Consider the following 58403-nt stretch of genomic DNA (forward strand, 5'->3'; position numbering starts at 1 on the left):
GTCGTTCACGACCAGTCTACTATGCAGAAGAATTAGACTTATTTGCTTCTTATACATTTAAATGTTTGAGAAACATCTTATAAATGCATAAGCAAACACCAATGCGATAAAATTAATTCTTCTCGCCTTGGGTTAAAAGTGGATTGTAGAGTTTATTGTATACAAGCAATTCTATCCGTGCAACATGCTCGAAATATGCTTTTCAGTATACCAATCCTAACACACAGCTCCCGCGCTTGCCTTCTCAGCCTTCAAAGCCTCCAATCTCGAGTTCAATCGAGTGATTTGCAACTCAATTTCTTCAATCTCCTCGTCGATTTTCAAGATTGAATTTTTCTCGAAACCCTTGTCCGCGATTGCTCTCATTTTCAATCTCTGAACTGATTCGACCGTTGTGAGCGGCTTAAACGGCGTCGTCGAGGCCGATCTGGGGAAAGGGGAAACATGGTGGAATTGATTTTGATTCTCCGATGCGAAACCTTGATTTTCTTTATCCGGAACAGAATCGAAAGATGAATTAGGGTTTCCGAAATTAGTTATTTAGGTTAATTAAATATTAGACATTAATAAAACATAATTATAACTCTTAATCCAGTCAAAATCGATTTAAAATTCGTTGACCGTTGCATTTTAACGGTTCCGTCCATTTCGGACTAAATGTGATCCGATTTCAAATGTGAGGGACCGAATAATTCAAAAGATAATGTTTTGGACCAAAATCAAAAAATCGCAATATGTTAAGGACTATTTTGGGACTTTAGTCATAAAACAATTGTTAGAAAAATATTATCTTGGCATAAAATAAAACAGTATAAAATGTAGTGACATAAATATTGAACATAAAAAATAAATAGAAGAATATTAATTCTCCAACACATTATAATACACTACGACTAAAATAAAAACATTTTATATACTCCTACTAGAAAGCCGACCTAACACGCGCCTGTTGCTTGATTGTGAGCACATTGGCCAAAAACAACTGAAAATATGTTGGACCTATAATTTAATACTAGTAAAAAATTGTTTAAATAAATAGAGATCGTAACCAATAGTACGAAAAAGAAAAGAATCTTTGCAAGTTGGCAACTTTATAGTATTTGTATAAACAAAAGCAGGATTATCTATCTGTTTCTGTCTGTTGATGAAATACCAACTCCTCCATATCTCCTCTTGTCTGTTGGATTCAATACAATTATAGTTCTATTTGCGTCATTAATGACGTCATTATTTCTCCGACAATGCCCTCCAATCACATCCCTCCACGCGGCCACATCTTATCCCTCCATATTATGTTAATGAAATAAAAGCACTAAATAATTTCTTATATCCACCACTTCTTCCATAATTTCATCAAACAAAGAAAGATAGAGTTGTAAAAGTATAGTAAAGTTTGTATTATACATCAGCATCTGCTAAAGAAATTTGCAGTAATGGGGATGGAGCATGACGAGAATCGGCTCGAGTACGAGGAGACTGAGCTGAGGCTGGGGCTGCCCGGTGGGTCTTTGAAGAGAGAGTTTTCTCAAACAATTGATTTGAAGCTCAATTTGAATGCATCCATGGCTTCTTCATCATCTCCCCATCACCAACAGGAAAATATCACTGCAAAGTCACCTGCTAAGTAAGTTGCTCTCATTTCTGTTTTTTCAGTTAGATTTTCCTCTTTTTCTCAGTTTAATCATTGCTACATATTGAGCATAGTGATTGACATATTAATTTCACGTATAAAAAATATTGTTATATCTATAATATTCTTATTTTTTGTGGATGATTTAGTAATTTATATACAACACATTTAGCTGTTATCTGTGTAATTATGACATAAATTGTTAGTATTTGAGTGTAGTGCACACATGCAAATGTTGTAAAAGAGGTATAGTTTAAATGGAAGAAAGGAATTGAAAATAGAGAATCGAATCAGTCAAAAATTTCCATCGTAAAATATTACTACTACTTTTACTAAAGCTATTATGTTATTCAAATAATAGAGAAATAAAGTAATGAGGGAAATTGAAAAGATGTGGGTTTGATTAAAGTGGGACACGTGAATGTGGGAAGATAATAGGCGAGGACATGTTTGGTTGTCTGTCAAACTCCAATAACCAAACAAAACATTTGGAATCTTTCTTTATTTCCTTTGGCCCAATATTTGAATGAAAGCGACAACCATTTTCGACACAACATGCACCCAATTTTATGTGCGCTTTTATTTGAACACTATTCTATTTTATAGTAAACTTTATTTACGAAATAATATATTCGTTGTTAGGCAAATATGATAGCGATTTTTTTCGCAGTAGAAAACAGTTTCTTGAATTTGGAGATGTTGGAATTTAAAGAGATGGACTAATTAAGTTGGTTGGAATATTTTAGGGCCCAAGTAGTTGGTTGGCCACCAGTTAGATCCTTCAGAAAGAACACCCTTGCCGTCCAAAAGGACGGTAGTGGCGGCGACGGCGACAGCGCTGCGGCGGCGTTTATCAAAGTCAGCCTAGATGGGGCGCCGTACCTCCGGAAAGTGGACTTGAAAATGTACAATAGCTACCAACAGCTCTCTGAAGCTCTCGGAAAAATGTTCACCTCCTCTACAATCGGTAATTACTGACTATACGAATTTTAATTCAAAATCGGTAAAGTAAAAGAACGAGAACCTAGTGATAGAGACTATTTTGGTAGACGGTCCTTATTGAAAATAAAAAAAAATGTGACTATTTAGTAAATGGTGGTATTAAATTTTTTAAAATGAACTTTATAATCATAGTAACATCATTATAATAAGATGCATCGATCTTATTATATTGAAATAATTTGACAAATTTATTGTGAATGATTCAGGCGATTGTGGGGTGAAGGAGTTGATGAGTGAGAGCAAATTGATTGACCTTTTGAATGGGTCTGACTATGTACCTACTTATCAAGATAAAGATGGAGACTGGATGCTTGTTGGAGATGTTCCATGGGGGTAACTACATCCTATTTTTCAACTATCTTGCATTTATTTTTTATATTATAATAATATTTATGTGTTACCTATTTTTTTAAAACCAGGATGTTCGTTGATTCATGCAAACGTCTCAGGATAATGAAGAGTTCGGAGGCCATTGGACTTGGTATTGTTCGATTCTATTGTCTGTTTACAAAAAAAAAAGTAAAGAAGTTTAAGGAGTGTTATCTTATTTTGACAAGTGTTAATCAAACACAAACTAAGACCTATGCAAGTTTAACAACATTTCTCCTTTTTTCTTCTTAATATAATGATAGTATTTTTTATCCTAATTGCAGCACCCAGAGCAGTGGAGAAGTGCAAGAACAGAGCATGAAGAGGCTTCTGCTTATATTTTCATTTGTGTAATTTTGTTGTGAGTGAGTATATAAGTAGTGGATAAAATGTACTACTCAGTTATAAGGTTGTCCTTATTAGTAATATTACTATCATCTTAGTTTGATTCGTGAAACTTCCAATCCGTGAATGTTGACGATATGATTTGCATATAACTGAATCAGCAACTCACTATCAAATATAGTTCCTCCACTACCTCAACTCAACAAGATCATATCAATAAAAAAAAAAGGCAATAATTCTAATTTCATATTTATTGGCGGTAGGCGGGCGACTTATAGTGGGGGAGTTGTCCGCCCCCGGGGGCGGACGTGGGCGGGGTGGGCGGGCGAGCGATCGCCGTGTGCGGGGCGAGGACGCGGCGGGGGGACATAGCCGCGCCTATAGGCGCGGCGACTATAGTGGGAATATCCGCCGCGGCGCATGCGGCGTGATATTAAAAATTTTTTTTTTGGTTTTTTTCCTCTATAAATACTACTTCCCACCACCTATTTTTCACCATTTTCACAAAATCCATCCACTCACTATCTACACAACCACTCTCTAAAAAATGCACCGAGGAGACGACGAATCACCCGACTCTCAAGAATCGGGATATGGCGAAAATCCATCAAACCCCTCGGGCTATCCTTTGCAGCCATCGGGTTTTGGCAGATATGCTTCTCAGCCGTCGGGCTTTGGCGGATATGCGCCTCCGTCCCAGCCTTGGACTTGGAATCAATCTCCCCCACCGTGGGCATCGAGTCCACCCCTTCCTCCATCGCAGTCGTGGAGGTCTTCTCCAACTCCGCCACCTTTACAGCGGAATCTGAGTCGTTCCGCATTTGGAGATTACAGACCCAACCTAGACACGCTTCACCAGCCGCGTCCGGGTTCCCCTGTCCAAGCCAGCCAATCTCCGTTCACCGAGGCATATCAAGTCGCGTTTGATACTCTGATGGGTCTGCTCAGTTCTGGCATCCCAGATACGCCGGCATCATTGGTGGAAACGCCCGTTCCGACCCGAGGAGGTAGCGGCAGTCGGGGCGGAGGAGGCAGTCGTGGCACCAGCCACGTCGGTTGGCGCACGGGCAGCGGGGCCGGCATTCCGAGTGGCGAGGGCAGTGGCACTGGCGGTAGCGGTGGCTCTGGTTCTGGGTCCAACCGGGGTAAGCCATACACCAAAGACGAGAGCATTGCCGTGGCGAAGGCTTGGGATGCTATCACTTCAGATCCCGTGGTGGGCACAGATCAGGCCGAGGGGAGCTTTTGGAGGCGCGTCATGTTTGCATACGAGGAGTTCAAACCCGCCGGCGCCGAGAGGCGCGACCCAGAACAGCTCCGGAAAAAATGGAGTAGGATTCTACGCGCGACCAAGCGGTTCGCGTCCATATACGAGAACAACCTTCGCCACGCTGAGAGTGGCCGCAGCGCAGCAGATGTTAAGAACCTGTCTGAGGGCCAATACCACACGGAGGGCTAGCCGAAGTTCACCTTGTGGGAAGAGTATCTTGTCCTCGCGGATTGTCCGAAATTCAAGTCGATTGTGGCGAACGAGGTGGAAACAGCTCCTGGGCCAAAGCGCACAAGGCACAACCATGCAGGCGACTACAGCAGTGGAAGCGGCTCGCACGAGTTCGAGCAGTCCGACGAGCAAGTCGAAGAGCCAGCCGATACTCACATTAGGCGACGACGGCCCATGGGACAACATGCCTCAATCCGCAGCGCCAGATGGGGTAGAAGTGGCTCCCGCCTATCGGCGGGCGCGTCCGGATCGCGCATCCACCAATCCGCCCCAATCCCACAGCCCACGGTGCAACCCCACGAGGTTTTGTTCAATACCATAGACGTGCAGTTGATGCAACAACTGCAAGACGTATGCAGCAAATACGCAGGGGAAACTGACCCGTACGTTAGGAACGTCTACAAGAGGCTCATCACTCGGATTGAAAGTCGACTGGGGTTGGTTGATAATGCGCCTGGGGATACCACGGCCGACAGCAACGAGAGAGGAGGAGGAGAAGAAGAGGAGGAAGACGAGGAAGCCGACTCCGACACCGAGTAGACGGTGGCGGAGTTTTCTAGTTGTATTTTATTTTAATTATTCGTTGTTTAATTTTACCGGTTTGCAATACAACGAATATTCGGCCCTAATTACCTCGTATTCTAGTTATTTACACTGCGATTATTTAAATTACACTTGATTGAAACTAAAAAATATTTAAAAATGAAAATTGATTATAAAATTTAGGGGCTATTGGAGGTGTCCACTATAGTGGCGGAAATAGAATTTTGGGGCTATGGACAACAAAATTGGGGCTATGGACAAAAACTGGGGCGGGGCTATTGGGCGTGTCCGCCTTATAGTGGACACCCTAACAATTTGAAACGCCACAAGTCGTTTCTGAACTAGGTTTAAGACTTTCCTCTCTAGATTCACTGATCCGACACGGCCAAAACAGGAGTAATCAATACCATACACATCAGACAGAAAATGCACAAATCCTAAAACTTGAGCCCTGAATGAATGGCAACGACGCCTCCCACAAGGTTTTCATACTCAACCTTCTGAAAACCAGCTTCTGCAATCATCGTTGCAAATTTCTCCTGCAGTTGCAAACAATATCATTATTCATAGTACATCACATCAGGTAATGTTCCGGCAATTATCAAACAGGAAGGGATTGATGATCATAAAAAAATTATCATGAGCTTGATGTGTTCTACTTATCATCAATGAGACAAATTTATGGATCTAGAATAAGAAAGTGGATCTGAAGAAACTCGGCAAGTTTTATGAATCCGTGAAAGTGTACCTGCTTGGGGAAGCGGCGGATACTCTCTACCAGATACTGATAAGATTCACGATCACCTGCAACCAGCTCTCCTACTTTCGGGATGACTGAAAATGAGTAATAATCATACCTGAAAGATAAATGTTAAGAATATTAGTACTCTGTCCCACATCGGTGATATGACATAGCCTTGCTTAGTTTCTTCTACTATATATATGTGGCCTATGTTGAGTAATAAAATACACCAAATACACTACTACTTTCTCTACTATGTCTATACATTTTTCCGCTTATATCTATATTTTACTATTCTACATGGTACGGATTCGAATCCGTCTCTAGAAAATTAGGGTTTCCCCAAAAAAAAGAACTAAATTAGGGTTTCTGCCACTGCCCGCTCTACTATCCCCATTCTGCTCTTTCGTCACTACTCTACTCTACTCGAAATTATGTTTTGTTCTGCTCTACTGCGCTATTATGCCCAAACTAAAGTTTACAGTGTTGCTGCTACTCTGCCTAAATTTGGTTTCTACCACTACTATATTGCACAACTGCTCTTCTCTGCCCAAACTAGGGTTTCAGACATTGCTGCATTCTGCACTATTATGGTTCTGCTATACCACTCTTTCTGAAATTACAGTTCTACTATGCTCTACTCAGCTACTCTGTCCAAACTAGGGTTTTTACGTTGCTGCATTCTGCGCTATTATTTGCATGTTGTTCTACTTCTACTCCGTTGCTCTGCGCTATTATCTGCCTGCACTCTTGCTTGCTTTTTATCTACCTGCGCTCTTATCAACAGTTATTATTCTATTCCTACAGTTGTCCTCCTGCTACAGTTGCTACTCTGCTACAACTGTCACTACTACCCTGCATCTACTACTTCTGCTCTACAAATGCTACTTTGCTACAACTGTCATTGCCATGCATCTGCTACTTCTGCTACAGTTGCAACAACAACTGCCATAAAGCCGCTACTCTGCTACAGCTGATACTACGCTACAGTTGCAACTACTGCAACTACTGTCCAGAGTGTCCAGCTGCTACTATGCTACAGCTGACACTAACTACCATGCATCTGCTACAGTTGCTACTACATCTACTACTGCCCTATAGCTGCTACTCTGTTACAGCTACTACTACTCTGCCTTGCAGCTCTACTTATGCAACAGCTGCAACTACTACTGCCCTATAGTTTCGGCTACTACTATTGCTGCCGATGTTTGAGGGAAAACATTTTTGAGAACTTTGTACCAAGCTGGACAATATAGGTGTTCCAGCTTGAGGGGGAGTGTTAAGAATATTAGTACTCTGTCCCACATCGGTGATTTGACATAGCCTAGCTTAGTTTCTTCTACTATATATATGTGGCCTATGTTGAGTAATAAAATACACCAAATACACTACTACTTTCTCTACTATGTATATTCACTTTTCCGCTTATATCTATATTTTACTATTCTACAATAAACATTAATCAGTAACTATCAGAGGATATATATCGGGGAGCCAGAAACTTGCATAAGCTGTAGAACAGTGAATCTATAACTAAAATGCATTGATTTTAGATATGTAAGAAAGAACCATCTAATTTAGTTTCTTTGACCAATAAATTCACCATAAGACTAGTGATTAGCAAAAAGAAATGCCATACATAGGACAATAATACATTGCATGCTGTAACAAAAACAATGTCAAGATTAAATCCCATTGAGCCATCTATTACTTACAGAAGCATGTACCGTCAAAAGGAATGCACTAATCAAAAGACAGCAACAAGAGTTTGATATAACTGGGTATGAGAGATGAGAGTTTGGCTCCACATACAAAAGTAATTATGTGGTAATGATAATGACACTGACAATGCTACATAACATATGCACAATATGAGCAGAATAGAGGCTGTATTAAAAATTAAAATATATTGGTACGCTTACAAATCTTTGAAAATTGGAAGTTCCACATGGCTGAGTTCTAGACAAAGAAATCTCCCTCCTGGTTTAAGCACCCTTCGAAATACAATGAGCACAAGTTAGAATATCCAAACTAGCATCTAAATGAACAAAAATAAAAAAGGAACTCAAAGTAGGAAAAAAAACAAAAAAAAAACAAAAAAAACAAAAAAAAAACAAAAAATATAAGGAACTGAAATCACAGGGTAACCTGTAAGCTTCTGCAAGAGCTTTTTCTATATGTGTTACATTCCTTATTCCAAATGCAATTGTATAACCATCCATTGAAGCATCACTAAATGTTAATTTTTCCGCATCTCCTTCAACCCAAATGAGAGATTTACTGTCTCCCAACCCTGACAGTGATACAGGGAACACTCCATTAAGAAAATGAATCAGACTTGATATATAGAGAAACATTATGTGAGCAATATGAGATTTCATTTTGCATAAGTGGCATACAGAAAATAAAAGTATTGCCTTACCTCTCTCCTGGGCCCTCTTTCTGCCAACACGTAACATATTGGGGTTAATATCACAGACAAAAATTTGCGTTTCTTCAAGTAGATTATCATCATGAATATCTCCTACAGCTCTATGTGCAACAGCATGGATACTGTCTAAGATTCTGAAAGCAACATCCCCTGTAAAATTAGAGTCTCCTTACCCAAGCAGCTAATATGACACCAAAGAGGTCTAGCTATCAAAAGAATAAAATGTAACGAAACTATCTTCCACTTTATAAAAATGGCATATCAAAAGCATATTAATTCAAAAGGTCTAACTATCAAAAGCATATCAATTCAAAAGGTGAAGAGTTTTATAGCAGATAAGTGTCATTGACTATAGATATGACTAGCTCCAAATTTTACATAACATGAACAAAATGGCCCCAAAGTCTGCATTGGTATTCTCTTGCTCTGAGAGCACTGCAAACATGATCTACATAAACATATATGTATATATTGATAGGTAATCGTTCTGCTTCTTTATACAGCTTATCCATACGAATGAAAACTTTATTATCAAAAAATCTACCATCTAGGAAGGAATCAGAGATTCTTGCTTGTTATAGTCCCTTTATAGTGCCTCGAAGAAACCAGAACAGGCAATAAAAACTTTTTTAACGTATGAATGTGCAAGATTTGGCAGCAAAATCCGTCAATCAGAATGGTAGTATTATGTGATTTTCAAGATTAGATTCTGAAATGATAGGAAAGTGAAAATGCAAATGAACGATCTTATCAACAATTAAAGTGTTGTAATTTTTGAGAATGCATATGCATCAAATATTTTCAGCTTCATAGTTTTGGCACACACATGTTGTGAATGGAATTTCATAAAGTGGACTCTTTATACTCATCAAACTTATATCCATACTTATAAATCACCTGTTCCACCAGCCACATCAAGATGCTTCATTCCCGGGAATGGATTCAACTTGGAAACCAGCCTACAAAGTAACCACATTAAAGTAAGAAATACTACATATGAAGATCAGCTCATGATCCAAAAATCAAATCAAGAAATACAACAGCCACAGCCAACCTCTCTTTCCACAATCTATGCAGCCCACCACTCATTAAATCATTCATGACATCATAACTCGATGCTACACTAGTGAAAACATTGCCGACCATTTGACTCTTTTCCTCCTCCCTCACTTCCTTGAATCCTAAAGCAAAAGGGGAATAGCAGACTCAAAAATATTATACAGTATTACACATAGCTGCATATTTTATCAGATTATACTCACATCACAATAGAACAGCACAACAATCTCTAAATCATACTAATATTTGGCAAAAGGGGGTAAAAAAATTAAGGGGAAATGAAGGCTGACCGAAACTAGTAGCATGAGAGTGCAAATGCGAGCAAAAACGCGAATGATTCCTCCTCAAACCCCGGTAAATCGATCTCATTGACATAGATAAGAGGCGATTGCTCAATTGAATCCCAAAATGTTGGCTAAATAGAAAGTTGCAGTAGTAGTATTTCACATTTCTTCAGCAAATTTTATTTCTCATTTTTACAAACCGGGCGGCTGTAGAGAATTGGGCTCAGCTCAACCCAGCCCATTTGCATAGCGGACTGCGCATACAAAACTTTATTTAATTTACATTTTTATTTTGAAGGATGGGTACGCACATGAAGTAAATAATACTCACTCCGTCCAACAATAGTAGTCATATTTGTTGTAGACAAGGATTTTAAGATATGTAAAGAATAATATTTGGAAAAGTTAGTTGAATATGAGGTCCATTTTTTATATTGGTCTTATAATAGAATTTGAGTGAAGTGGGTTAGTGGAATGTGTGACTTACCTTACCATTTATGATAAAAGTGAAATATGACTCTTATTACAGGATAGACTGGAATAGCAAAATATGACTCTTATTGTGGGACGGAGAGAGTAATACTTATATCTCCAAATATACCAACTTTTAATTTCGGCAATTAACTAAATATCTTGTGTCACACAGTATATCTCCAAGTATACGAACTTTTTGTTTTATAAGTTGAGTGGAGAGTGATATTAATGTTTTCATTATAGGAAATGTATCAATTAGGGAATGATGTCTAACAAAAGGAAAATGTCACTTAGAGTGAGACATATAGATTATAAATTATGATATCACACAATGCCTAGCTTATTCACATAATATATACTCCCTCCGCCCGGGAATAAATGCCTATTTTGAACGGACTTAATTTAAAAAATTGTTCTAACTTTGTGAAAGAAAATTGAGTGAAAAAAGAGGTAATGGAGGTTATTCATACTTTTATACTACTAGATCAGTCCCAACACGAGTGCCCTATTGATGACATTTTATTAATTGAATGAGTAAACTGGATTAATTTTGAAGTAGTATTAATAATGTTGAATGTTAGTATTATTAATAGCACTATTGATCCATAACAAAGTGATAGTATAACCAATTGCAATTGTTATGATATTATTAATGAGATGAATTTTAGTATTAATATTATATAAAATCTTGAATTGATTTATATGTTGTTTGAAACAAAATCGCTTTTCATATTGCTATATGAAGTACTATACTTGTACTATTTGACTTGATTTATATTGTTTCAGTTTTGTCGACATCCAAGAAAATGTCTCCTAACAATGTCTAACATTCCCCGACTCACCGAGTCAAGCAGGAGACGAAAGTCAGGCCACAAATAATCATCATTTCTGAATATGAAGTGTGTGGCAATCCAGTTCCACTGCAAACAAAAGATCTAGTACACAATCTAATTCATAAGCACCAGATCAGAAGAATAATCTCCCAATTTCCATTAGGGGATTTCAACGCTGCACATCCCTCAACTCCAAACCACTAATAATTACTTTTATAATCATAACCTTGGGTGATGATTGATTTTGAATTGTCTAGATTCCCAATTCATTAATCTTGATAAGAGTAAGAACAGAGTGCACTTGTAATTAGAAACTATAATCTCAATAAATAATAAGCGTTTCTAGCAGCTAAACAAGAAGAAATCTTCACCTCTCAAAATCTCCATTCGTCAATACAAAACCGAATCTTGAACCGCAACCGAGAATTCCTTCATCATCATCATCATCTTCTTCTTCTTCTGGTTGCTGTTAGAAACTCTCTTGGAACTTCTTCTGGGAGGCAATTGGTGGAACAAAAAGGGGGCGGAATCCAAAGCACGCCTCCTTCTCCTCCGGATGGTGACGCGGCGCTGGATGTAAGGGACGCCGATGACCGATCCGGCCGTGACTTGGTGGATCGCCTTCACCAGCAGATCGAGGCCGTGCCAGCGATGCGACGACGGATGCGGGAAAGAATTTGCGGCGGTGATTGATGAGGAATCTGATGAGATGGAGGATGAAGGCGATGGCGTTGAGAGAGAAGCAGAGCAGCCGAGAGTTGGTTTATTCCCGCGGATCCTCATCGGAAATAATGAAATGTAGTGATGGATGTAGCGCTACACCTTCATTCAACAAATCCAGTGCCTATGTATTAAGGTCTGTATATATAAGTCTGATGCCTCCGGAATTCAATACGACCAAAAATATTAATAGACGTTTGCTTTTAGCACCGGATTTAAAAAGCAAGTTAAATGCAGTGAAAATAAAATAAAAATATAAATATAAAAAGATGAAACGAGAATAAAGTAATAAAGACATTAAAGTTAATGGAAGAACTACATTCACTTTTTGGCAAAAAAAAAAAGAAAGAAATAACTCGGCTACAGTGAAATAACCCAAAAAGATATACGACTCAATTACAAAAAGACAGAAAGAATACTATTCTCTCTTCTCTATCCGTCACATAAAAGTATAAATTATTTTATTTTTCATCTGTTCTTAAAAAAGTACTTATAAACTATTTTCTTTTTTGGAAATTCAACTACTGCATACTAATAATGTGGCCTCAATCTTCACTGACACTGCTTTTTATTATCATTTCTCTACTTTCTTTTACTCTATTAATTATGCATTATAACTCGTGCTTACCAAATGTTCATACTAATACGCTCGAATTTTGCACTGTTTTAAGGCCTTTATTTGGTTCGTTTTGAGTGTCAAAGTTGCATTACATTCATTATTTGCATATTTTATTTATTTTGGTATTTTAACGTGTTTCATGACAAATGGATAAAATAGAGCCTAAAAAGATATCAAAAAGTCGAAGATGGAAATCTGGAGTATTCGATCCATCCAGCGGTCCGTTGCACCTTTGCCAGCGACTGCTGCCCGGCAACGACCGTTGCCCCAGTATCGGCCAGCTTCGGAAAATAGAGCTGAAAAGATGAACACGCCCCAGCAACCGCTGGAAAGTGCGCATCGATCGCTGAGTTAGATCCAGTAGCTACAGAGTGATGGTCAGGGGCCGCTGATCAAGATACAAAAGCTACAGGATGATTTGCAGCGATCGTTTAACAAAGTGCAGCGGCTCGCTGAAAAAACACGGCGCACATAAATTGTTCTATTTTCTCTCCAAGACTTGCCATATACTATGCTGAAGATTTATCATACTATGATGCACGATTTTAAGGCTATAAATATCCCCTCAAGCTTCATCAAATGAACCTTTTGCTGCATAGTTTTCATAGCATAATATTTGAGAGTTTCTTCTACTGTTTATCATTATTGCTTAAGGAGTTTAAAGAGTGGATTCAAGAGAAGATCAAGACTACGAGATTCAACCTTTGGGTTCTATTACTTTAGTTCTTATTTTTTTATGTTTTCCCTACAAACTATGTGTTTAGATTATTCCATCATGTATAACTAAACTCGTAAAATTTTGGGGATGAGTTAGTAACGACTTTGGTTTATACAGTTCCTATTTATTTAATATTTGTTTTGGTCGTTACTTTGCTTCTATTCTGAGTGTTAGATAATGCTTCATGTTTGAGTGACATATTCTATGATGATTTACTGACGTGCAACATAATCGTGAGAGGAGGTTTGCATGTTATAAGAGCTTAGTTGACGTTACAATTAACTCCCCTTAAAACGGTTATGTTAATTGAGAGCGAGAACATTAGGAGTCTTAGAAGCTTTTAGGAGTTACAGATCTAGGATTGACGCCCCTAGTGTTAGTGATCTACTCTGTGCCGCATGGTCAATATTTATGTGACTCGTTCTAGTAAAATATGAATTGTGCTAGGGTATTGTAATTGGAACTTGTATAAACCATAACTATGAAAGCACATCCTTAAAAATCTCTTATCTCATCTGTTTATTTCTGTGATTTTATCTACAACTGCGTTTTGTTCTCTTTATTTTAAAACTTTTACTTTTCAAAACTAAAAAATCTTTGTTTTACCAAATAGTAGAAGAGGCTTAGAAGAAGGTAAACAATCTGTGATAGTTTTTCCTGTGATCGATATTCGGTACTGACCTTTAGCTATACTATTTACACTCTGTATACTTGTAGGTTTATTTAGTGCTAATAAAAAGTGCATCACATACTTTTGAATTTTGAGGGACAGATGGAGTGATTAATATTGACAGTCTCTATAGATTTTTTATACTACTCCCTCCGTCCATCTTTGATTGAATCGTATTCCTCTTTGATAAAAAAAGTACTTTATTCTTTCTTACTTTAGAGCATCCGCAACCCGGCTCTTAGTCATCTCCATATCCTCTCGCCTAGACGAGATGGCTAAGAGACAGGTTGCAAGCAATTGGTCTCGAAAAAATCTCTTGGGGGAAAATATTATCAAGTCAGCTCCCCCCCCACACACACCAACACGTGGCGAGTTGGTATTGGGCGGTGACGCCCACTCGCCGGCCCGCGAGCGGGCGTCGAGTTTAATGATTTTAATTTTTTTTCAAATCAGAAAAAATATCAAAATTAGTAAAAAAAATTTCCCAATTCCTTAAATGTTAAAGTTTTATATAGTTTCTTAATTTTATTTTTTATCCAATTATCCTAAACACTTCTATAAATACCTCATTCATCACATAAAAATATTTTATACCAAAGAAACACTATCTCACTAAGTATATGAATTATTTAATTTTCATATTTTTCTATAAAAATATATTAATATTATTTTTTAATTAATAATTCATCTCATTTTAAATTAAATTTGTTTGGAAAAAATAAAATTGAAATGAAATAGTGGGACTCGTGAATAGTTAAGAGGTGAGATGGATTGTGATGCAGTTCTAGAAGGCAAGATTGGTGGCTAAACAAGTTACATTTTGGGTTTTATTTATTTCCTAGTTAGTATAATTAGTAGATGGAAAAACGTGTGGAGAAATGAGAATGACTGAACTGGTAAATAAAAAACTTGAATAATTGAAAACTCTAGAGTATAAAAACTTAATTTAAATTTCTTATTCAAACTTTGTCTTTTAAGTTCAACAATGCGTAGGAAAATAAAACTTAAAGAAAAATAACTAAAAGGAAAATAAACGAAAAGGAAAATCTAATTTGATAAAGGAAAAACAATTAATTTTTTTCCATCTACTAATTCTAGTAACTAGGAAATAAATAAAACCCAAAATATAATTTGCTTAGCCACCAAGTTTTATCTTTTAAGACTTTGTTAGATTGGAGATCAGAGAGTTTGCTGGTCATGGATATGATGCTGAAGAGGAGGAAGAAGATGAAAAATGTTAAACATACCCTAAACATGTTTAGAACACTAGCTAGCAATGCTCGAAAAAAAATCATAAATAATGTTAAACATATGATTGATACATGAACATATCAATTAATCACATAATTTAATCAACTCATGCATTGTCACGTAAAGCGTACCATAGGGATTAAGGAACCGAATTCAATCACCACCTTATTTCTATTTTTGAGATTGATCTCTACCACGAATCTTTTTATCTGTTCGCTCGAGTAAAAATTCCATGATCCTTCCACACCATGGTGGCATAATGATTTGGTGTGCCTCACCAATAACTCCTTGCCAATTGAAAATTAAAAAAAGTCCACATGCCATATCACTTGACATAAATTTGGCAATTTTATATCAAAATTGGAGACATCCACTTAATCATTTTATAGAAAGTGTAATATATTAAATATAGAAATTATATCATATAAATTATGAATTAACTTTAATATACTAGTAAGTACTATTTATATATGCATATTGATCTCATAATATAATAATATTATACACATAAAAGTAATCATATTGCATTACTTTTCATGTCAAAGAAAAAAAATCATATTATTATGAATAAGATTTTTTTAATTGTTTTAGTATTTATATACTATATAAGAAAAAATTCACATAAATAAAAATTATGACTGACTGTAGCTTATACTATTTTGTTAGCATATATATATTATAATTTTCATTATATTTATTAGCATGTAAAAAATCAAGAATTTTTAACAAAAGAAAATAAAAATGAAATATTAACATAATCTGAAAATATTATTATTTTATAAAAGAGATGTCTTATATATTAGTACTATTATATTATGAGATGAATATACATATATAAATTTTACTAGTACATTAACGTCAACTCATTTTTCATATAAGTATAATTTCTATATTTAATATTATTCAACTTTCCATAAAATAATTAAATGGATGTCTCCAATTTTGATATAAGATTGCCAAATTTATGTCCAAGTGATATGGCATGTGGACTTTTTTTTTATTTCCAATTGGCAAGGAGTTATTGGTGAGGCACGTCAAATCATTATGCCACCATGGTGTGGAAGGACTATGGAAGTTTTACTCATGTTCGCTCACCTTATAATTCACCTTCGTGTGGGCAAAGATTGTCAACACCTTAGAAACTGGACAAGAATCAAAGACGGAAGAATTTCTAGGTGGAAACCCTAAATTTTGAAAAGTCTCAGCTTGAGGGGGGAGAGAATTCGAATCATAATCATAAAATACTACTCCTTCCATCCCCAAAGAATATGAACTTATGATTCGGCGAGTTTTAATGCAAAATTGGTAAAGTAAGAGAGATGTAGAGAGAAAAAATAATTAAAATATTATTAGTAGAAAATGGATCACACCTTATTAGGGTGAAAAGACTTTCCAAAATTAGAAAGTGCATGGAGGGAGTAATACATTAATATGATTACCATAAAGTTCTAGACTTTAAATAGGATTTAAAATTTAAGTTTTAGTTTTTTATTTTCCTTTTCTGAACGAATATCTATATGGCAATATTATATTGGTGTTTTATTTTCTTTTTCCGAAGAATACGGAGCAAAAATATGCTAATATTTAAGTAAGTTTTAAATTTGTATTTCTATTATCTACATGGCAATATCCCAATATATTAGTGTATTAGGAGATGTATTAGATGTTTTTTTTATAGCTTTAAAGACTATCCACATGGCATTGTTAGTTAACAATGACTTCCGTAATAAGATGACACTTCGTTTTGATTACTCCCTCCATTCTACTTAAGGAGTCCCCGTCATTTTTACACAATCATTTTATAAAAATTATAATCAATAGTTAAAGTGGAGAAATGGTAAAGTAAGAGAGAATAACATAGAAAAGAGTCTCCTCTACATTATTCTCTTTCTTACTTTATCATATTTCCACTTTAACTATTTATTATGATTTTTACAAAATGAGTGTGCAAAAGTGACCGAGACTCCTAAAATAGAACGGAGGGAGTATAATTTAGAGATATATTGGTAATGTGGCTTGTCTTCGAATATTAATATAAGGTGGCCTAATTTTTTAATATTGGTAACAAAAAACTGAGGATCAACTAAGTAATTTTTTATTTGATTGTTTAATTGTGCTATTTTAATTATTTAATTTAAAAAATGAGAAATAAAATAGTGAAAATATAAATATTGAAAATACATAAAGTGAAGTTTGCATTTGAATAATGAGAGCACCCGCAACGCGGGCAGCCGGCATTCCGCGGGCCGTTCCGCCGGAATGACTTCGCAGCAGAACGCGTTGCGGTGCATGGTGTCGTCGAGGAGCCGTTCCCAAGCCGTGCCGGGTGCCGACGGCACGACCCGCGGCACGGTCCGTGAGTGGCTCTCCCCGCGTCGTGCGTGTCGCCCACTCGCCGGCCCGCGAGTGGGCGACGTCACGTGCTGACGCAATAATTATTTTTTTATTCGATTTTATAAAAAAAAAATAAAATTAACGGTATTATTACCATTTTTTATACCGTTTTTTATACCGTTTATTTATTTATTTTTTATTTTCTTATTCTATAAATACTCCTAATTCATCCTCATTTCACACACAACTATACATCTATTCTTCCTAAATCAACTTCATTTCTTCTCCAATTTTTATATTCAATCTCTTCACAAAATGTCCGGCGACGGCAACTACGGCGGTGGCGGCTCCGGTGGGTGAGATCTCAACGCGTTCGGCGATTGGGAGACCATGTACAACACACTTGGTGGTTCCGGTTCGTCGACGCCGGGCACCCAGGGGTCGGCGACCCCGGGTGGGTACCAACCACCCACTTTTGATGTGGATGCATACGCTCGACCCTCCGCCTCGCGGCCTTATCAGGGATTGTCCCAGATTCGGGAGGATATCCCCGTTGAACCCACCCAGGGAGGAGGCCGAGGCGGTGGAAGCTCCAGGGCTGCGTCTGAGGCGGCCGAGGAGGAGGAGGAGGAGGAACAGGAGGAGGAATCGGAGGATCTGGGCCGGCATCCGTACAGCAACGAAGAAACAAAGGCGGTGTACAACGCCTGGCTCACCGTCTCGTACGATACCATCGTCGGGAATCAACAAGCCGCCAAGTGCTTCTGGGAAAAGGTCCGTGATGTCTACCACCAGACTAAGCCGAAAGGGGCCCGGAAGCGCAAATATACAATGCTCCGTGCTCACTTTGGCCGAGTTGACTTACAGGTCAAAAAATTATGCGGCATCTACTCGGCCGAAGCGGAGCTTCGGGCGCCGACATTCTGAGGGCGGCTTTGCGCGCCTTCCACCAGGACACCGGTGTACAGTTCAAATTTGTTGATATTTGGCAGCTCGTCAAGGACGAGGAAAGGTGGGCCGGCGGTGTCCGCTCCAGCTCGGGCTCAACCTCAAAGCGCACGAAGCACACGGCGAGCGGCAACTACTCGTCTGGTGACACCGGGGAGGGCAGCGAGGGTGAACCGCAGGTGTTTGCGGGTACGACCAGCGAATACGGGGGATCCAGCCGTGGGCGCCGTCGGCCGCAAGGGACGAAGGCGTCGAAGGCGGCTAGAGCGAGGAAGGGCAGAGGCGAATCAAGCCAGCCGGCCTCGGGATCGGGCTCGCGGGGAGGCTCGGACACACTTATGGTGGCGTACATGACCCCCACAATGGCAGACACTTCCCGTTTCTCGTACGCCCAATTCACGGCCTGGTGGAACGGAATTGTGCATATGGCAGCACAACTTGGCCTTCCGACTCCCCCTCAACCTCGACCGCCTCCGGAGGATGATTAGCCGGCGGAGTAGTTTTTTTCTTTTCCCACGTTTAATTGTGTGTTTTTTATTGTGTTTTTTTTTATTTTTTTAGGATTTTAATTGTGTGTTTTTTATTTTTTTTAAGTTTAAGTTGTAATTTTTTTTAATGTTGTGTGTTTTTTAATAAAGTGTGTTTGTTTTAATTGAATTGGGTTGGAAATAAAAATAAGAAATGAAATTGAATGAATAGTAATTTAAGGAGGTTAAGGAACGGCTAAGGAACGGAGGGTTGCAGGTTCCGTTCCTTAGTTAAGGAATGAAGTAAAAAAGTACAGTGGGGCCTGCAAATAGTAGTTTAAAGAATGGTTTAGGAACGGTATAGGAGCAGCGTAGCGTTGTGGATGGCTTGATGCTATCGTGTAGCGAATGCAGTTTAATAATTGCAGCCGGCCTTCCTCTTCTTCTAGAAGCATAGGTAGGAACAGGTGAGCTTGACCATTGCAATTCAAAAATAACAGCAAACGATTCTTCCTCTTTCACTATTTCTCTTCCCTTTCTTCCAATCTTGGTTTTTTAATTTTCCTGTTTATAGAAAAATAATAGTAATGTGTTTGACCTTTGAATTTTCTAGATCCTTCTTCATGTAACCAACAATGGTGATAAATGCGTTGGTTTCCAATCACATCGACCCAAATTATACGCCGCCCTGTGGAGATATCTGCTACTGTTGCTTTCTTTGTCGTAACAACTAACAAGTTAATGCTATAGCTCTAGCTTCCCATAGACCACTTCAATTTTTTCGTTGTTTCTTAAAAAAACCATTCTTTTCCTCTGCCCCATCTTCTAGTAGTTTGTAAAGTTGGTTTTTTAGCTTGGCCTGTGAATATCAGTTTTCTTGACTTTTGGGAGTTTGCAAGCTGCGTGATGCTGAGATGATGAAGGGCTCACAACAGCAGTGGCCGTTTCTGGTTCCTCCACCTCGAACACCGGGTAAAGAAGAGCTCCCTGTTGATATTGATAGTTCAATTCCTGTTTCTTCTATGTCAAAGCCTTATTCTGATTCCCAGATTGAAATGAGTGGTGGTTTTGTGAGGAATCCTTCCTCCCATTCCATTCAGTCAAAGTCCTCTAGCACCCACTCCATAAAGGGGGTGAGCTTTAGAGAAGGGCATGATTTGAACCCTGTTAGCTATGGCTCTAGGGGGGCTAGTTCTGGTTCGAACCCCGTTAGGTATGGTTCGAGGGGTGCTAGCTCTGGGGGGTTTACTTCATCTTATAAGGAGATCAATGATGAGGATGCAAGGTTAGTGTATGTTAATGATCCAGGTAGAACAAATCAGAAGGGGTTTAAGTTTGCAGGGAATTCAATTAGGACTTCCAAATATAGTATCCTCACTTTCTTGCCTAGGAATTTGTTTGAGCAGTTCCATCGGATAGCTTACATATACTTTCTTGTGATTGCCATTCTCAATCAGCTACCTCAGCTGGCTGTTTTTGGCCGGGAAGCTTCCATTCTGCCGTTGGCCATGGTGCTCTTTGTCACGGCAGTTAAGGACGCATATGAGGACTACAGGCGCCATAGGTCTGATAGGATTGAGAACAACCGGTTGGCGTCAGTCTTGGTGAATGGAGAGTTTGAGGATAAGAAATGGAAGGACATTTGTGTTGGGGAGGTCATTAAGGTCTCTGGGAATCAAACTCTTCCATGTGATATGGTGTTGCTCTCAACTAGTGATACTACTGGTGTCGCATATGTGCAGACGACAAATTTGGATGGGGAGTCGAATTTGAAGACACGGTATGCAAAGCAGGAGACTCAGATGAAAGCCCCAGTTGAGGGGAACATAGGTGGGCTGCTGATCAAGTGTGAGAAACCAAATAGAAATATATATGGTTTCCAGGCTAACATGGAAATTGATGGAAAGCGTGTTTCTCTTGGACCGTCCAATATAATTCTACGCGGTTGTGAGCTGAAGAACACAGATTGGGTAGTTGGTGTTGCAGTTTATGCTGGAAAGGAGACAAAGGCGATGCTGAACAATGCTGGAGCTCCGTCCAAGAGAAGCCGTCTTGAGAAGCGCATGAACAAGGAGATCATCATCCTGTCAATTTTTCTAGTGGCACTATGTACTGTAGTCTCCATCTGTCACGGTGCCTGGTTGAGACGCCACAGAGAGGAGTTGTACCTGATGCAGTTCTACAGGAAATATGACTACTCGGAGCCTGAAGTTGAGAAATACGAATATTATGGTTGGGGAATGGAGATATTCTTTGTGTTCCTCATGTCAATCATTGTTTTCCAAGTTATGATTCCTATATCATTGTACATATCCGTGGAGCTTGTTCGTATTGGCCAGGCTTATTTTATGATCCAAGATGACAGGATGTTTGACAAATCGACCAATTCGAGATTCCAGTGCAGGGCATTAAACATAAATGAAGATTTGGGGCAGATAAAGTATGTCTTCTCTGACAAAACCGGCACTCTGACTGAGAACAAGATGGAATTTCAGTGTGCAAGCGTTGGAGGAGTAGACTACGACAATGGGAAGGACATCAGTACTGAAGATGGGCAAACAGGATACTCAGTTGAAGGTATTATGAAATTTCTGTCTCTTTCACTCTATGCTTTTATTTGCAGTGTTCAAGAGATATTGCATCAATAGCATGTTCAATTGTTTTCATGCTCACCATTTTGATTTTCTTTCATATTTGTTATCAGTTGACGGGATGGTTTTAAGGCCAAAGATGACAGTAAAAGTTGGTCAAGACCTTCTCAACTTGTCAAAAATGGAACATACAAATGAAGGCAAACATGTTTATGATTTCCTCGTGGCATTGGCTGCTTGCAACACCATCGTGCCTCTCACTGTTGAGACATCTGATCCTGCTATAAAACTGATAGAATATCAGGGGGAGTCTCCTGATGAACAGGCATTGGCCTACGCTGCTGCCTCGTATGGATTTATGCTCGTTGAACGCTCTTCTGGTCACATAGTAATTGACATTCAAGGGAAAAGGCAAAGGTAACCTAGACTTTATTTCTTTTCTGATTGTTGTATATAGATCCACTTCTTTTGATCATGGTCTATGATGTGATCTTTCAGTCAGATATTTTAGTCGTATATTGGAAATTGAGTTGACATATGATGTGAATATTGGTTGAGCTAATGAGCTCTTTCTGTGACACTGTTTCTTAATAACATACTCCTATTATCAAAGCCAAAATAAATTGATCACTGGTTTAGATTGTCAATAAAAAGAGCCTTGATTTATGTATGAATTGATGGCTTTTGATTTATGAATTTTCAAGTCTAGTTACTGTTAACTAAATATTACTAGCAAATTTGTTTTCATTTTATTATTTTAAGTTAACATGTGATCTTTGATTTCACAGCTAAAACTTCTGCTACTAATATGTTTCACCTGCCTTTTGGTGATGATTCACTATTCTTTTCATTTTTCTTAATTGAAACTTAGTTCTGTTGGTATTTACCTTCTTATGATATCCTTATTGGCAGCACAGGTTCAACGTCTTGGGTTTGCACGAGTTTGACAGTGATCGGAAGAGGATGTCTGTTATTGTAGGATGCCCGGATCAGACGGCGAAGGTTTTTGTTAAAGGAGCTGATACAACCATGTTCAAAGTGATAGATAAATCCTTGAACTTGAACATGGTTAACGCAACTGAGAGCCATCTTCACTCTTATTCGTCAAAGGGTTTACGAACACTTGTCATTGGAATGCGGGAACTCAGTACGTCTGAATTTGAGCAATGGCAGTCATCGTATGAGTCAGCAAGCACTGCCTTGATGGGCAGAGCAAAATTACTTCATAAAGTTGCCAACAATGTGGAAAGCAATCTTAAATTATTAGGTGCGTCTGGGATCGAGGATAAACTGCAGCAGGGTGTGCCAGAGGCAATTGAGTCTTTAAGAACGGCTGGTATCAAGGTCTGGGTTCTAACCGGTGACAAGCAAGAAACAGCCATCTCAATCGGCTACTCCTCTAAGCTACTAACGAGTAAGATGACCCAGATAGTGATAAACAACAACTCTAAGGACTCGTGTAGGAAGAACTTGGATGATGCTTTGCAACTGTATAAGAAGCTCTCAAATGTTTCCCATTCCAATGACGGAGGCCATGGAGTTGGAACTAATCAACTTGCCTTAATTATTGATGGAACGAGCCTTGTGTATATTTTAGAGACTGAACTCGAGGAAAAGGTAACTCTTACATGTAGGCAAAAAGCATTCATTCTCACACTGGATTATCATATATGAAGATTATTTAATATCCGCATTTGATCTTTTATGCAGCTTTTCGAATTAGCTAGCAAATGTACTGCAGTATTGTGTTGCCGTGTGGCTCCTTTGCAGAAAGCCGGTATAGTAGCTCTCATAAAAAACAGAACTGATGACATGACCCTCGCCATAGGTGATGGTAAGCATCTTTATACCTTTGTTAAGGATCTCTAGGAAAGAAGCCAAAGCATAATTTTTTTGTAGGTTTTATCAATTGAAACTCACCTTTCCTGTCTGTCTTATATCTCAGGGGCAAATGATGTTTCCATGATTCAAAAGGCTGATGTGGGTATTGGAATCAGCGGCCAAGAGGGAAGGCAAGCCGTCATGGCATCAGATTTCTCGATGGGTCAGTTCAGATTTTTGGTCCCGCTATTGTTGATACACGGACACTGGAATTATCAACGGATCAGCTACATGATTTTGTACAATTTCTATAGGAATGTCGTTCTAGTTTTTGTTTTGTTCTGGTAAGTGAAAAAAGCAACCTTTTGGTGACCTTAACACAAGCACTAAAAATTCCACATTTACTGATAATTTGTGTTTCTCTCCAGGTATGTTCTCTTCACTGGATTCACCCTGACAACTGCAATCACTGATTGGAGCTCTGTGCTGTATTCAGTAATATACACGTCGTTGCCTACAATAGTCGTAGGAATTCTTGACAGGGATTTAGGTAGAGGTACCCTCCTCAAGTATCCTCAACTATACGGGTCTGGACAAAGGGGAGAAAGCTACAATGGGAAGTTATTCTGGGTCACGATATTGGACACAATGTGGCAAAGCGTAGCTGCTTTCTTCATACCTCTGGCTGCTTACTGGGATAGCACCGTTGGTGGTTCGGCCTTGGGGGATCTTTGGATACTTGCAGTCGTGATTCTGGTCAATATACATCTGGCCATGGATGTGATCAGATGGTACACGATCACTCACATTGCCATCTGGGGATCTATACTTGTGACTTTCATCTGTGTCATGATCATCGATGCCTTGCCCTTCCTGCCTGGCTACTGGTAAAATTTCTGTACCTAATTGTTATGTTCATGATCACAACATATGCTTGAATGAGCTATATCTCATAAAGAAGGTGAAGTAATTCGTGTATGAATACTTATGCAGGGCTTTCTTCATGATTGCGAAGACGAAGTTATTCTGGGTATGCTTGCTTGGTATCGTGGTGGCAGGAATGGTTCCACGTTTCGTCGTAAAAGTATTTGTACAGCATTGTAAACCCAACGATATTCATATTGCTAGAGAAGCAGAGAAATTTGGAAATTTAAGGGAAACAGATGCAGAAACAGAGATGAATCCCATTTCTGATCTTCCACGGAGTAGTGCTACTACTTAGATATACATATATAGTATATATATACACCAATCGCCATCCATTTGTTTTCTTGTTCATATTTTTTGGTATCTCATTTCTGTAAAATATATCCAATTTGTTTGTGCTGGTCAATCATTTTTTTCTCAATCATTTGGTAGGTAGTCTGCGGAAGAGAGTAAATATGTAGAGAGTTACACTTAGGCTGTAAATTTAATAGTACTATTACAATTACAATACGTTTAACAAAAACATTGGTACGATACATGTATGGAAAGAATGCAATGATATTCTTGATGGTTTTTCTTATATCTGTTTTGTTGAAAGACATAATATTACTAGTATTCTAATCCTTTGTCCCACAACATATTGGTGCTAATTGCAACATAAACTTTAATGAAAGTTAAGTAGGATAATTTTGTAAGAGGAAAAATTATTCAATTTGTTAATTTTGTGCTAGTTTATTAAGAACTTTTTCTCCATATGTCCGTGAGTGAAAAATAATTTGTGTGCCTTGTTCTAGACTAAAAAACTATTCCTAAACCGTTGTTACTGTCTTCTTTGGGTTTCTTTGGGTGTATAATCAGTGAGTCGCTGAAAACTCTCTGGATTATGTGACATTTTCACTATCGCTGGGTGTGCTTTTTGGAATGGTTCTGGACTCAGCGACACAGACTACTTAGGGTTCAGTTTGACAGACAGTCCAATCTGCCAAACTGGACTGTTTGTCAAATTGGACAGTTTGCACGACTTTTTCTATGAGCTTGTTCTCACCTCCTACAATGAGAATAACACACTATTGTAGGTCCGAAAACATGTAGAAACCACTCAAAGTTAAGTGAATAAATATTGTATATTTGATTCGCATCAACAACTCTAGTTGTGGTTGACCTAACGTATCAAAATGAGGTTGAATTATACGTATCAATCAATTCAATTTAACTTTTTTTATCAACATATCACTAGAGTAATTACACATCCTAATCACACAAAACAAAGATAGTGCATAAAATTTATATGGCTGAGGTCCATTTTTTCATTTAATTTTCATAGTTGTTCAATGATTTTAGTCAAAAACTTTATGTTTTATGACTCATTGCTTAAGTTCTCAACATTATGAATTGATCAATTTTCCTAAAAATGATGGTGCTGTTAAATTTTAACAATAAATTAAAATTTGACTATTAATCAATTAAATTGGTCCCAACATCAAATTAGTCCTCAATAGTAGTTTTTTCAGTTTTATAAATGTTACTATGACAAAAAGGAGAAATTATAATGTTGAGGTTGAATGTGATAAAATTTCTAACATTGAGGACTAAGCGTGTAAGAGAAATAACCTTTTTTATTGCCCACCTTTAGCTTTAGGAGAAGGAATGCAGTGAACCCTTGCACTTGAGAAAACGAAATTGCGATGATGAAAAACAAAATCGAGTTGATCAGTTCACCACACGGGCCTCTACCCGATCTTCCGGAAGAAATTATCAAAGAAATACTGCTGAGGCTGCCCGCAAAATCACTCTCGAAATTTAGGTCTGTGTCAAAATGTTGGTTTTTCTTGATTTCAAGTTATGAGTTTGCTAAGGTCCATCTGAAAATATCAAACAAGAACAACATTTTTGAACGCTATAGACTTATAGTTGGCTCCATTCAATCTCTCATGGATTTACACACTTGTTCTCTACGAGAAACGGTTGGGAATACTGTTTATACCGGTCCAATTTACCCTGATGTTGATATGCTCCCTGATGTTGTTCGCTTTGATTGCCCATCTTGCAATGTTAATAGTTTGGTATGGATGGAGGGGTCTTGTAATGGGTTGGTTTGTGTTCTTGAGTCAGCAAGAACTTTGATTTTGTGGAACCCCACAATCAGAAAATACCGGGTTTTGCCTTGCTCTGGAACGCCTATGAGGTTCGAGCACTATCCCCTGAACTTTGGGTTTGGTTATGATGAGGTTCATGATGATTATAAGGTGGTGGAGCTTTTACATTTGGATCCTGGCATGTCTTTGACGGAGCCTAGAGCAAAGGTCTATAGTTTGAGGAGTAATAGTTGGAAGGCATTGTTGAATTGGCCGAATGAGAAAGTGGCTTTGCGTTCGGGGGTGTTTCTGAATGGGGCCATTTATTGGTTGGTGTTTTGTGCTGGGAGGCCATCTGATTGGGGGATTGTTTCCCATGATCTTGCTTTGGAGACATTTGTGGAGTCGGAGCTTCCATTTAATGATGATGATGCTCTTAGGTTTGAGATGAATGCATTAGGTGGTTGCCTTTCTGTGTGTTATCAATATAAAATGTGGTTGGATGTGTGGCTCATGAAGGAATGTGGTGTTGCGAAATCATGGACTAAGATTATGAGAATTCCATCGACATGGGTGCGTTTTTCTTTCATGACAAAGCCGCTGCTGCTGATGGAGGATGGTCAGATGCTGATTAGATATGGGTCTGAGTTGGCATTGTATGATCCTAGAAACCCATCTGTTCAGCAGAAGGCTTCTGAATATGATGTTGAGGCTGCAGTGTATTTTGAGAGTCTAGTTTCACCAAATTTGGATGATGAAGTAATCATTGCAAGAACATTACCCCATAATGTCATTACAGAGATCCTCCTGAGATCACCTGTGAAGTCTCTCCTGCGCTTTAAATCTGTTTCAAAAAAATGGTTTTATTTAATTTCAAGCTCTGATTTTGTGAAGGCCCATCTCAAGGTATCAACCAAAAACAATGTACACATCAATGACAAAGTCATCTTTGGCTCAAATACCTTCCCTTTCGATCTATATACATGTTCACTTCACACTGGGATTGAGGGTTCTAATATAAGTGATCCTATTTACCCTACTACTATTGAAAGCATACCATTTGATCGAGTAAGGTTTGATTTTGCTGAGCCGGATGATTCGATATGGATTGTGGGTTCCTGTAACGGGCTGGTTTGTGTGGCTGTGTCTGGTTACACTGTTGTTTTGTGGAATCCAACTACAAGAAGAATGAAACTAATTCCAGACTCTGGCACAGATCCGGATCGTGATTCGTTCGGATATGGTTTTGGTTATGACGAACTGCATGATGATTATAAAGTGGTGGAGGTATCTGGTGATAAGTGTCAGATGACAGGTGCATATGAGACTCAACAAAAGGTTTACAGTGTGAGGACTAACTCTTGGAAGATTTTGTCAAATTGGCCGCTTAGCAATTCATGTTATGGGACAGGCAAGTTTATGTATGGATCCATCCATTGGTCAGTATGCTCCTCGGATATTGTTTCTCATGATCTTGCAACAGATAGTTTGGTGGAGTTACCTATGCCTGATTTTGATGATGATGATGATGATGATGATGATGATTTCAGACTAGATATAGAGATTTTAAATGGTTGCCTAGCTGCATGCTTTGAGCGTAATGTTTACATGGATATATGGGTGATGAAGGAGTATGGTACGAGAGAATCATGGACTAAACTGGTTCGCATCCCATTTTTTCTTGATTTCAGAGATCATGATTTTTTCAGACCTTGTCCGTTGTTTTCATTAAAGGATGGAAAGATTTTATTGAATTTTGGATCAAGTATAATAGTATATGATTCAAGTAACTCGCAGTGCACCCCTCATTTTAGTACAGTCTTCACAGTAGAGACCACTACCTTTTCTGAGAGTCTAGTTTCGCTAAATTTTGATGATGAAATCTTCTTTGGAAGGACATTGCCTCTAGAAATAATTACAGAGGTCCTCCTGAGGTTACCTGTGAATTCTCTCGGGCGTTTCAAAGCTGTTTCAAAAGAATGGTATTCGCTAATTTCAAGCTCCTATTTTGTGATGGCCCATCTCAAACTTTCCACAAAGAACAACATATACATCCACGACAAGCTCGTCTTTAGCTCCAAAAACTTCGACATGGATCTCTACACTTGTTCTATGTACTCTATGGTCAAGGATTCTGTGTTGGCTGATCCTATTTACCCTGTAACTCATGAAAATTCACCATTTGATCGTGTGTGGTGTGACGATCTTTATGAGGGTGACTCAATATGGTTTGTGGGTTCTTGTAACGGACTGGTTTGTGTGTCTGTATCTGCTAATACTATCATTTTGTGGAATCCAACTATTAGGAAATCGGCAGTAATTCCAGACTCTGGCACTGACTTGGACTTTGATAACTTCAGCATCACATATGCTTTTGGTTATGATGAAATTCACAATGATTACAAGGTGGTTGAGTTTTTTGGTGCCATGCGCAATACAGGCGTGTATGAAACTGGAGTAAAGGTTTACAGCATGAGGACTAATTCTTGGAAGGTTTTGTCAAATTGGCCTGGCAGAGATACATTTGGTGGGCCGGGCAAATTTCTTAACGGTGCAATCCATTGGTCCGTGTGCGACTTCGATAGAGCAGCTGACTGGGTTATTGTTTCTCATGATCTTGCTACTGATACCTTCACCGAGTTACCTTTACCTACGTTTCATGATAATGATGTCCGAGTCGAGGTACACGTTTTGAGAGGTTGCCTTGCGGTGCATTGTGAACATAATATTCTCATGGATGTATGGGTGATGAAGGAATACGGTAACAGAGAGTCATGGACCAAAGTCGTTTCCATCCCATTTTTTCTGGATTTTAGGGATCATTTATTTATCAGACCTTGTCCGCTGTTTTTTTCAGAGGATGGCAAGATATTAATTGACTATGGATCAACCATACGCGTATATGATCCAAGCAATGAACTCTTCCATCATTTTAGCACGACCTTTGAAGTTGAGGCTATAACATACATCGAAAGCTTAGTGTCGCCCGATCTGAATGCTGAAGATTCTCCTGAAGTTCATTTTGGGGCATAACTGTGTAGTCTTGTATGGTAGTTTCTCGTTTTGAGGCATCCTCTGAAGCTGCTGCCAGATGTTGAAAGCTTAGTCCCTACTAAGTTTTGACACGAGCTGGAGAGCTAAACTCAACAGTGAGTTTATGCTATGTTAAGATGGTTATCATACATATATTTCTGCTTTAAATCGACCCTTTAATGCTCAGTTGGTTTTAGAGTTTGAATTTATATGTCATATGCAATAAAAAGCAATATCTTCTAACTTGTATTTCTGGTGGCTTGTTCCTAGTAAGATTTTTAGGGGATTAATCATTACTATTAGCTTGATTGACAATTTCAACTGTCTTATTGATATAGTTACCTTCGTTTTGTCACTATACCCTATCTAGGAATAGAATTTCATTCCTTTCTATTCATCGACTAACTAGTGGCGTGGGGTTGTGCTGTTTGGGAGGATAGAGGTTGAAATTTTTTAACATTTAAGGTATGTTTTGCGTGATATCTATAATAACATTTGAGGTAGATTCTGTGATGCCCTTGGCCATATGTAGTAGTTTCTGCCTTTGTTGGTAAATTTTTATGTTCCACATGCAGTTGTTTTTCTTGTATAGTCGACACTGGTTTTCTTGTTCGCCCCCATCTATTGAGCTTGCCTCAACCTTCCTACGTCCAACTTGTATTGGCCTTCTCATTTGATTTATCGAATCTGCAAACTTCATACATCAGCCTATACTATACTTTTGCTTGCCTCAACCTTCCTACATCCAACTACCTGCAAATATATGCAGAGATGAATCTCTTGTTTGTGTGGATGGATCACTGATTGCATGGTTAATTGTTGGCACAAAAATTTATACAAGGGAATGTGGAGTCAAAAGTGTGTGAAACTATTTTCTGGTGATGAAAAGGATTTTTAAATTAGCTACCTTTTCTTACTATTTTATCTTGTTAAAATAAATTACTGTTGTGTTATTAGCTTAAAGTAATGGATGACCTATTCTCACTTTAGTTAGAGAATATCCAGTCACAAAATATATTTGTAAATGTCATATGAAGTGCAGTTCAAATTATATTTCGGGAATCTTCTCCAACAACAAACTCCACAGTTGAATTCTCGACGTCGTTATTGGGTTTGGCGCATTGATTTGTAAGTAGTATGTGGTTCTGCATGGGAGAAACTTCTCTTTTAATTCTCGGGATATTGGTCTTAAAAATCATAAACTTTAGGCGAATTCTGATCTCACGAATTTTAAAAGTGGTCTTAAAAATCTCACATTTAGATTGATGTCAATTTCACAAGCGGTCATTCTTCAAAGAATTGAATTTCACATCTAAAAATCCAAGCTTCAATATTCCTCTACGACTCTATGGGTAAAATAAAGGAACAACTAAATAGGGGTTGTAATGTAACAATAGGAATCATCTGCATCTACTGGGAAGGAGAGGGGAAATCGATGCAGACGAGCATTCTCTTGGTAGTTGGTGCGTGTGCTAATCTTCAAGAAAATACCGATTTCTTCGAGCACCAAATGCAAGTCTCTGCTTTGCAAAAAGAAAATGAAACAACACGAGAAGAGGCAAAGGATTAGATTACATAATTAGAATGCAAAGTAGGTTTATGACATTGCTTAACTGAGAATATCTGGGAATATGCTTTTAATCCAGTGAGGAAACGAATGTAAGTCGGCCTTCCAGATCCATTTGTAGGAATGGATCTTATGTTGGGAACTAGGTACTCAGCAACCTGCTTGACAATTCGCAAAACAAAAGTTTTAAGTTTGAGCATGAAACATGGAAATGAGGACTATGTTCAGAGCCTATATGTTTGACTGTTTCAATCAAATACATAAGCCAGGTAGAAGTAAGAGAATCTATGATCTCGATCCAAACTCAACCTCGGAGTATTGGGGATGAGGGCAGTGATGGCATGAAAATAACTTACCTTTTCAGCTGGTTCAGCCAAAACATTGATGAAAAACTTGGCCTGCAATATGTAGAAACTTCATAAATAACAATAACATCAGAACAGAAAGAGTGGTGAAAAGATGGAAAACAAATCATACCTGCTTTGTATTAGCACCTGACATTAGAAGATCTGTTGTGACCATTCCTGGCTGCCAGAATACAATGTTGAATAAATCAACTGAGCATTAGTGTTGAAATATTAACAAAATTAACCAAGCCTGTGGCTGACATAATAGTAGAGAAGTACACATACAGAAAGGTTATGCACGAGAACATTTTTGACATCTTGCATCTTCAATTCTGCCTGCAGAGATAATAGACGTTTTATGTTAGTATAAACAAATCTAAACTTCCACATGGGATTTGAAAACACCGCATGCATTAAGAAATGATAATGATTTAGCCATAAGCATGTTATTGGACTCCTAGACGGAGCTAGCCTTCAAGAAACTATGAGAATGGTGCTTGGTTCTCTATTAGTCAAGGAAACAAATATGTATAAAATAAACATGACAGATAAACTGAATTTTTTTGACAAAATTCTTGAAATACAGTTCTCTTCATAACAAGAAATTCAGGACATGCCTGTAGTGATTTGGTAAGATGCACCACGCTGCGTTTAGTAGCCCCATAAGCAGCAAATCTGACGAAAAGATATTAAGAAAAGACTCAGACAAATGACAGTAAGAAAATAAAATTATCAGTATAATGGCATTAGAAAATGAAGTCAAGATGAAATCCGACCTCGGGGTTGGTCTACCATCTGAACCAGCTCCATCAATGTTAAAGATATGACCACCTCGAGGTTGTTTTTGCATCATATTCATTGCCTAGAAAAATCATGCATTAGCTAAAACCTATCTGCATGAATGGTTCCAGAATATGTATACATGCTTTTACCTCTCGACAACATATCATTAAGCCCAAGGTATTGGTAGAGACAACTTCACTGCATATAAAACAGAATGCAAATAAGCAAATGCTAGAGAAGTCATTAAGAAGAATTATGATGTGAACTGACATTAGATCTTGATCAGATGCCTCCATCAATGGTTTGTAACTGTAAGCATTTGATCCTGCATTATTTATCTGCATCATTCTAATGATGAGATAAGACAAAGTAAATGGTATATGAACCTATAGATGTCCCTCAAACTTAAAAGAAGCCACAAACATACACTTAACTACTAGCTAGCATCACCAGAAGAGAATGCATTAAATAGTAAAACTCTTGACAAATGGCATGTTGAATCATAATTGTATATGTTAGGAGTTCACAAACAATAAATAATACTATCAAAGTCACTTTGAGCGGAGTAAAATGTCAAATGACAGAAATCGTCACATGGACAATGATATATCTGGATGAATATTTAGATAAGTTGTAATAATGTGAAGATGGAGTACCCATATGTCAATGTATTTGAGTTGCTCTTTGGAAAAAGCAACTAAGTTCTTGACATCATTCCCATCTCGAACATCACACTTGGTGCCCTGCATGGGGAAGACAAATTCATATCAGTCTTTGCAAATATAAACATGTCGTTACTCTAAACTTGATATGTAAGAAGCAAGTTCAAGCCTGAAGTAGATTATACAGAAAACAGAGGTTGCTTTGTCAATCAGTTAGTATGTTTATATGAAGTATGAACTTTTCCCTGATACAGTACTGCACGTAACATCATAGCACCAAAACTGAAAAGTATAATGATGTGGTGAAGGAGGTACCCACACATGCTGCTTCCCTGACTCTACCTTCAAGCTTTCTATAGCAGATTGCACTCGTTCCTCTGTAAAATTACAAGTACGATGGATATCATAGCATTTTTCTAATAAATGCACTAAAAATGGAATGCGCGATGAAAATCCATTATTGCATAAGTTAAAAGAAACAAATTTCTTATTTGAAATATGTTTTCTTGGTTGCTTAAAATGAAAAATATTAATTCAACAGAAGCAAGAAATTTAATTTATACAGTTTAATAAAGTGTTTTAGTTTTAATGGAATGCTATAGCACCATTAGTTTTACTAATGACTTGGAAAAAAGTATTATTCCTTTGTCTTGACAGTCTAATTGCCACATCATCCTTGCATAAGTATTTTACAGGAATTGGTGGTTTATCCATAAGTTTCCTGTTAATCAATAACAAGTAACACAATTCAATCTATATATTGCAGAAAAACATTAAAAGAGTGTTGTTAAGCAGACACTTTGTCCCAGCCAATAAGCATCATAGAGTTTGGGAAAAATCAAAATTACCAAGAACTGGATTACTAAAATAAGAGGAATGCCACATTTCGCTGTGTTAATAAATTATGACTTGTATTCGCAATAGGCGTTGATAGTGTAAGCCTATTTTTAGTTAAATTTTACGCCCAAATTAGCAAAAACATAAGTTGACGTAAGCAGGAGTGTGAAGAACACACAGATATATAGTACTCCACAAAACACTTACCAGATCGGGAGCATATGATGACACTGTCTCCAGATTTCAGAAACTCCTTTGCTAGTGCATACCCGATTCCTGAATGGATAAGCAGAAAAAACCTAAATTAAACATTTCTGATACAAATTAAGAAATTCCAATTGAAATTATCCAGAGTCCACTGGAAAGCTTCATAATAAATAAATATGCACACACACCTTTAGTTGAACCGGTGATCAAAACGTTATATGGTGGAATCATGGGCTCAGTATTAATCTTCTCAACAGAAGTAGAAGTAGAAGTAGATGAAGAATCAGAAGAAGAGGCATTTCGTACAGAAAGCGATTTATAGTTAGAAGACGGAAAAGTTTTGTTGGTGAAATGAAGCGTGAAATAGCACTTTTGAAGTGGAAAGTGAGTGGTAAATGAAAGAATTGGGAATGAAGAAGCTGAAGTTGGCATTGCTGCAATCATGGCTGAATTCGGAATAAAGAAAGCAGATAATGCTAAACTCTTTTAAGAAGAAGAAGAAGAAGGCGGTCGTCCAGATATTATTAACGGTGTTAACTAACTAACTGTGCCGTGAAGTATTTTCATTATGGAGTGTCAAAATATGCATAAGGAAACAAATAAATCACCCAAATCAGGGGAGCAGTAATTGATTTAATTGATAATTCTTAGAATAAGAATTATCTTGTTTCCATATGTACATAATATCTCTCCCTATATAAAGAGGAGCTGTAAATCATTCTAATCATCCGAAAAGAATACAACACACTTGTCTATTCCTTTAGCTTCAATATGTTTAGCCATCTAATCCCGGCCTCTCTCGATAACCATCTTCAAGATGGTATCAGAGCAGGATACTAGAGGTGGGGGGCTCAGAAAAGAGTTCATCACCATCCCATATACCCCTTCTCAACCCTTTACCTGCACCAAAATAAACGATGTCAGAATCTGACTCGGAAACCACCACAAATACCACTCAAACCTCTATCAATATCCCCTTCGAAATGGCGACTCAATTCGCTGATTTTCTGAAACAGATCAGTTCATCAGCCAAACCAAAAACCTCAGATACCACCCAAAATCAACTTGAATCCCTTGGTGACGTCCACGTCACAACCAAACTTAATGGGGAAAATTATCCCCTTTGGACAAAACTCATGAAACGAGCCATAGGAGGAAAGGGCTTGATATCTCATATCTATGCAGGTTCAAACCCCCCATCCATAACCGATCCCGACTATTCCAAATGGCAACAACGAGATCATTGTTGTTTCAATTGGATAATCAATAACATCGAGATAGAACTTGTGAATGAAGTCTCACAATACGAGACAGCCAAGGATCTGTGGGAAGGCCTAGCAATCACATATGGCAGTGGAGGAGACCCACTCCAAGTGTTCGATCTACATCGACAAGCTGACAGAATGAAGCAAGGGAGCATGACACTCGAAGCACTCTGGCAGAAGTTTCAAGATCTATGGATTTCCATAGACTCCAGAGATCCGAACGATATAACAGATCCAGAATCGATCGTGAAGACCAACAAGAGAACCCAGAGACACAGAACATATCAGTTTCTCTATGCCCTTGATGAGAAACATGATGCCGTAAAGAAGGAGATCCTGAACAGAGATCCCATACCAGATGTCCGTACTGCATACGGGATGGTAAGACGGGCAGCGGCGAACAACCGAGTTCTTAACCCAGCGACGGCAGAACCAGCAGCCCCTGGCATCGGAACTGGGCTCGCGGCCGTCAACCGAAACAATCCTAGACCGCACATCCCATTCAGAAACACAACCGCCGAACGGAGAGGGGAGGAAGATAAAAGTCGCCTCTCCTGCACTCACTGTGGAGGCAAAAAACACACCAAGGAGACGTGTTTCCACATCCACGGGTATCCCGATTGGTGGGAAGAAATGAAGAAGGGAAGACAAAACCGGAATCGTGGCGGTGGGGGAAGAGCTGTGGCGGCCGCAGCGGTGGGTGACCGCGCCGCCTTCGCCGAAAAATCGACGGGCAGCGGCGTCTCCAGCAACGCTCAAGCTGCCGAAAGTCATGGTGAGGAGGAGAGAGCTGTGGCCTCAGTCTCGGTGGCACGAGTGTGGAATGATGGTAAGCCGACGACAGGAGAGTCGGCGGTGATGTGCACCGAAGGGGAGGCGGCGGAGAGTGCTAGAATTTGGGGAGGAAGAGAGGCGGCAGAGGTTTTGGGGGGGGATTACCGTAATTACCCCAAATAACATAAAATACCCCATCCATTCTCCAGACTCTAAAACCTACCCCCCATCTTGTCCTATTTTCGAAACAGACCCCATATATACCTCAAGCACCCAACTTGAACCCCAGTCTCACTATATATACCAAACAGGCCCCTCACAAACGACCCATGTCTATTTTGGTCCCTCAAAATCAGATAATCCCATCCCCATTGACCAAAAATGCAAAAATCTAGCCGAAAAAACCCACAATCGAGTGTAAAAACACTTTTGAAGCTCTAGCCAATTCCTCGACCTCCATTGTAGGAAAGAAAGATAGTCATTGGATTTTCGATTGTGGGGCAACCGATACCATGTCCTTTGACTCCTCTGATTTTTTAGCCATTACCCAGTCAAAAAAATCCTATGTCCAAACAGCCAGTGGGGATTTAGCACCAGTCCAAGGGGCGGGCACTATTATTATCTCACCTACTTTACGCCTTTCCAATTGTCTATTTGTCCCATCATTGTCTCACAAACTCTTATCTGTTAGTCATGTGACTAAAGAGCTCCATTGCAAGGTACTAATGCAGCCCGATTTTTGCATGTTACAGGATACGAAGACGGGAACGATAGTTGGGCGTGGCACTGAACGACATGGACTGTATTATTTGGACGAGACAACCCAACAGAGTGCTGCGTTGCTTACTCACGGACTGACAGAAAGGCAGATCTGGCTTTGGCATCGTCGGTTAGGGCACCCTTCCTTGGGATATATGCGTTTACTTTTTCCCGAGATAGCTACTTCTTTTTCTATGCAGTGTGATACTTGTTTTTTGGCCAAAAGCCACAGACATTCGTTTCAATTAAACAATACTAGAATGAAGACTCCTTTTGCTTTAATTCACTCGGATATCTGGGGTCCTGCTCCTGTTATTGGTGGTCAAGGTCTTCGCTATTTCTTGCTTTTTGTTGATGACTATTCTCGAATGACTTGGGTGTACTTTCTAAAATCAAAATCTGAGGTTTTTGAGACTTTTACCCAGTTTTACACCCTTGTGAAAACCCAATTTAATCAAACCATCCAAATTCTTAGATCTGATAATGGGGGTGAATATGTCAACTCGAAAATGCAAAAATTCTTTACTGATAATGGTCTCGTCCACCAAACAACTTGTGCTTATACACCAGAACAAAACGGGGTAGCCGAAAGGAAGAATAGGTATCTCCTGGAAATAACTCGAGCACTACTCATCGAGTCACAAGTTCCAGAATCCTTCTGGCCAGAAGCCATAGCTACTTCAGCCTATCTTATAAACCGACTTCCTACAAATATCCTAAACTTTAAAACACCCTTAGACATCTTTTCCACCCATTGCCAAGTACCTTCCTCACTAAGCCTCGACCCTAAGGTGTTTGGATGCTCTGTCTTTGTCCACATCCCTAAACACGAAAGAACAAAATTTTCCCCTTGTGCAGTCAAATGTGTCTTCTTGGGATACGGTAAAAATCAAAAAGGATATCGGTGCTACAACCCCAAAACACGCCAAATGTACACCACTATGAACTGTGATTTTGTTGAGGGGGAATTCTACTATAGCCAGCCTAGCAGTCAGGGGGAGAATCAACCAAATACACCAAAAAGTGACTTACTAGACTGGACCACCACTCATACTCCACCTACTGCACCACCCATTCCACCTACACCACCTACACCACCTACTCCACCTACACCACCCGATCCCGATCATGCCGAATCAGATCGTGTTCTGGAAGTTGGTCCATCAGAGGAGGTTAGCGGCACCGCCGGGCAGTCAATCGATTCCAATATACAGAACGTGGAGTTCAGTGACATGGCCTCACCATCCGCCTCGTCTTCAAATCCTGAGGTAAATGAGTCTATTTTTGATGATACTAACAATAACAGAGAAGTAGTTAGAGTGGATGAAGACACAGGACAATATGAATTGCCACACAGAAGCACTAGAGGCATTCCACCAAAGAGATATTCTCCTGAGTGGAAAGGGCGAAAATCCAAGTACTCCGTGGCGAATAAGGCTCAAGGACAGCTCACAGAAATGGCGCGTGCTTTCGAGGCTGCCCTATACGAAGAAGAGGAAATTCCTTGGTCATTTGAGGAAGCAATGAAGCACAAGCACTGGAGGGAAGCTATAAAAAAAGAGATAGATTCCTTGATAAAAAATGGAACATGGGAGAAGTGTACCTTACCAAAAGGGAAGAAACCAGTTGGGTGTCGGTGGGTCTTCACCATTAAAAGGAGAGCCGATGGTTCGATCGAGAGATATAAGGCAAGATTAGTGGCTAAAGGCTATACTCAGGTATACGGAGTGGACTACGCGGAAACCTTCTCCCCAGTTGCCAAGTTGAACACCGTAAGAACTCTACTATCTGTAGCTGCTTGTAAAGAATGGCCTCTACATCAGTTTGATGTTACTAACGCCTTCTTACATGGAGAACTGGAGAAAGACAAAGAAGTGTATATGGAGATTCCCCCTGGGTGCTCGGAAGAATTCGGTGATGGACAAGTTTGCAGACTAAGAAAGACTCTATATGGATTGAAGCAGTCCCCTAGAATCTGGTTCGGGAGGTTCTGTCAAGCAATGGTTAAGCATGGCTTCAAGCAGAGTCACTCTGACCATACATTGTTCTTGAAGAGAAGAGGTGACAAGGTAACATGTTTGATTATATACGTGGATGACATGATCATTACTGGAGATGATGCTGAGGAGATTGAGAAATTGAAGATAAACTTGTTCAAAGAGTTCGAGATGAAGGACCTTGGAGCACTAAAATACTTCTTGGGAATTGAGGTACTGAGATCTAGACACGGAATTTTCTTGAGGCAAAGGAAATACATTCTAGACTTATTGGCTGAAATGGGATTGCTGGACTGTAAGCCCGCAGAAACTCCTATGGTCCCGAATCACGGACTTAAAATCGCGGAAGGAGCAAATTTGGCAAATCGAGAACAATATCAACGGCTAGTTGGGAAGTTGATCTATCTCACACATACTAGACCTGATATCACATACGCAGTGGGCATTGTGAGCCAATTCATGCATCGACCTCAAGAGGATCACATGGATGCGGCGTTGAGGATTGTGAGATATTTGAAGGGAACTGTAGGATACGGAGTTTTTCTAGAAAAGAAGGAAGACCTGGAAGTCGAGGGATACACTGACGCTGATTGGGCAAGTAATCCAGTTGACAGAAAATCAACGGCTGGATACTTCACCTTTGTGGGAGGAAACTTAGTCACATGGAGAAGTAAAAAGCAGAAAGTAGTAGCATTGTCAAGTGCAGAAGCCGAGTTCCGTGGAATCAGAAGTGGCCTAACAGAGATCTTATGGTTACGAAGGCTTCTAAAAGAGATTGGCTTTCCACCTACACAAAAAAGTCGACTATTTTGTGATAATAAGGCAGCAATCAGCATCTCAGAGAATCCCGTTCAACATGACAGAACAAAGCATGTGGAAGTTGATCGTCACTTCATCAAAGAGAATCTTGAGGCAGGGATTATAGAATTCCCGTTTGTTCGATCTGAGGAACAGTGGGCCGACATTTTGACCAAGGCTGTGAATCCAAGAAGCTTTAAGGATGTTCTGAGCAAGTTAAACATCGGAGATACCGTTGCTCAACTTGAGGGGGAGTGTCAAAATATGCATAAGGAAACAAATAAATCACCCAAATCAGGGGAGCAGTAATTGATTTAATTGATAATTCTTAGAATAAGAATTATCTTGTTTCCATATGTACATAATATCTCTCCCTATATAAAGAGGAGCTGTAAATCATTCTAATCATCCGAAAAGAATACAACACACTTGTCTATTCCTTTAGCTTCAATATGTTTAGCCATCTAATCCCGGCCTCTCTCGATAACCATCTTCAAGATGGAGGGTACAGGAGTAAAATTTGTAAATGTATACTAATACTAAAACATTTGGGATATGATAAAATGTATTGTTATTACTTTTGGCTGTGGTTGAGATGGCCATTCATACTAATAATACATTTTCAATTGAGCATCATCCACCACCAAGATAATTTTACAATAACCAACAAAAAGTCATAAAAAATTGGGAGGGAACTATCTAATTTTAAGATTGAAATTTTTTAAGAGAAACCATATAGTTTTAGTAATATTAGGAGGGGCTATTTGTATTTGGTGTCCATAAATGACAAACAATTTGTTAATTTTTATATTCATTAGTTAATACCATTAAAAATAATTAGAATGTTTTAAATAAAAATTGTTGAGTTTTGCAGTAAAAAAGAAGTTTATATGCCAATAAATACTCCATAATTTTCCATCGTTGTATTTCTACAATCTTAAAATTGAAAGAGAAGCACTTAGTAGGAAATTATAATAAATGAAGTACTAGTATATAACTAAACCTTAAAATCGTTATTGCGCCATACTTGAAATTACACTCCCCAAAGACTACTTAATAAATGTTCTCTCATTTTTTTACCTATCTATCTGTTCTATCTATTACAGTCATTAAGGTTTCAAAACCCAGCATCAAAGGTAAATCGCCAACCAAAATTTCTCTTACTGCTAACTCTGTCAATAATCTTATTGCCAGCATCTGCATTTACAAAACCCCAATGCCTCATACATCAACATGGAGTTTCCGCGCGGCCCCCATATCTAGTGGCTGCTCAAGACTTGGGTTAAGGGAACATTATTTACCGACGAAAAGCATGGGTATATTTTACAGTCAGTCCCCTCCAAGACCAGATGATGCGCCAGGAACTATGGAATAGATATGATTTCATCAAATTTACGGTTCTGAAATCCAGATGAGCTTACTTTTTAACGTGGATTGCGCTTTGACCTCCTCCGCCTGCCAAGAAGTTTCAACATGTTGTCGGTGACATCAGGCGGAGAGTTGACATCTTCGACATGATTGTTCTCAGATGTTTGGGTTAACCATGCCAATGCTTCTATAGCAGCATCTTTCTCTGCTAGGGCCTTATTTTTCTTTGGTTTCCCCACAAACTGCATGCCCTTGAACTCAACTAGAGCCCGGAATTCATTTGTCTTGAGATGCTTGGTTTTGTACTTGGGAGGTGAGTGGCCAGCTCTCATCAATAGTGTCTGAAGCAAGCTCTTTGGATTTGTTCCGTCTTTCGTAAACCTGTCTTTATCGCAGGATTCTCTGGGTTTCTTGCTATCACGACCAAAGACAAACATCCCTTCACACTGGTCGCCTGACACCAACTCCTGAACAGCGAGCATTAGGTACTTGCCTTCCTTGTGAATGTCCATGCTGGGATGTCCAAGCTGCAATATCACGATCCAGACATGAAAGTAAGGAAACTAAGCCACACGAGAGGATGTCTTCTTGAAACAACAATAAAGGCCAAGGATAACATACACAAGCATAATTTTACCCTACCATAAGAAACAAAAATAAACAGAACTAACACAAATATAGAGGGCTTGCATGAGACTTGGTTACTTTGCTATACACAATCAATATGTGCCCGGCATATATTTTGATGCTAAAAATAGATATGAAAATGTTAAGAGAGGGTCATAATCAAACTTAGTAACAGCCATAATGTTTGGAAAGAATATTTAAAACAATACAATGTCAAAGTTGTTGAATTGATGAGAACATCACAACTGACAGATAAGATATCTGAATAAAAGATCAAGAGTTTGAAAAAAGAACGATAAACAAACCAAACAAATTTACCATATGAATGGAATGCTATTACTAGTATGTTTAAATGTTACAGACAGACAGAAAATAAACAAAATTATTGATGCAGAAAGAAACACGTATGAGATGAGAAATTTACCTTCTGTATTAATAGTTTATCTGCCTCCTCCTTGAGTTTCAGATAGCACTCGGCCAAGCTTGGGTCCATGAAAAATTCAACATATCCTTCCAACATTTTCAGATGTCCTCCCTGAAACAATCAGAAGACACACACACACACACACCAATAAGTAAATACGAAACACAGTCAAAATTTTCAGAGAGCATCTTCTGATAAAGAAAATTACCGTAGCACCACACTCCAGTTTACCACCAAACAGGATCAAAACAGAATCAGATACTCCAGTTGAATCGCGTATGAAAACAGTATTGACTTTCACCTTCTCACCAAATACCAACCAGGGGTATTGTATCGTTTGGTATCGTGCATTCACAGAATTCTGGGATAAATGAATAAAACAAGATCATTACTTTAATTGTCATAAACAGAGCTTCAGCAACTTCCCATGCTACATAATTAAAACTTCAGTTTTAGAGAGGAAACATTATTCCCACCAATGTAATCCTTCTAATACTTGACCATATTCAATGTAAATGCTAGAAATTTTTACAAGGCAAAAAGACTTTATGAGACTCAAGTTGTGAATTGACATGAGTAATTGGATGGATTTCAAGTTTATCTTGTGGAGTTTTAAATTGTTTGCCAAGCAGAGTCTTACTGTGTTTCTTCACAATATTCCCAGATTTAGATGCACTGCTACCACATTAAGATTTAAGATGCAGTATTCAATGCTCAGAGTTTGAGCAGTTCCATTTCCTATTTAATAGTGTGAGGACTGTTTGATGCAGTTCATCCTTGTGTTGCAAGAAAGCTAATGAATCTCGTAGATGACTAAATAAGCTTCACAACCTACCGCATAGAGCAAGACGGGCCCATCATCCATTGTTTTGAAAGACATTGTAGTCTCACGAGGCTGTCAATAAAGAAAAAAAACAATGTGTCAATCCTTTGGGCCAAGTCCAAAAAGAACTACAAGTAGTAGAAATGTAGAACTCACCACTACAGACACAATGCCAGGAAATAGGCCAGAACATATTACAGCGCGAACCAATGATTGATTGTGACTTAATCTGTTATTGATTGACCCTTCTGTATCTAGCAACCCGGCATCTTTTAAGATGTAAGTGAATTGTTTACGAAGAGAATGGATAGCTTGAAGAGTTTGGAGAGAGAGGAAGTTTCTCCAACAATACTCGTATGCTGATCCTTCTCTTTCAGCATCCTTCCATCCTTCATATGCACGAACAAGTGCCATATGATCACTATAGTCCTTTGCTGAGAATCTCGACTTAGCTGTTCCAGCTAACTACACAGACATAGAGATGTAAATCAGCTTGTGAACCTCTCCATGAGGATTATCTACTTTTAAAAGCTTTTTATTGCCTCAGAAGAAGTAAAATGTTGAACAGACACTTGCATACAAAATCGCATTTTGCTCTCCCTACGTAACCATTTTTACCTTCTAAAGGAAACAGTCTCATGCCATTATGCCAGCATCAAGAATAAGTATCTTACAAAATGTTTGCTTAACCAAGAAACATAATATTCAATATAAAATATGTTCTGACCAATGACTAAATCAGCTTCATAAATTAGACCATTACAATTGTATTTCCTCACAGCTAGAATTGCACGAACAAAGCCAATATTTATAAATTATCCTCGGTCATTTATTAAAACACCTAACAGAAAACAAATGAAAAAAGAAATGCACATGATGATGGGACAACTTCGTGCTCTATTAATTATTAACCAAAGATGTTCAGTGAGCATGGATAATAATGACTACAGTAGTAAATTTGACAGTTATCACCAACAAACTGATGCTTCAACTGAATGCAAAACAATCATGCATTCAGTAATACCACATGAAATACAACATTCATTACTAAGGAAATGTGCTAACTTACATCCTTTTTATCTTGAGGCAAAAGAAAAGGATCCCTGACACTGAGACCAGCAACAATTGTCAGTATAGGGTCAAAGCAGCAATAGATAGCACCCATGATTAGCATTTTCCCCAGCTTAGGATCCACAGGAAGCACAGACAAGAACTTTCCTGATTGCACAAGATATAAAGTTCACATAATAAAAATTAGAAAGGCTACATATACCATAACATGCAGATGAGTTGTTTAGTTCACATACCAAGATGAGTAAGGTTCTCATTTTCATCCAAAGCACCAATCATCTTCAAAAAATCAACAGCATTTTGAACCTGAAATGTTCACACAGAATCAACAAGGATGACTCCAGGTGCCTTGTTGGATAGGAAAAAGGCAGGTGAAAGTCATGTTATATCCATCACAATAACTTAAAACATATATAAGAGATGCACACTTCGATTTTATCCAAAACTTAAGATACCAAAGAAAATGATTGAAACAGAAGAACAGGGAGGAAAAATTAACATGAAACTAAAAATTAATGAATAATGCAGAGAAGTTCCGGTACCAGAAGCAGTGAACTTTATATCTAAGGTGACTTAATGAATATGAATCAATGTTATGTGATTTGAATCCTTTCATCCAAGTCGACACACAAGTTAGATGTAATAAGGAAAAGTTTGATTATGTTTTGTGAACCAATTTTATTTCCTAAAAATAAATTACGAACTCTCCACAGGATTTCCTTGAAAAACAATTCTCTCTCTTAATAGTCCAAAATATCCTAGACTAGTACTCTCTGATATACATCAAGAATATATCCTAAATTCCTAACATATTACTTATTCCTGATATGATTTCTAAAACGCATTTCGTCAAACATTTTATAGAATATCCCAAGCAAGAGATTGTTAAGGGATACTAGGGAAAAGGAAAGGTACAGACTAAGAAATCTAACTGCATTTCTTCTCAAGACCAAGTATATCTCTAATGTACCTCTTGTTGTGCGGTCATTATAAATTGGAAGAATTTGCATGCCCATATTTAGAGTTTCAAGTTTGGTGAAGAAAGTTTTGTCAAATAGAACCATAAGTGTTAATAAGAAAGTTATTTCACACCAGTAGTTAACCATCTTCATTTGTGTAATGCGGGATGACTATCCCATTTGCATGGAGAAATAACTTTTGGAACTCAATAAAGCATCAATCTCCTGATAGCAGAACTGCACATGAAATCAATAGGTCTTGCCAGACTAAAATACTAATATAGAACCAAAGGTCTTAGCAACTTTCAGCATTATATATAAACATGAACAAAGTGGTATTTGCTTACAGCCAGTGGTTCAGGTGGCTGAAGAGAAGCAGAGATAAAATCCCCAATACTTTCGACTTGTAAACTTTTAATTTGCAAGCAGAGAGAATTCAATGGAGTTCTTAAAAGTTCAGGGAGTTGATATTCAGCAAAAGCTTCATATACACATTGTGGATACAGGTGGTAGCACTCGCCTGGCTGTACACGGCCAGCCCTACCCCTTCTCTGCAAGCAAAACATGGAGAGGAGCAACATTATTGACTAAGTAAGGAGAAAAAATCATGATACAATAGTAAAAGTGAATTAACAAATCCTATGCAAGCTTTAAACAATTAATGGTACTATATAACTTAGCAAGACCCAGTATCAATATAATAATTGGTTAAGTGTGTTACATGGTGAAGCATTTAAATTCTTAGCAGAAAGAAGGTTTAAATGTAGTGCAGGCACCACAAACTAAAGTAAGTAGATTTCTCCTTGAATCAAGTTGTGTATAAAGCACCTAAATATTTATCAGCAGGATATCTTATTATCTTACAGATTATACAGAACCAACCAGTAAGTATGAAAAAGTAAACCAGAATGTTCAACTCACTTGCCGAGCAGAAGCTTGGGATATCCATGAAGGTAGTAGACACGGTGTGTTATTCAGAGCATCATAAGTAGTCTCCTTTGCTTTTCCACAATCAACAACGAAAACTATGTCATTGATCGTAATACTTGCCTCAGCCATATTCGTAGCAAGCACTATTTTCCGTACATTGGTAGGTGGCCTCTCAAATATGAGTTTCTGTAAGATAAACAAGTTGGAGATGGTAGGTAATGTACATTATAAATAAAAAACGGATATTTAGTCGAGACAGAGAAACACTCTTAGGAGAAAACAAGTTTAGCATACCAAAATTGGAGGTGAACTCGGGGAAAGATCATAAACACAAATATAATGTTGCTCCCAGAATATCAATTCAAGTAATTCAAATATAGGAATGAACAGATATAAACTTTATGTTCTCATTTTATCATAGTCACTCATGAAGGCAAGTGGCGAGATAAACCTTTAAATGAAAAGAGAGAGGGGGGGGGGGGGGATGTAATGCAAAAACCACTAACCTGTTCAGAAGTTGCCATTGAGCCATGGCATGTAAGCAGAAGGACCCTATTTGGATCTCCTAAGAGAGGATGAGCTTTTAACTGATCCCTCAAACAACTAATATCCTCCCACCCAGTCATAAATACTAACACAGCCCCAGGGCGTTCCTTGCGAGTTATATGGCACAACACAGCCTCTAAGAGATTAAACCCAATAGAGTCGGGTATCCAGCACGATAAAGACTCTTGTACTCTAGAGCTATAGTTTTCAAATTTTGCTTTACTCAGAGCTTCCTGTCCATAGAACACATAGCACAAGAAATTAAATAAGACAATTTATGAAATTGCCACATAACTGGAAAAGGCAAATTATTCTAATGTAGTTAAGCATTGACAAATCAAGCATACATGTAAAAGTGTTTGGCAGATTACTAGCCTACTTTGGAAACTAATATGCCTATGCGTAATGCCTTTATCATATATAGGCTGCTGATGCAATGAAATTGTATCACTCAGTAAAGATATGGTTAACCAAAAATGTATAAAAAAGAAGACAGGCAGAGAGAGAAGAGATCTACCGTTTTAGTTTTCTTCACAATATAAGAAAGCACAATTTGAATAACAAGAAAAAACCCAACAAGAGAAGATAAATAGAAAGGAATCGCCTGTATGTTCGGCCTAGCTCCTTCAGCCATTAAATACAGTCATAATTCCTTTTCTTTCTTTCTTTTGTTTTTTTGTGTAGGATGGTAAGAAACATGGATTTTTATTTGAATAAAAAGGTACAAAGAGTATAGTCAACCTTTAAAAATGCTTTAGCTCCAACACACAATTTCAATCTCTATAAAAAGGTACAAAGAGTATAGTCAACCTTTAAAAATGCTTTAGCTCCAACACACAATTTCAATCTCTAGCCTAATCTGATACAAGAAAAAAATTGAACTCTTTGCAATTTGAAACACATCAAGCAATCCAAGATTCATACCAAATGCCAGACCTCCCCAAATATTCATATTGGTGCTCAAAAAAACTTTTATTCCTTTCTAGTTCTAACCAACGGAAACAACACAACACTGGAACAATTAACACCCCACCCATTTTTTGCCAATAAATCTTCCGAGGTAAAGTAAAATAATATTGCCAACTAAGTAAGACTGTGTTATAAACTAAAAGCAAATCAGAATTTGATGCTAGCCAATCAAAGTATGCATTATACAGATTTAACAGAAAGAAAATACGGAATGGAGGATACACAATTCACATTGCATGGCTATAATACTAAACCTGAGTCAGTGAATCTAAAATTTATCCAAAAGATCAGAAATCTAGAAGTTACATTATTTTCCCATAATTGGAATAGTTTTGACAAAGTTAATGGTGCAAAGTTCAGAAAAAAAATCCTACCTCAACAAGAGAGGTAATTTGATTTTTTCTTTTCCGTGGTGCAAGTTGTTTTTGTGTCTTCCAAAGCTTCTCTTGGCCATAATCATCTATTTGGTTGAACGAAGTTATCTTATATCCCGTCATTTCAAGTATATCTTCCAGAAAACAGACCCTTACAGGATAAGTGAAACCCTGCACACATAAAAGAGTTGCTCTTCATATGTAATTTAATGCACAGGCACAGAAGTCCCTAGAAGACGAAGTACATTAATACTTAACCAAAAAACTGATTCCCATTCCAAAACATGAAGCCCAAGTATGGAACAAGACTCTCTAATTCTCTATTGCAGTATATTTGACACCACAAATTCCTATGTTTTAGGGAACTCCTTTTGAACTTACAGGAATATGAATCATAGGTGCTCCACCAAAATAATTAGAAAATAGATCAGCATTCAGAGTGGCACTCATCAAGATTAATCTCAAATCTGGTCGTCGTGGAAGAAGATCCTTCAAGACAATCAACAAGAAATCTGGAATATTGAGCAGCATGTCAGGAATATAATACCATAAGCTTTAGCAAAACAAATTACCAAATCTGTGTACATATAAGTGTGCACCTTCATTCATGCCTCGCTCATGAATTTCATCAACAAAAACATGAGTTACACCATCCAGGTTTCTATCACTCAAGAGCCTTCGGAGCAAAATTCCACTGGTACAGAAAAGCAAATGTGTATTCTTCCCTTTCATTCCCTCTAATCGCACTTTATATCCAATCTACCATGAAAGTTATTGTTTAAAATGAGAAACTAAAGACAAAAAAGTTGTGGCAACTAGAAACTTTCCATTCAGCAGTGACTTAACTGCAAAGGCTGATACATCACTTTAACTGAAACTAAATTAAATTAAGAAGAAACAAATAGCAAGCCTACTGATTCACCAAGAGGCTCTCCCTTCTCTGCAGAAACTCTTTCTGCAACAGTAATTGCAGATATTCTTCGGGGCTGTGTACAGATTATGTTACAAAACGCTCCCCTGCCAGACTCTATATTTGCCTCCAAAATATACTGAGGGAGTTGCGTGGTCTTACCACAACCAGTCTCTCCAGAAATCACCACAACCTATTGTTTATAAGGAAGATAAGGAACTGACATATGTAATTATAAATCAATAAGATTAAAACAACATGACCAATGAATTGTATCATAATTCTTGAAGTTCAAACTGTAATTTTTATATTAAAAAATCCATTAATCCTTCTAACGACGATAACTAATAGAAAGCTAGATTGCATGCTAAATTGCCAGTGTTAGAAACCCCCCCCCCCCCCCCCCAAAAAATTGACAAGACGCCAGTTTATGGAAAGAGAATTCTGTGAGAAGAGGACAGAAGGAATTTGAAAGGAACTATCAAGATAGATCCCAATCCCACCTTCTACATCATTCAGAATTCTTTATGCAATTATTGCAATAAAACCCTTATAATTTCCTTATTAAGACCAAGATTTTTGTTGTTCCATGTTTTTAAGTGCAACAAATATAAGTCCTGAGAAACTGAAAAGCGTTAGTAGGATACTAAAGTACAGTAGAACTTCATTGTGTATTATGCTGAAATTTCTCTAGCTTGGGAGGGTATTTATCACATTAACCACAATTCTTCTGGTTCATATCAGATATCACAAAGATTTAAGAACTTAACCTGATTCCTCGCAATTGCTTGAAGGAGCCTTTCCTTCTCCCTAAATGCAGGGAGGGATTTCCTAAAATCCAGCATTCGTCTTCCTTCAGGTGATTCCTGTGTCGAGAAAATAATAAAACTGAATTTTGAGACGCAAAAAAACATAATACTATAAGTTGACATAAAGGGTGGTTTGCTAATATTTGTTACAAGCACTCATGTCTTATAAAATAAAATTGGAGCTTATAGGATGTCAAACTTATGTTATAGTTAAGTCTTTGAAGTGCTTTCCAGAAAAGAAAAAAAAAGGTCATGTTAGCAATGGCATTCATGAACAAAACTAGGAGTCTGTTAATATTTTAACAAACAAGTTGAGAATTCCTTTTCAAAAACAAATCTTATGCATGTTTTAAAAGCTTTAAGATATTTGAAGACATATTAAGGCTTCATCATACTACCTCACAGAAAATGAATAATGGAGAATTATGTAGTAGAAAAAGCCACCACATACCTAAGAACCAATAGACAAAGTCCCGACACTAACTAAGAGAAGAGATCTCCAATATAATACCACTATAATTGTAAACCAGTAGTGATTAAGAGAATATCACACTCCCCCCAAACTAGATTGCAGGTCGGGTATGAATGCTTGTGATTTCTAAATTTGTTTGTGAAAGGGCTTTGGTGATGATATATGCAATTTAAGACTTCATGATGTGTGTAAAGTTTACACTGTAAACCATATGAGTCTTATACAACATGGTCCTAATTCTTCTCAAAAACTTGCCTTGTCAATCTATCTCAATTGTTTTGTTTGGTCATGGTATACAAGATCTATGGTTGTCTAATTGTCGCAAAAACATCTTGATAGGTTTCTTGCATGTAACGCCATAACCCCCAGTTTATCTAGCAATTTTATATCTCTTTCAATTATACGAAGGGCTACAGCTCTCAATTTTTCCTGCAGCTCCTGGAAATCACAAATTGTTTTTAGCTTTTCTAGGTCACAAGCTTTCCCATATATAAAGGTACATTATCCTGATGTAGAACACCTGCACGCATTTCTTGCAGAGTCTACATCTGAGGAAATTTGAACTTCTCTGCAGTAGCTCATTCTGTATGACAAATCTTTCCTTGTAGACCTTAAGCTCAAAATCGCCTTCATCATATTGACATGTTCTGCATTCGATTTGTTCATAGACTGGCTTAGAAGCAACCAATGAGTCTGTATGTCCGACATCTCTTATGATAAAGCCAATGTATACTTATGCCAAGAGCCTAATGTCTTTTCTTAGACCGGACAACTTCTATGTCAGGAAATATCTAGAACAAAAACTGGCATTCATTCATTGTCTTTGGTTCTCTATACAAATGAAGGTTTTGGAAAGTATATCTGGTGTAAAAAAAGGTACTAACATCCATGAAACTGTATATCTTCTTTGTAATGGAAGAATAGCATTTGTGTTCATTTAAGAGGGAGAATACCCTAAATAAGACTTTTTAAAACTCTTAAATCTTGTCCCACATAGACTTGGTGATGATCCTAGCTCCTCTATATAAGTATGGATAACTCTCCCCCTTATAATGCCTTTTAAGGGGTGAGTGGCCCATTTCTAATATGGTATCAGAGCGGCCCAAGTCGATGATGGATTTTATCTCTTCTCTTGCCTACCCACGTGATGGAAGTCCGATGTGTCATTCCGGCCCACACGTGGGGGGCGTGTTAAAACTCTTAAATCTTGTCCCACATCGACTTGGTGATGATCCTAGCCCCTCTATATAAGTATGGATAACTCTCCTTCTTATAAGGTCTTTTAAGGGGTGAGTGGCCCATTTCTAATAAGACACATCAGATAGACTCTGGATCCAACCACCTACTCTGATTATGATCTTAACAAAATGCTATGAAACCACATTGTTGAGGACAATGAGAAAATTATAATGGTAGTAGGAAAATCGTAAAGGTTGGATCGGAAATTTGAAATTTCAAAGTTTGGGAGGGTATATATTAATAAGATATGTCGCTGTCAGCATATGTAGAGAACACTAGGGATTGAACTATTGCTACTAAGTGTCTTCTTTCTCTCTCCGCAGCCTCATTTTGTTGAAAATGGCCGCAAATGCAAAGCCATGAACCTAGTTGATGTGAGTCAAAACATGAATAATAAGTCGGTTCACAATAATACAGTTCATCACATTCAAATGAAATGCATGCCTGCCAAGTTCTTTGCATATTACGCAATCGCAAGCTCCGTCTCTGCAAAACCTTCTCCATGACAGAAGCATCAAGAAATGGATCGGCATGTTCAGCTGAATCGACATTTTCCACTGGATTGGTAGACTCAATTTCATTTGAAATCTGACAGGCCTTTTTGGAGTTCAAGCTTGTTCTGTCAAGATGTTCCTGAAGCAAACTCTCAACCCTTCTTTGTAAGCTCAATGGGATGACAACCTGGACAAGTTAAACACAATATTCCAGTAAGATAAATTAATCGCCTCTTTTAATAAAAACTAAAAAAGTTGGTCAATGATATCATTCATATCTCCTTACAGCTGGCGTAACTCGTGAAAAAAGAAAGCAGGTTCCAGCTCATATCTTTGTTACTGATAGGTATATAGGTATATTTGTGAATGTAGCTATATAAGCAAAAATAAGATATTCCTACAGGTATGTGATTAGGAAGGCAATATAACAAGATCATAATTCTTTTTTTTTAGTGCTCTGTTAGTGAACTAAGAAGATTCTTTTAAGTCAAACACATACCAGAAATGATTTTGAGGGTCATGCAATGGTGGAGATTGTAATTCACATTTCACAATAATTAAAGTGCATGTAAGATGTGATAATTATACAAAATGGACCGATGCATCGATCAACTTTCTAACCTCCCTCTGAGGCCGCTTATCATCCAGATCTGGCCTGTAGTTGGGAAGAGGAACCTTGCTGGCCACGATCACTTTCCCATACAGCTGACTGGCAATGATATTCAGAGCATTTTAAGTAGGCCACTAAAAAAAACAACAACAGAAAACAAATGGATGTCAAGTAAACTGTCCTACCAGTAAAGCCGCATCTGTTTGGCAAGGTTGGATATTTGTTCAAAGTCCCGTTTATCTCTTTTATCACGAGAAATAATCTCTTGATCTTTATCATTTTGTAACAACATGCTGAGTTTCCATTTCCACTCATCAATATTCGCCACTGATGATGACGGCTGTAGGATAATGTGTTTGGCATAAATAACTGGTTTTATACATCAAACAAACAACTACCAAGTAACTGTAAGTGATAATATAGCTGAGAAATTGACATGGACAACCACTTTGTTTCTCATCACAAAACCAACCAAGAAATAAAGAACTTGTAAACTATTTGCATCATATCTCAAATGCGGTATCCTCAAATATTACTACAGGGCAGGCTACTCGTCAAAGATTAAGTCTTTATCCCAATCATATGAGGTTTCATGTTTTTTATAGCACGGGGAACTTTTCCAATCATAACCACTTCATAAGTTAATTAAAATCAAACTAGGAATTCAAAACCGCAATGCAGGCATTATATCAAACATCTTCAAGGCAATTATATAAAAGGAAAATTGAAAGAATTACTGGGTGGTTTTCGTAATCGCATTCATATTCATCGTCGGAGAACTGCTCAGCGGCGTAGCCACAGAACCTACGCCGCGATAGAAGAGGTTGGCGACTCAAGCTTTGGTGTTTGGAGCAAACATAATTCTCAACAACATTGGCAACGGCGGTATAGTCACCGATAGGCACAACTCGGGAGTTCCGCAAATGTGAAGGAGAATAAAGAGCGGCTGATTTTATGGCGGCCCGTGCAAGTAACGCCTTTAGCCGGGAATGCATTGTAGGCGAAGAGAGGACTGGACCATGGCGGTTTTTTCCTCTGCTTCTCTATTTTATTTCCAACGTTATTATTTATCATAGGAGTATTAATTTTATACTAGTACTAGTAGTAATAGTAATTTTATATTCAAAACATAGTCGATTTTTATTCACAACAATAGAATTTAGAGCATCTACAACAAGTTCAACTTTAATATACATTATCCCACATTTCATTTTTAATTAAGGGAAAATATCTATAATAATCTATTTCAGTAATTATTTATAGGTTTTAGTATTCTATTCTTCAATTTATATAATTAATCTATTTCAATAATAAAAAATTTTACAAAACTTGAAAATGACATTACAAATTTCTAACAAATTATAAATTACTTCCTCCGTCCTATAAAATTACAAATACTTCCACCGCAGCCAGAATGCGGTGGCGGAGCTGCGTTGTCCCGCCAGATTAAGCTAGGCCCTCTGGAACGAGTGTCTCATAGCGTAGAATCGTCTGCAACAGTATCCCGCCAGGATGAGTCATCCAGCTATTGAGAGCAGTGTTGCATATGCTCTTACAACATTATGCTTTTTGCCATCAAATTTTAATGGGACATCAAAAAAGGACCGTCAATCCATTTGTTATAAAAAAAGATTGTCAATCTATTTATGACAACTTAGTATATACTGAGGTCATTCACAATGTTCATCACTCATCATTTAACTATTCATTTCCTTAACTATCTATGAGGTCGTGCACCACTTTTTACCACATTTTTTAGAGACAAATAATAAAACAACATTTCAATAATATAATTTTCTTAAAGAAAACAAAAATTACATTACGAACTCCTAAAAAAATAAAATTACATTATTAAATATATAAAAAAAATTAGATTACACTAAAAATTACATAATTTAAGATCATAGTTTTTAAAAAAAATTAAAAGTTACTCTTCCAGCGGCACTAGTATGTTTGGGTTTAGGCCCAAATGAAACTTGAGGAGCTCAATTGCTTGGTTATGTCACTTGTTGTAATCGCGTCATAGATAAGTGTCGGCCATTGTGACGGCGAACAACATTCTCATAAAAACATCTATGGGAGTTTTGGGGGCGCTTGGCTTGGTCTGTCACGGAGCTCTGGCCATACATGAATTGATGCAAATGAAATTTTTTAGAAAGAAAAATAAGTGAGAAATAGTTTTTTATTGTGGAAAAAAAATGTGATATACTCTCTCCGTCCTATAAATTTTATCACACTTTGACCGGGCACGGATTTCAAGAAAATGTAATGGAAGACGAGTTAAAAAAATTTGCGGAATGTGAGTTCTACTTGTATATATTAGTTTAATAATAAAATATGAGTGATGATGAGTTAGTGGAATAAGGGTCCACATCTAAAAATGGTAAAAAAGTGAAATGCATCAAATTTTTTGGGACAAACGGAAATGGAAAATGTGACAAAGTTTATGGGACGAAGGGAGTATGAGGTACTTATAGATAATTTTATGATGAATTGGAGGATCAAAAAATAAAATAATAAAAAGGGAGAAAAAAATGATAATATTGGGGGAAGTGGAAAAATTATTTAATTTTTTCCAATTTTAACAAAAATTTTAAAAAAAAAAAATTAAAACTTCCAAAACGACGCTCACTTGCAGGGGGCAAGTGGATGTCACCACATGGCCAGGAAGCGCCACGTGGCGGAGGCACGTGTCCTGCCAATATAGGCTTCTCCCTCCACATTAGGTGGCCCTTCAGGACGGGTTACCCACAACGCAAACCTTAACCATCCCATCCCGGTAGGACGAGTCCAGACGGGTCAAGGGATGTATAAATTGTGAAAAAATGGTAAGTTGGTACTATTCGCAGTCAAGAAGAGAGAACAGTCTCCCAACTTCTGAGGGTGTCCACTATGGCATGGACGCGGCTATAGCCGTGTCCACGGGCGGGCGGCGGACGGGCTATAGTGGAGGGCGCGGGCGGACGGCGAAATCGGGGCGGTAGGGGGGCGGACGGGCATCAGCCGGCTCCGGGGCGAGGATGCGGCTATAGCCACGGCGCCTATAGTGGCGGCGCCGACCGCCGCGGCTATAGCCGAAAATTTTTTATTTTTTTTTATTTTTACATTTCAATTCACCTATAAATACACCCCACTCCATTCATTATTTTCACACAATTCCAACTCTATATCTATAAAAATTTCTCTCACTGCAATTTGGGGTCGGAAATGAACAATTTGTGGAGAGACAGCTGGAATGCTCTGGTTCAACATGTTAGTGATTTGTACTAGATTAAATGTAGTGTGTAATTTAAATTTAAATTTAAATTTAAATTTAAATTTAAATTTAAATTTAAATTTAAATTTAAATTTTAATTTTAATTTTAATTTTAATTTTAATTTTAATTTTAATTTTAATTTTAATTTTAATTCTAATTTTAATTCTAATTCTAATTCTACTTCTACTTCTACTTCGTATAGTCGTATTCTTCTAATTACGTATAGCCCGATAAATTTGTTCATAATTACTTGAAACATTATAAAATGAAAGTTGATTATAAAATTTGGGGGCTATTGGAGGTGTCCACTATAGTGGCGGAAATAGAATTTTGGGGCTATGGACAATAAAACTTGGGCTATGGACAAAAACTGGGGCGGGGCTATTGGGCGTGTCCGCCTTATAGTGGACACTCTAACATGCTAAGAGGGAGTCTCCCAACTTCTGACATGCTAAGAGGGACGTCAAGCTAGCAATTGTAAGATTTGTTCTTTTCTTATTTTACTTTTAACTTCGTCTTTTAAATATATAAATAAATACAATGGTGTCACGCCCGCATTTCCTAAGGATAGGAAGTACGGTGGACCGCGACTAGGGGAGGAATAAAGAAGCGGGGAAGAAAGGGGAAAAACAGGAATATTTGACCCAAAGACATTTGATAAAAGGAAATTCATTTTAAAACCAGGTACTGTAGCGACATTTCTAGAGTTAATGTAAACAGAGTTAAATAAAACATTGTATCGGATTACAAAGCAGCGGAAAAGACCCAAAGACAGATGATGCCGGGTATGACGACACGACACCATCCAAAAGACCAAGTAAAACACTCATTTGGCTTTCACTGCTCAACATCCGTCATCCCCATCGCCGCTCAACCTGCACATTAAGAAAACAACATGCAGGGCTGAGTACTTATTGCACTCAGTGGACACACGCCAAAATCATAGTTTGTCATGCCATAACAGTGTAACCTTGGGGTTTTAAGTGTAAGAAAATAACCCAAGTACACAAAAATATATTTTCATAAATTCGACTGCGCAGTCATTTTCCGATATTGCCACCCTTATTCCCTCAATCATACACTATCTGATCCCAACGGTGACAAGGGGCGTGGCCACACCCCAGGTCACTAGACCGGCCAACTTGCTCTCAGATGGCACCCAGTCTCGTGTACACTAGCCTGAGGGTTCGCAGCCCAACAAACCCGAATTCGATTAAACATATGTGGTAAACCACTTCAGATAGGTTTCAAATCAAAACATTTGGCAAGACAAACAGTTCACCTCCATAAACAATTCCGGAACAGAGTCCGTATTAAAAACAACCCACGTAAAAGTAGGGTAGAAAAGCCCACCTCGATTGCTTAGCTTTTAAAAAGGTTCCCTTCAACCACACTTTCCTCGTAAAAGATCACCCTTTTGAAAGATAAATTGTATCATGATTAGAGTCAGAAGAGACGAGACTTTAAACGACAATGCATGATTCCTACGTGGACGACTTCAATATCTAGCACGTTACACGTACATACACTTAACAACATGTTACAAAACAAACACACAAAGTCACACGTTCGAAACACACCCCGCATGCAAACGACGTACCCAAAACGCGCACACGACACACGAACACAGCACTCCAAGTCCTGGCATACCCTTACTGTGCAAACGGCTCACTTGGCTCGGAAAAGGTTCGGAAAAACTCGGAAAAAGGATCGGCGTCTCGACATGGCTCGGTGTCTCGGCCGGTGGCTCGGCACCTCGGCCACCTGTTCGGCACCTCGGCCGCTGGCTCGGCACCTCGGCCGCCTGCTCGGCACCTCGGCCGCTGGCTCGGCATCTCGGCCGCCTGCTCGGCCGCTGGCTCGGCACCTCAGCCGCCTGCTCGGCACCTCGGCCGCTGGCTCGGCATCTCGGCCGCCTGCTCGGCACCTCGGCCGCTGGCTCGGCACCTCGGCCGCTGGCTCGGCATCTCGGCCGCCTGCTCGGCACCTCGGCCGCCTGCTCGGCACCTCGGCCGCTGGCTCGGCACCTCGGCCGCCTGGCTCGTTCCGTGCACACTCACTTTCCTCCAACTTCCGATTCTCAAACCCTATACAACATTCACACCACACATTCTCGGTCCCAAAACACACCCAGACACCTGGGATCATCCCTTCCAGACTCTCCACAAATCTGCCCTAGGCTGAACCCTACAACTCTCGGCCAACACACACGAAACCCTCGAACCAAACACTGATTTTCCGAGCCATCTCTTGGCCAAACACACCCACATACATCACAAAAGCACAACACTCAGAAACCCAACCATTGCACATGAAAACATCTCCCAAAAACACACAACACGCAGAACTGCGCAGTTTACTTGCAGAAATCATAATAAAATCATACGACCTCCAAAGAAGCTGAAATTTACACACCACACAGAAGACACACCAAAGTTTATACAGCTAAGAAATTCGTACCAAAAGGAGATCGTTTGCTCAGTCAAAAAGGGGTCGGAACCCACTGTCAGTTATCACCGAAAACATGTTCAACACAAGCACATAGCCACAAATCCTATTCAACATCTAACCCATCCAAAAACGTCCTACATGCATGTTTTTCGAATTAAACGAGAGTTGAGGCCTTGTGTTACCTTTCCCGGATAGTTCAACGTAGTGAAAAAGCTTTACTTCCTCTTACGACTCCGATTCACGACGAAGGGGGGTATCACCTTGAGGAATCCAAGACGATGATGAGAGGGAGTGAATGAAAAAGATGAGAACCGAGAGGGAGAAGGAGAGAGGGAGCTTACCGGTGTTGAGAGCAATTGCAAGAGAGAAAAGAGAAAAACCGATGTGGGGAGAGATTGGAAAGGGGATGATGTATCGGTTAAGAGGGAGTGGGGAGGTTGAGAAAGTAGTGGGGAGGGGGAGAGAAACCGAGAGAGAGAGAGAGAGAGAGAGAGATTTAATTTTAATTAGGATTTTTAAAAACATGGCTTAATTAATTATTTAATTACATTTTAATTTGCCTAGGTAGAAAATACCACATCCACAACAATCAAATAAACACAAAATATTTTCCACACCATATTTTAAACACAAAAACATAAAGAAAATTTCATCCTTAATTAAAAGAATAAAATTCCACAAATTTTC

General features: G+C 38.4%; 6 protein-coding genes across 7 annotated transcripts; 3 read left to right on the plus strand and 3 right to left on the minus strand.

Moving 5' to 3' along the window:
* The first annotated feature begins 1323 nt into the window (after positions 1–1323).
* On the plus strand, positions 1324–3451 carry LOC121745285 (auxin-responsive protein IAA16-like). Its single transcript, XM_042139128.1, has 5 exons — positions 1324–1624; positions 2377–2597; positions 2839–2965; positions 3052–3113; positions 3286–3451. The coding sequence occupies exons 1-5, from the start codon at positions 1434–1436 to the stop codon at positions 3321–3323; spliced, it is 639 nt and encodes a 212-aa protein (XP_041995062.1). The 5' UTR covers positions 1324–1433; the 3' UTR covers positions 3324–3451.
* Positions 3452–5612: 2161 nt separating this feature from the next.
* On the minus strand, positions 5613–10080 carry LOC121743615 (2-methoxy-6-polyprenyl-1,4-benzoquinol methylase, mitochondrial-like). The gene is made up of 8 exons (XM_042136946.1): positions 9913–10080; positions 9618–9744; positions 9461–9522; positions 8555–8713; positions 8281–8425; positions 8055–8126; positions 6139–6247; positions 5613–5929 (listed from the first exon to the last, which is right to left on the minus strand). Exons 1-8 carry the CDS (start codon positions 9995–9997, stop codon positions 5828–5830), a joined length of 861 nt encoding a protein of 286 aa, XP_041992880.1. The 5' UTR covers positions 9998–10080; the 3' UTR covers positions 5613–5827.
* Positions 10081–19406: 9326 nt separating this feature from the next.
* On the plus strand, positions 19407–24810 carry LOC121744962 (phospholipid-transporting ATPase 1-like). Of its 2 annotated transcripts, XM_042138669.1 has the most exons (8): positions 19407–19912; positions 20398–21517; positions 21645–21948; positions 22449–23148; positions 23242–23365; positions 23477–23696; positions 23781–24239; positions 24346–24810. In XM_042138669.1, the coding sequence occupies exons 2-8, from the start codon at positions 20449–20451 to the stop codon at positions 24572–24574; spliced, it is 3105 nt and encodes a 1034-aa protein (XP_041994603.1). In that variant the 5' UTR covers positions 19407–19912; positions 20398–20448; the 3' UTR covers positions 24575–24810. The 2 variants fall into 2 exon arrangements, with proteins under 2 accessions (XP_041994603.1, XP_041994602.1); XM_042138668.1 differs by having other exon boundaries at positions 19407–21517.
* Positions 24811–25883: 1073 nt separating this feature from the next.
* LOC121745315 lies at positions 25884–29636 on the plus strand. The gene has a single exon (XM_042139165.1). It carries the CDS (start codon positions 25965–25967, stop codon positions 29385–29387), a length of 3423 nt encoding a protein of 1140 aa, XP_041995099.1. The 5' UTR covers positions 25884–25964; the 3' UTR covers positions 29388–29636.
* Positions 29637–30615: 979 nt separating this feature from the next.
* Positions 30616–34298, minus strand: LOC121745561 (chlorophyll(ide) b reductase NOL, chloroplastic-like). Its single transcript, XM_042139520.1, has 13 exons — positions 33979–34298; positions 33791–33859; positions 33062–33123; positions 32741–32827; positions 32355–32422; positions 32234–32282; positions 32078–32163; positions 31919–31976; positions 31587–31637; positions 31432–31482; positions 31311–31352; positions 31002–31112; positions 30616–30907 (listed from the first exon to the last, which is right to left on the minus strand). The coding sequence occupies exons 1-13, from the start codon at positions 34232–34234 to the stop codon at positions 30860–30862; spliced, it is 1038 nt and encodes a 345-aa protein (XP_041995454.1). The 5' UTR covers positions 34235–34298; the 3' UTR covers positions 30616–30859.
* A 6054-nt stretch (positions 34299–40352) lies between these two features.
* Positions 40353–53053, minus strand: LOC121744879 (DExH-box ATP-dependent RNA helicase DExH3-like). The gene is made up of 19 exons (XM_042138555.1): positions 52746–53053; positions 52194–52348; positions 52020–52107; positions 51349–51585; positions 49155–49250; positions 48389–48577; positions 48074–48233; positions 47856–47986; positions 47475–47645; positions 46092–46364; positions 45577–45771; positions 45003–45206; positions 43933–44002; positions 43695–43843; positions 42782–43090; positions 42638–42697; positions 42011–42163; positions 41803–41913; positions 40353–41278 (listed from the first exon to the last, which is right to left on the minus strand). The coding sequence occupies exons 1-19, from the start codon at positions 53001–53003 to the stop codon at positions 40808–40810; spliced, it is 3480 nt and encodes a 1159-aa protein (XP_041994489.1). The 5' UTR covers positions 53004–53053; the 3' UTR covers positions 40353–40807.
* Between the last annotated feature and the right edge of the window lie 5350 nt (positions 53054–58403).

This window comes from Salvia splendens, chromosome 8, assembly GCF_004379255.2.
Source record: "Salvia splendens isolate huo1 chromosome 8, SspV2, whole genome shotgun sequence".
NCBI classification, from domain to species: Eukaryota; Viridiplantae; Streptophyta; class Magnoliopsida; order Lamiales; family Lamiaceae; genus Salvia; species Salvia splendens.

Excerpts from the sequence above, each read along its gene's own strand:
- LOC121745561 (XM_042139520.1), bottom strand. The coding sequence starts at position 34,234 with ATGATTGCAGCAATGCCAACTTCAGCTTCTTCATTCCCAATTCTTTCA. Across the intron at positions 32,423-32,740 it reads TCAAATACATTGACATATGG|ATAAATAATGCAGGATCAAA; the intron begins GTACTCCATCTT and ends AGAATGATGCAG. Across the intron at positions 32,164-32,233 it reads TAATGATATGTTGTCGAGAG|GCAATGAATATGATGCAAAA; the intron begins GTAAAAGCATGT and ends TGATTTTTCTAG.
- LOC121745285 (XM_042139128.1), top strand. The coding sequence starts at position 1,434 with ATGGGGATGGAGCATGACGAGAATCGGCTCGAGTACGAGGAGACTGAG. Across the intron at positions 1,625-2,376 it reads ACTGCAAAGTCACCTGCTAA|GGCCCAAGTAGTTGGTTGGC; the intron begins GTAAGTTGCTCT and ends GGAATATTTTAG. Across the intron at positions 2,966-3,051 it reads GTTGGAGATGTTCCATGGGG|GATGTTCGTTGATTCATGCA; the intron begins GTAACTACATCC and ends TTTTAAAACCAG.
- LOC121745315 (XM_042139165.1), top strand. The coding sequence starts at position 25,965 with ATGATGAAAAACAAAATCGAGTTGATCAGTTCACCACACGGGCCTCTA.
- LOC121743615 (XM_042136946.1), bottom strand. The coding sequence starts at position 9,997 with ATGTCAATGAGATCGATTTACCGGGGTTTGAGGAGGAATCATTCGCGT. Across the intron at positions 8,714-9,460 it reads TGATGTGGCTGGTGGAACAG|GGGATGTTGCTTTCAGAATC; the intron begins GTGATTTATAAG and ends CTAATTTTACAG. Across the intron at positions 5,930-6,138 it reads TCCGCCGCTTCCCCAAGCAG|GAGAAATTTGCAACGATGAT; the intron begins GTACACTTTCAC and ends TTGCAACTGCAG.
- LOC121744879 (XM_042138555.1), bottom strand. The coding sequence starts at position 53,003 with ATGCATTCCCGGCTAAAGGCGTTACTTGCACGGGCCGCCATAAAATCA. Across the intron at positions 48,234-48,388 it reads GAGAGCCTCTTGGTGAATCA|ATTGGATATAAAGTGCGATT; the intron begins GTAGGCTTGCTA and ends CTTTCATGGTAG. Across the intron at positions 46,365-47,474 it reads AAATTACCTCTCTTGTTGAG|GAAGCTCTGAGTAAAGCAAA; the intron begins GTAGGATTTTTT and ends TTCTATGGACAG.
- LOC121744962 (XM_042138668.1), top strand. The coding sequence starts at position 19,855 with ATGATGAAGGGCTCACAACAGCAGTGGCCGTTTCTGGTTCCTCCACCT. Across the intron at positions 21,518-21,644 it reads AACAGGATACTCAGTTGAAG|TTGACGGGATGGTTTTAAGG; the intron begins GTATTATGAAAT and ends ATTTGTTATCAG. Across the intron at positions 23,149-23,241 it reads AGACTGAACTCGAGGAAAAG|CTTTTCGAATTAGCTAGCAA; the intron begins GTAACTCTTACA and ends TCTTTTATGCAG.